At 37.1% G+C, this 61,853-nt stretch overlaps 2 protein-coding genes and 3 pseudogenes across 3 annotated transcripts; 4 read left to right on the top strand and 1 right to left on the bottom strand.

The window, feature by feature from the left end:
- Positions 1-1,617: 1,617 nt before the first annotated feature.
- LOC143558672 (wall-associated receptor kinase-like 3 pseudogene) lies at positions 1,618-2,358 on the top strand (annotated as a pseudogene).
- A 13,022-nt stretch (positions 2,359-15,380) lies between these two features.
- On the top strand, positions 15,381-16,214 carry LOC143558671 (wall-associated receptor kinase 1-like). The gene has a single exon (XM_077047465.1). The coding sequence runs from the start codon at positions 15,381-15,383 to the stop codon at positions 16,212-16,214; it is 834 nt and encodes a 277-aa protein (XP_076903580.1).
- A 1,652-nt stretch (positions 16,215-17,866) lies between these two features.
- LOC143558670 (wall-associated receptor kinase 5 pseudogene) lies at positions 17,867-19,194 on the top strand (annotated as a pseudogene).
- A 620-nt stretch (positions 19,195-19,814) lies between these two features.
- On the top strand, positions 19,815-22,264 carry LOC143558669 (wall-associated receptor kinase 2 pseudogene; annotated as a pseudogene). Its single transcript, XR_013139782.1, has 3 exons — positions 19,815-20,850; positions 20,939-21,091; positions 21,177-22,264. The product of XR_013139782.1 is annotated as a wall-associated receptor kinase 2 pseudogene (transcript).
- Positions 22,265-40,363: 18,099 nt separating this feature from the next.
- On the bottom strand, positions 40,364-47,169 carry LOC143558655 (uncharacterized). The gene is made up of 3 exons (XM_077047452.1): positions 47,015-47,169; positions 41,259-41,323; positions 40,364-40,555 (listed from the first exon to the last, which is right to left on the bottom strand). The coding sequence occupies exons 1-3, from the start codon at positions 47,157-47,159 to the stop codon at positions 40,484-40,486; spliced, it is 282 nt and encodes a 93-aa protein (XP_076903567.1). The 5' UTR covers positions 47,160-47,169; the 3' UTR covers positions 40,364-40,483.
- Positions 47,170-61,853: the final 14,684 nt, after the last annotated feature.

Genomic DNA, 61,853 nt, shown 5'->3' with positions numbered 1-61,853 from the left:
CCGAGTGCTTCAAATGCTGTTCCTGACACTTGTTTTGCAGTCAAATTCAGCCGGAAGTCAATTCAAGCGTGGCCCCGAATGTTCCAACACATGCGGCAACATCACCATTCCTTACCCTTTTGGAATAGAAGAAAACTGTTACCTTGACGCTGCTTACAGGGAAAGCTGTGACACGCCCACCGGTAGAGTGTCTATATCGGGCATGAACGTGGGTGTTGTAGACATATCACTTAGTGGTCATCTACGGGCAATATCACGCGTGGGTCGTGTTTGTTACACCAGGAAAGGTAGAAGGCATAATATAGAAAGGTCTGTTACGGAGTTATCAAGGTTCCCTCTTTCTCTTGGTCAGAACGAGTTAACGACTTTGGGTTGTGACATTCAAACGAAAGTCAGGAGTGGCAATGGAGTTAAAGTGACCTGCACCACTGTATCTGGAAAATGCCAGCATAGGGTGTCATGTTCAAGGAATGTCAATTGTTGTCAAACTAGGATAGACCGGTCACTACCTACAAACTTCTTCTTTAGATTAAACAGTTATCAAAATAATACGGGAAAGAAGGGTTTTACCCACTGTGGCTACGCATTGATTATTAAAACAGGAAGATATCACTTTTCCTCATCTGATGCATATAAATTGACAAGTGAAAACCTTGGGTCATATGAGATGCTGCTAGAATGGACGGTTGGCAATACAAGCTGTCAAGAAGCTCAAAGAACATAAGCAGTTACTTGTGTAAAGAAAATAGCGAATGTTATGATTCTAATAACGCTAAGGGCTATCGCTGCAGTTGCTCTGTTGGTTACCAGGGAAATCCATACCTAAGAAATGGTTGTCAAGGTATTAATCTTTTTAGTGTTTTCATTCTCTTTCGATGTAAAAGTATCAACCATCTATGGGACTACACATAAGTTAGAATATGATTAAAGTTTGGATCTTGGATTCAAAACTTGCTTAGAAAGCCAAAACCGTACCAGACTAATAGTTCTAGTTTCTAACCTTTTACAAAATAACATACCCGATAGTTGTACGTGTTTATCTATGCTTCCTGTAAATCATAAATATGCACACTATTCTTCTTAATTTCTCATAGTAGTATTTTTATAAACTTTTGGACAATTAGGAGTGTTTATATATTTGCAAGTTGTCAATGTGGTCAAGGGTTGTAATTTCCATATGGGTGTCCAGTCAACTCAGTCTATGATTATCTGAATAATACCATTAACATATTTACACAGATTATTAAAAACTTTTTCTGACGTCAGATATCAACGAGTGTGAAGAACATCAGAATGATTGCACATACCGTTGTACTAACACGAATGGAAGCTACAAATGTTCATGACCCTTTGGCAAACATGGTGATGGTAGAAAGAATGGGAAGGGTTGCACTTATTTAGAAGTGTCAATTGTTGCAGGTGAGTATATATATCTCATTTGTCTAACATCATGTTAACACTCCTTAAATAAATTCAATTTCTTGGTTTAATTAAAAGTAACAAATTTAGCAATGTAAGTCTAAGCACTTCCAGTAACAAGCTCTATCAATAAACAGCAACCGCAGCATTTGTCATGCTATCACTAATCGTGTATGGGGGCTAAAACATAGGCAAATCATGAAGAGTAGGGAGAAGTTCTTCATAAAAAATGGTGGTTTGATTCTTCAGAAACTACTTTTTGAATCTAAACAATCTTCCCGTATGGCCAAGATTTTTTCAGCCGGAATACTTGAAAAGGCAACCAATAACTTCCATAAAACAAATATCATCAAACTCTTGGGTTGTTGTTTAGAGACACCGACCCCTCTTCTAGTTTATGAGTTTGTAACCAACAATACTGTCTTCCACCACCTACATGAACGCGAGTTTATTTCTTCGTTGACATTTGAAAGGCGCCTGAACATAGCCATACAGACTGCAGAAGCCCTTGCTCATATACACTCAACCGCACAAATCATTCATAGAGATATTAAATCATCAAACATACTTTTGACTGATGACTTCACTGCTAAAGTGTCTGATTTTGGTATCTCAAGGTTCATTCCAGTTGATCAGAGTCACTTACAGACTTTGGTACATGAGACCCTTGGGTACATAGATCCCGAGTACTTCCGTTTAGGAAATTTGACCAAGAAGAGTGACGTTTATAGTTTTGGCATGGTTCTTATAGAGCTCCTTACGGGGAAAAAGGTATATTCACGCGATGGAACTGAAAGCGAGTTGGGTTTGGCGACATATTTTGTTTCTTCATTAGAAAGAGGTTGCTTGATTGGAGTACTTGATGCTAAAGTGAAAAAGATGGAATTGATGACCATATCAAGAAAATCGCCAAACTTGCAAAAGAATGTGTGGAGATAGAGGGCAAGAAGAGGCCTAACATGAAAGGAGTGAAAGAGGAACTCAAGGAGATAAGCGACTCTTACCAAAAGTGTTGGTGGTGATTCAAACTTAGGAGCGAAGCTACATGTGCATGGAAGAGTTTTCTAGTATTTGAGTTCGAATAAACGAATATCCGATGGTAAAGTTTTTTCCCTACTTATTTGCTCAGCTTTAGGTAGTTTGATAGTTTTTCAATCTATTAATTTGTTCTCTGATTTTGTTCATTGCTGTGTATGTATTCTTCTTGATCAATAAACTGCATCGTTTGATTTTACAATAATTTAGTTGTTCTTATTCTACTCTTAGAGTTTTTAATACTGACATTTTTCTATCAAAGCTTGTGTTGATACTATCTACGAAGCGTAAAACTCATTGTTACTCAAGACATGGCCGATAAGTCATAAGCTCGAACAACCCTTTTGGTATTTATAGGAGAGGGTTATGAATCATAAAGTATTTGTATGAAGGCTATTCTTAAGTCTCAAGAATAGTGGGAGCTCGGTAAGACTGGGATCATTGCTCATGAAAACGATCAAGCAAATCAACGAGAAGCCAAGAAGAAAGGCGCCAAAGCTATGGTCGTGTTCCAACGAGGTGTTCATGATAACCTCTTTTCTCGTAATACTTCTACAAATACCTCCAAGGAAACTGGGATACCTTTCGGTTGTAACATCAAGTTGATTCACAAACTCCAAGCAGCCAAATTGTAAGGATTACGATCGAAGAGATGTTGAAAATATAATAATGAATGAAGGCGAATTGATAGGTGACTGTTTCTCTCAGGTCATGGTAATAGCCGGCCAACTAAGATCTTATGGTGAACTAGTTCACTGATTAGAATATCATGAAGAAGATACTTGGTGTTGGACCTAAGTGCCCAAGACACAACTATATCATTGTTTCCATAATCCCAAAATGTCACATATCAGGCAATTAATTTGATTTCTTGCAACTGATTACATTAGTTCATACTATATGTATTTAATTAAATATACATGTATATGACCCAACTAAATGCAAGAACTAAACTAACTAACCATTTCACAAACTAGTTGGGATAAGTCACTACTACACAAATAGGTATTAGGTATGGATTTTTTGCTACGGAAAAATTGGTCGCAATTTTTGCTACGAAATAGCTACGAATTAGCTAGGGACACATTTTGCTATGATTTAGCTACGTATATTTCGTTGCAAAAAAAAGTCTGTTGCAAAGGTCGTAGCAAACTTGAGAAAATAAGAACAATAAAAAGGACTTCCTAAAATCGGTAGCAAAATCCATAGCAAACTTTTAAAAAAAAAGAATAATACATAAATTTGGTAGCGAAATCCGTAGCAAATCATGAAAATAGATATTTTAAAACTCGTAATAAAAAGTTTAGAAGAATTCATAGCAAAATCCATAGCAAACCGTAAAAAAATAAAAATAGTTAGAAAATTTTTAAATAAAGTTCGTTACAAATCGCTAGCAAAATCAAGAAATAAAATTATAAAACTAATTTAATGAAATCTGTACAAAATCCGTAACTAAATCGACAAATCAAATATCTAAAATAATTAAACAAAATTTGTAGCAAAATAAAAAAATAACATTTATGTAAAAACTATCTTAATAACTCAATAGCAAAATCCATTACAATATCTAAAAGTAAAATATATTAAAAAATAATTAAAATAAGTTACTCAAAGAATAAACAAAATCTCCAAATTGTTATAAAACTTGTTTTCATAACAGGATCACCTGTTGGACACATAACGCTTTACTTGTTCGTTGGTCCGATAGGTTGTATGCATGTATGTGTGTATGTGTGTGTGTATATATATATATGTGTGTATATATATATATATATATGAATGTGTGTGTGTATTTATGAGTGATATTACTCATTACATATAATATGACTCACTACAACCTATTAAAACCCTATATGACATAATAAACTTATCATGGTCCACTAAGATCTATTAAGGCCCAATATGGCCCATCGAATTCTATCAAGGCCCAATATGGCCCATTAAGGCATATATGTGTAACATCTCACATTTTTCGAATTTGAGTTCGTATTCGTTTACTCGACTCGGGAATATATTTCGAACATTTCGTATTAATAAAAAAACTTGTATTTATTAGTATTTAACTTGGTTTAACTAATTTTGTATTTTAATTACTTTTTAACTTGTCAAACAATGCTTATAAACTTTTAAAGTTGCTTAAAATGGCTAAAAATGCATTTTTGGAAACTCATGGACTAAATATGACAAATTGGAAAAGTGTCGGACACACCCTCACGCCACGCGGGGAAGGTGGTTCAACCTGGTTGTGTAGCGCGACCAAGTGTCTGTGCAGTTTTGGTTGTTATTTTGGTTCGTTGTTGCCTATCCCTATTTTCAAATTATCTGTAATGAGTTGCAATAGAGTATAAGTTAACGCGTTGAGAAGATAAATAATTAATCACTTTAAAACAAATTTTGTTATTATTATTTGTTACATTCATCAATTCTTATTCGTAATTGTATTTGTATTCGCTATACCGACCAGCTTTGTCAATTTAGTAAGTTGAGGTACTAGTTAGACATTTAGATAAAGATATATGATGCCGACACGTGTCCTATGACTCATCATTATGATAAGACACATGTCACATGGTGGTAACACGAAAGGACACATGCCAACACATTGTCTCTTATCCTCACAAAATGACACGTGGCTAGTTATTAATCAATATGAATGCCACATGTCAACATCTTTTGACACGACTCATCATCAAGAATGACGCATGTCGCATGATGGTTAATGCCGGTCTGACCGAGGATGACTATAAATAGTGAACATGGGCTCTTCAAATGTGGCATCCAAAACACCAAACCACTTTCACTTTCTCGAAGTTCGTGCCACTGAGTTGAAGTCTCAATACCACTCTAGAGTTCAACGTTCCATACCCCAACACCCTATGTATAGTCGAAGTACTGCTTGTTCCTCCTTAAGCGTTATATCTATTTTAAGTCTGTGAGGTTCGTCCGCTTCTATTCCTTTAACACATCATCGCTTATTATTCCATACCCCTTTTTTACGCTTTCACCTTTTGGGGGTAACATACATATCCTACTCAAATACTTAGTTTTATTTCGCTTCGTATATTCAAACTACAATTCGTTGTCATAGACTTGTGTGTTTATTTGCGTACTTGCTCAATTATTACGTGCTCATGGTTTTCTCATTAAGTATGATCATACACCAAAAGAAACGGAATAAGTATCGCCTTGCAAATTGTTGTTGTTGCAGCATCGCGCGAGTTTCCTACTGGTTTAAGCTTAAACATGTCAAAATACAATAAAGAGGGAAAGATATTCAAATAAGAAGTTCAAACTTAAAATATGTGCTCCTTAGGCCGAGTGTAGTGGGCGAGGAAAAGGGCGATTTTTGGGCGACTTTATGGTGGAACAACGCCCCCTGGGCGAAATTTGGGCGAAATGTGGGGGGGGGGGGGGGCGGGAATAGTTTATCGCCTGTGAAGATGGAGAAATAATAATATAATAATAATAATAATAATAATAATAATAATAATAATAATAATAATGCCGTTGGGTAACGGCTATATATATATATAAAATAATTTAAAAACTTAATATATATATCAAACTTTATCTAACCATTTTAACCCTATCATACACACACACAAACATAAAAATACCAATCATTTTTATTATTTTCATACTTCTTCAAACTCAATGAGTTCCCCGGATTCCACGAACTCTGCCGAGATTTTGGATCAATTAATAAACGAGAGTCGAAGAATTCATCAGATTCACCGACAAGTGGCGGAAGAGCATTTAGAGGTCACGAACGCGGTTCAGACCGTCGCCAATAACATGGTGTCCGGCTCTGCTCCATCTACGGCACCACGTAGACGGTCATATATCCTTCGGGATCGTACGCAAGCGAACGCTTGTTTGATGAAGGACTACTTCGACGACACACCTACATTTAACGACGCTATGTTTCGACGTCGTTTTCGAATGTCCAAGCGTTTATGTTTGCGCATCGTTGGAGATATGGAGTGGGAGTATGAGTATTTTCAACAGAAACCCGACGTAAGAGGATATTTAGGATTCTCCGCCATCCAAAAGTGTACTTCGGCTATATGCATCCTCGCATACGGCAACACGACCGATATTAATGACGAGTATTTAAAGATGGCTGAGAAAACAATGAGAGATGCGTTGGAGAATTTTTGCATCGGTAATATTTAAATTGTTTGTATTAACTATTGTTTTTAATATAAATATTGTTTAATAATTTATTTGTATAGGGATAATACAATTATACTCTCGTCGTTATCTGAGGATTCCTACTTCAAACGACCTGACTCGCATATATGATGTACATGAAAGAAAACATTCTTTTCCAGGCATGATCGGGAGTATAGATTGCATGCATTGGGAGTGGGCCAACTGTCCAACCGCATGGGGAGGTCAATACACTCGTGGTGACCATGGAGTGCCAACGGTTAGTCTTCAAGCCATTTGTTCACACGACCTCTGGATTTGGTCAGCCTACTTCAGCTCAGTCTGGTCCAACAATGACATAAAAGTTCTCAACGCGTCACCCGTGTTAGAGTATTACATCAGCCGTAGCATACCGGTCTTACCGTTTTATGCCAACGATACCTTCTATCGTCACGGATACTATTTGGGAGATGAGATATATCCAGAGTACTCGATCATCGTCAAGACGTTTCAAGACCCAATCAAAGAAAAAAGAGATTATTTTAAGAAGAAGCAAGAGTCCACGAGAAAGGATATCGAGAGGTGTTTCGGGGTTCTAATAAAAGTTGCCATTATGTGTAAAACCCTTGTCGTGTATGGACGTTGGCAAAAATGAGAGATGCCATGTATACGTGTGTCATATTGCATAATATGATTTTAGAAGACGAGGAAAAAGCAATATGTCAACACTATATACCAGGAAGCGTTCCAGAACAGTTCCCTGAACCAACCCAAGACCAACGAACGTATAACATTCACCAGCTCACATCAAGTGTATACATAACCAACTGAAAGCGGATTTGGTTCAACACGTGTGGGATAATCGTCCCGTTGAGGAGGACGAAGACGAGTACGAGGACGAAGACGAAGACGAGTACGAGGACAATGACGACGACGGGGACGAAGACGAAGATGAAGACGAATAGATTAGTTTTTTTATGTATATTTTTATTTTGGTGTGCTTTTTTTATAATTTATTTTTATTATTCGTGTATTTTTTTAGTTTATGTATTTTTTTGTATTTATTTTTTAATTTTAATACATTTTATTTAATTATTTAAATAAATTGGTTTTTATTTAATTAGTTTAGTTATAAAAAGAAAATAATAGAAAAACACAATGTGGGCCAACTTGTAGCCCCTACACCATTACACCCCAAAAACAAATTTTCACTCCATGCTGACTGGGCACCACGTGTCACAATTCGCCCCCAATTCTAGCCCCTCCACTATACATATAGCCTTATTCTCCCAAAGTAAAAACCCGCCCAAATTCCCCGCTCATAATCTTGAAACCCTAATCAACCCCAAAACCCGCCGTTTCTCTTCTCTTCGCAATCTCTCCTCAATCGTCCCCAACCATCGTCGTTTTGAAGCCCTGACGAAACTCTAACGCGTAATTTTCTCTGTTTACAGCCCTAATCGGTCTCCCACCCCAGTCGTTTACAGCTCCAATCGGACTCCTCAGTCGAAGTTTACTGCTACAAGTACAAAGTCTAGTTAGTTGATGATTTTCTTTGGTTAATTTATTGATCAAGAAGTGGTAGTTTGTTAGAAAAAAAAACAAGTTGTAGTCTTTAAAAGGAAGTGGTAATTTGTCTGACTTTCATTTTGTTTGTGCAGCGTTTGAAAAGCATGATGTAGCAGTTTTTCCTACTCATACCTTCAGTTTTGATTTGTAAGTTTGTTTTTGTTTTTTTGTTTCTTTTTGGTTTGTTGGCTATATTGTGGTTTTTGGTTTTACTAAACTTTGTGACTCTTAGGTCTGCACAGTAGTGATTAGGCTTAACTAAGAGTAAAGATTTTGAAATAAATTTGTGGTTCCTTCTTACCCTTATTCCTAAATCCTAATAGGCAAACAATTGTGAGGTTATTATTATTGGTCTATCATGTATGCTACTTTCCAGATCCATTTTTAATCTTTAATTTTTAGATCACATCTGATTTTGAACTACAATTTTTATATGTGGTTAATAATAGTGTTAAAATGAAAGAGCTGGGTATAAGCTGTGACTTTGTGTTTGAATTAATAATTATCCTTTTTTTTATCTCACATACTTATCTGATGGCTGTTTAGTTTAATTTTTAATAAAATGTATAACAAAAAATACTCTTTTTCAATGCAGGAAGTTGAAAAAAAAGTTAAATTCAGTTGTTATTCCATCGGATTGGTATTTCACATGGCAAATGAGGGATGACCTGGCCTTTGGACTGGGTTCGAATCCCGATGCCTCCTGGATTTTACCGTTTGTTTCCAGACTCGTTCTGGTTAACTCGAATGTCGTGCCTTCGGGCGGGTTGGGGCTGTCGGGTTTTACCAGGAACGCCCAAGCCAAACTCGGATGCCAGCGTGATCCGGCTAAGACAACATAGTCTGGCCTGAGTGGGGTGGTGGGGCTCCTCTCGTAGGAGTTGTGATTACCCTTAACTGAGAAAGTTATTGTTCGAAAAAAAAAACTAGCTTTTATTTAAACTCTGTAACATTTGGTTCTTTCATGTAATATCAAATTATTTGCAATATGAATTATGCCTAATTATCACACTTTAGATTCATTTGCTTGGTTTGTTTAAATCTAACCTCACCTAGTAGGTTCTGCAGCCAACGAGTTCACAAGTGGTTTGAATCTAGTTTCAAAGCATGTTCATTCAGCTATGGCTCATCAGGTTTTTTTAAATCAATTTAGTCATTTAAGCCCGAAAATCAATAAACGAACCACACCCTTATTTAATCAATGAATCATTTATAAAGGAAATTTAACTTAAATGCTAGCCACAAAAACTGGAACCATAACTTTTGAGAGATATAAGTTACAAACACTACCATATGTGCCATAATGATATATTGTATATAGATTGTTTATTCATAAGATAAAACACATGAAAAGTTCATTCATAGACACAAATTTCATGAATGTAAGTATTATTCAACTAGTAAGTGTAAGTATTAGTTAGTATTAATGGGACGAGTTCCTTTATTAATCTCTTTAAGCTTGTTTATAATTGAATTTTATCACTAGATTTGTTCTTGTTATCTTACAAAGTACTTACTTTGTAGGATATGACATTGAAATAGTGTGCTGTTTGGTGCATTTTGGTTACAATTACAGGCAAAGAAAGGATCAAGACCTCTGAATAAATTGTTGGTTAATAGCGAGTTTGAAGATGTTGGTTTGGGAGAAGCCAATGATGTGAAAGACATTATTCAAGAGAAATACGTGTATTGAGTCGGAATGAGGCTAGCAACAACGCCAACCCGTATTTCGTGTTGACGGGTGCATCATCAAAGCCGAGCACTGGCAGTTCTTTTCTATCGGGGAGAATTGTGTTAAGGTTTGTATTCTAATTTTAGAAAAAAAACATAGAGTATGGTTTTCTTTTGGCCCCATTGTTTGAATACGACGACGACGACGACGAATTTGGATAAATCTCAATTAGTGGTTTTAATGGTTTGGTTTTTTATTTTTACTCTAGGTGATATGTCATGGTAAAACTTCAAACCGTGAACGGTTTAGTTTGCAATTTACACCAAAAACCAGCCATATAAAACCGATTAGACTGGAGCGTAGAATACAACACTATATATAATTTATATTAGGCTTAATACAAAACAAAATTGCTAACTTACAAACTGGTTATACACATTTGCAAACTAGTAATTTTTTTGTACAAGTGGCTTTTTTTATATATATTTTTTGTATACAACATTGAACATTATTGTGTTATTAAGAATGATGTGTGAATTTAATGTAATTACAGGTGTAACTGAGTTGGAACCGGAAAAAAATAGCTGAGTTGGAACGAGAAAAAGTACAAAAACATGCTATTTGGAAAAATTGAAGAACATGCGAGATTTTATGCTGGAATGAACGGAAAATTTTAGTTGTCAACCAACTCCAAATTTTCCAAGTAAAATATATGGGTTTATATTGGTCAACTAAATTTCAGTTTTTATTGTATTACTTCACAGATGATTTAGTTTTTTTTGTATTACATTCGGATCAATATTTTATTCTATTTATTTGGCTTGGATATATATCTTGGTTATGTTAATTTATAAACCTGAATATAATGTTTAGAAAGAAAAGGTGGAGAAAAATATTAAAAGAGAAAATTTGGAAAAATTCAATACAAAATTTATAGCTAAATTTGTAGCTGAAAATCAATAAAATTCGTAGCGAAATCATGTGACTTTCCATAGCTACTTTCGTAGCAAAAATCACACATCTGCATCTAAAATTCATAGCAAAATTGGTAACAAAAATCATAGCAAATTTCCTAATAAAACCGTGGAAAAATTCCATAGCTACAAGTCCGTAGCTAAAAATAAAGTAGCAAAACACCATAGCTAACATTTCGTAGTTAAAAGTCCGTAGCAAACATTTTGGTAGCAAAATTTGTAGCTAATGTAGCTAAAATAGCGAGGTCTCTTTTTGTAGCTAACATCGTTTCAAAACTATAATTTCGTAGCAACATTCCGTAGCAAATAAGTTAGCTACGAGACTTATACTTACGGACATAATCCGTAGCCAACCCGTAGCAAACAGGGTGTTAGCTACCAATTTGCTACGAATTTGACCGTAGCAAATAATTAATTTTGTAGTAGTGAGTCAGAACTACTGGCACGATTGCCTAAGCACTTTTCCTTAGCTAGTAAGAACTTGTTTTGATTCCTGCTCTTCAGGCATACTCTGTACGAATTTTTGAACAAAGAAATCGATCCAAAAGTGTCTCAATCAAAACCGATCATTCTCTTATCAAAACTGAAGTCATTAGATTAAATCATAAACAATTTGGCAAGGATTTCAAAAGAAACAAAAGATCATTTGAAATAGACCAGAAGATTACATACCTATAATCAAGCGTAACCCATCATTTGTTCATGTACAAAGAGTTCAGCGAAAAGGGTAATTCCATAATTGTGTTTCAGTCTAGGGAAGATTTTCTAAAAGGACATAAGTTATTATATGGTTTATTTTGAAATACAAAAGTTTAAAACTGTTACATAACTAAAGTTATACTCCCTCCGTCCCAATAGAAGTGTCATGATTTGAAAAACACAAAGTTTAAGGTGGATTGAATAATTACTTTTTTTTTCTTACTAAATGACAATAATGCCCTTGAAAAGTGGGTCCATCAATATTGTTTATTAATGTTAGTTGTATGTGTTTAAGGGTAAATTTGGAAATCGGCTAATAAATTTTAAAAGTGGACATTTGTAATAGGACAAAAAAAAATATTGACACTTTCAATGGGACGGGGGGAGTATTTTACAAGCTAGGTTTGAAAATGTTTTAGGAAAATTATTATTAAAAAAAACAAAGGAAAAGAAATCAGGTTAAGAGGAACAATTGGTTTGATTTGCTGGATGACCATCATTTTGATTTGTCTCGCAATCGAAAACCCTATTCAGTGTACTCTCAAATAACAACTGGTTTTGATTCGTCACAGGCGACCGAAAAAACCGTGTATTGTTGTCACTAAAATTGTTGGTTTTATTTCATTCTACGACCAAAAAACCTGTATATTATTCTTGGAAGTAAAGTCTTGATTTGCTACATGACCGAAAAACCAGAAGGTTGAATAATTTGATTTGAAAAAGTTACACTTGATATCGAGTTAGCCACAGTCAAAGGAAGAAATTAACTTGATCAGAAGTTGTTAAACTGATATTAAAATAACTGAAGAATTGATCCAAAGCCGTCAAACTGATGCCAGAATTAATAAGGCTGACAACGATTTGATTCGATGCTTGTAAAGTTAAAAGCAATAACTAAGAAGACAAAAACAATAACTAAGAAAGAAGAAATAAAAGAAGGAACCTCAGTGACTCTTGAATGCCTCATTCTGAACTCAACCGACTATACTATTTGGGCTGTAAAAATCAAGGCATATTTAGCGTTCATGGAATTTATTAAGTACTTGAACTAAAAGGAGAATGTGATACAAAGAAAAACACCATGGCTATTGCTTATCTTTATCAAGCCATGCCTAAAGAACCAGTCCTTCAAATTGCTCATCATATGCAAGTCAAAGATATTTGGGGGAAAGATTTGTAGGCGCTTACAGAGTCAAAGAAGCAAGACTACAAACACTTGAATAAGAATTTGAGGCCTTAAAGATGAAAGACCCTTACACTCTTGATATAATTTTACAAGAAAGACTAAGACACTTCAAACATGAATGTCCAGAATTGAAAGAGGAGGCCAATCTAACTCAATATGAGAATATTGAACCAACCTTTTATAAGCAGAACAAGAAGAAAGATCATTCAAATGCGAGACCGTTTAGGAGTATCGAAGCTAGGTGCATGAATGCTAGATTGGAAGAGGATATTGTTGGATCAAATCGAACAATCACCACTGGCCCAAAGGACCATCGCTACCACCCACATCATCACCGGCCCTGCACCACTACAAAGTTAACCATGTTACTTAGATTAGGGTACTTAAGTTAGCTACATTTGACACCGTTAGTAGTTACCGGTAGTTATTTAACTGCCAAACTCAAAGGGTATAATTAAATACCCCCATGTAATAGTCATTTGTAATGTGATCAATACTGAAATCTATAAGTTCTATCGATTCCCAACAAGAAAGAGCGTTTATGAACATTTGAACATTTGTTTTCATTTGGAAGAGGGGCTGTTATTTGGAGTTCAAGAAGCAACACATTGTTGCCTCAACTGGTGCAACATGTTAAGCAGTTTGGGTGAGTTGAGTCTCAGACCATTTGGGTGGAGACAAGCGGAAGCAACTACTATGACAGCAAATCAACATTTGTCTTTTCAAAAAAATGTAGTACGTCCTGCATAGTCAACCAAAGCATATTGAACTAAAGTATCACTTCATCCACGACATGGTCACTCGAGAACTAATTAAGTTGGAGTTCTGCAACACTAATGATGATCAAACGCCAGATATTTTAACCAAAGCACTTTCAAGAGAGAAATTTATGTGAAGAAGTTTGAGTCACTAGAGGGTGTTTGTGGTAACTCATACTAAAAACCGTTGCTGCATGTATGCAAGACTTTTTCTGAGTTTGAATTCTAATAAAATGATAATCACTTATAAGTTTTTGTACTGATTATATGCTAAGTTTTAGGAAATTTTTAATCTATATATATGTTACTATGTATAGGTCAAGTTTCTCTGCTTTTGTTCATTGTTATATGTATATTTTTAATCAATATCTTATCTATTTTGACCAATATGCATTGAGAAAATTGTTATGAACTGATTTTAAATGTTGAGCTAATTTGTTCAATCTTTTTTGGTTGGAATCTTGTTGTTTCCTGACTTCTTTCTATAACAGTACTTTCGTCTTTCGAGCATCTTGCTTGCTAGTCTTTCTATATAGCACCCCGCTTCTAAAAGATATAAAAAAAGTTAGTTTTCTTATTATCCCTCGTAGTGTTTCTAGGCAATTCAAGAACTTGTGACGAATCAGTTCCAACGTATGAGAAAGATTCAAACCCGCGTCTCAAAGGTGGCAAAGATGAAACCTGACCGTTGAATCAGAAGCCTTGACATGATCCAAGATGCGAAAAAATATGCTATTATTATAATATTTCCCGGTTGCGGTAATGTTCATACCGACCATAGTGATTAATAAAATATATAATTCCTATATCCATGTCGAATTGGCATGGATATAAAAAATCGAATATGATTCGAACACCAAATTCACAATTCAATTAGGATTCTAACGCGATCCGAACCATTTAAATTAAAAACTAAAAATCAATTTAATTTTTAATTGTGTTCGGTTCGGTTCGAAATTCAAATTTTGATTTTTCAACTCTTACTTTGAATAATAAACACCCCATTATCTATAATTCTATATACATGTATATTTTTGTATGTATATATCTAAGGTAATCTTTAAGTAGAGGGCATTACTTAAAGTTAGGTTGAAAAGACAAAGAACACAAACCAAAAGGTATCATACCTAAGACACAAAACTAACCTTGATCGACAACAGGCTAGAAGACAAAACCAACCCAATAAACAAGCAATCGTACGTTTGTGACATATTATATTAGTGTGCTCACATACTTAAGTTTTTTACTCTATACATAGAGGTTGGTAATGGTTTCGAGCATTCAAGTGAGGCAAGTGAGGCAAATTAGGCCTCTAAAATTTAAGACATTCATAATTAGGGCTACTATTCTTCATTTCCATGGCTTCGAGCCTTCAAATTTTAAGGCATCCAAAAAAAGTCTCAATTTCATTGTTCGTTTATGCCTCAAAAAACGTTGAGCTGACCCCGAGGTTGGTTAATGGTACCATTTCTGAAAACATCAAATAAAAAGATTGTTTTTTGTCTTTTAGTGTGAAAGCTAGAGATGTTTAACAAGACAAAAGATGGGAGTTTAGATGTTAGGTCTAACCTGTAACGTTTTTTAAGAAACAATTAAAATACTATCAATATATAATGACAAAAGTAATAGAATATAAGACTGATTCAAAGTAGAATATATATACCATGCAACTGCCAAGTCTTAATAAGGACAATTTATAATAATTACAGCCAAATTGCCATGACTATGGTTTATATGCTTTTATTAAATAAAATAAAGCATGCGGATTTTTTTTTCAATTTTTTTTGGATTGGCACCAAATCCTTACAAGATTCCATTACTGATTAGCCGGCCAACTTTTTCTTTGTTTCTCGTATAGTTATATAGATAAAAGCTGCCTATAGATATGATATTTCACAAGTCACAAACTTTTTAAAATGTTGTTCTTGACCCTTGTTTTGCTGCTGAATTCAGTCAAATGCCAATCCAAAATTGGCCCTGAATGTTCCAACACATGCGGCAACATTACCATTCATTACCCTTTCGGAATAGAAGATAATTGTTACCTCGACACTTCGTACAAGGTAAGTTGTAACAAGACCACTGGTAGAGTGTCTTTATGGGGTATGAATGTAGATGTCGTAGACATATCACTTGATGGTCATCTACGGGCTATATCAAAAGTGGGTCATGTCTGTTACAACGAGACAAGTGCGTATATAAACAAAGAACCAACAACAAAGTTATCACGGTTCAACCTCTCTGTTGGTCAGAACGAGTTGACGACTTTTGGTTGTGACATTCTATCAAAAGTCAAGGTGAATCAGTCTGTTATAGCGAGCTGCACCACTGTGCCTGGAGAATGCAAGCATATGGTGTCATGTTCAGGCAAAATGAATTGTTGTCAAGATAGGATAGAAAACGGACTACCTACAAAATTCAAATTCAGATTACTGAGTAGTAGAAATAATACTGGGAAGAATGGTCTTGCCGGCTGCGCTTATTCATTCATTGTTGAAATTGGTCGGTATGATTTCTCATCGTTTGATGTATACAAGTTGAAAAGAAAAGAGCTTGGGTCACCTGAGATGCTGCTAGATTGGACAGTGGGTAATACGAGCTGTCAAGAAGCTCAAAAGAACATAAGCACTTACTTATGTAAAGAAAATAGTGAGTGCTTCGATTCCAATAATGCTAAGGGTTATCGTTGCAGTTGCTCTGCTGGTTACGGGGGAAATCCATACCTTGGCTGTCAAGGTATTAAACTTTGATCGTTAATTCAATATATTCTAATTTAGTATATTATTGTCACGGCTCGCCTAAAATTCTGGTAAAAAGGTTGTTTCCACAACAATTTAGGACAGGCCTAATGCCAAGCAAGGGGCTGGAATTATCATCCCATATAGGCCTAGATGATCATAGTTCAACCATAATAATAAGAACAGAAAATGGCAAGGATGAAACAAGAGAATAAGTGATTAACCCGTTGAAATTATATAAATCGATCACACCAATCGTTACATCATTTGACTCTTTATACAACAATTGCATCAGTTCACAATCGATGCATCTAATCAGAGCCCCACATTTCCTAATATACGGTTTAAACTTACTTGACTGGTCACTTTTAACAAATACTGAAATACATTATTGACTCAAACTAGACTTTCTAATCATTACAATTCCAAACTTTAACCTTCCATGCATATATGCAAACTTGGGTCAATAACCAAAGGCTAACAATCACCCCCTAATTCTTTATCTGAGTCGGATTCCTCTTTTTATGGTTCTTACTTATTTGATTCTCTTTGATCCATTAATCATCTTCAACTTAGCAAGATCAATCATGATTCCTTCTCGGCCTCCAAGAGCATGATTATCGTTCCTATCAACACTCACGTCAGAATCCTCAACTGCATCCTCTGGACAACTTGAAAATGGTTGTGATCCAACATCCATTGAAACCTTCGTTTGAATTAAAAAAAAAGACTTCGAGTCTTAAAATTTCTTTAGCCTTCAATTGTTTCTTGTTTATCTAGTTGAAACAATACAACAATAGGACTCAAATGAGTTCTTAAAATCTGAAACTAATTACCATGACAAAATACTTGTTCCTAGGTAACTGGACTTCCTTCTTTGTTTTGACAAGTTGACTGTTGTAAATGTTTTGCATAATTCCTATTTAGGAGATTTTTTACTACCACGTCATCATTCGGTTGCAGGAGCATGATTCTCATGTGTGGTTTGTGCGCTGTTTGCTTCTTCCGTATTGACCAGGTCAGCAAACTCAATCACGCCATCATATTGTTACCGGCTTTTGAAAGAGAACTTATTATTTTCTGCAATTTCTTTTAAATATGCAAAAGCGCACTATATACACGAGTTTGTGGCAGTCAAAACAAAGAATATTTGTCAATGATTATCGATCCATTTGCGATGCACTTCCTTGTTGTAACATTAATTGGTATTCATCGTGTTCTGACCGACTTTCTAGATGACCGAGAATGAAAGTCTACTGATAGATCTTCCTCGCTTCCTTTGTTTCTTCTTCTAATCTGGTTTATCCCATTTGTGTATTTTGACTTGATCACAGGAGCGTGTGGGTTACAATCGAATGTATATGATCAAATATACAATTATACAAACATAGATTACACAACAAGACCTTAAATACCTAATCAATCGGCGGAGCCTACCAAACAACATGCATTTCCATTTGCTAAGTATAGAAGTATAGAAAACTAGTTGCCTGCATAACTAACTTAACCGAGACATAATTATTAGCTCACTAATGTAACATATTAAAGTATTTATAGAAATTCAGTTTATAATTTAACAAATTTATTTTTACGTACTATTTGTAACTATTTTTAGGCTTGTATCTATTGATCAGATGTTAATGAGTGTGAAGACACCAGTCTACATGGTTGCATCCATCTATGTCACAATAGTGTGGGAAGTTATTCTTGTCATTGCCCAAAGGGTTACAGCGGGGATGGACGGAAGAACGGAAGCGGCTGCAAAAGAAATGGGACAAATGTACAAAAACTCGGACTTTATATTGGTACGCTCATTACTTATAAACGACTCATTCTATCAACTTTTCTCTCTTGTTAAATGTTTTGACAAGCAACTAAAATCAAATCACTCGCAGGCACCAGCATCGGCATCATTCTAACATTCCTCACAACATTTGTATCCTATTGTTTGTTAAAACAAAGACGTATTGCCAAAAAGAAAGAAACATTATTCAAGAGAAACGGAGGAACAATTATTGAGAAGTTGCTATCTGAATGTAAAGGGTCGACACAGATTGTCAAAATTTTTTCGGAGGAAGTCCTCAAGAAGGCAACCAACAACTTCAATCCAAACAACATAATTGGCCAAGGAGGGTTTGGGACGGTGTTCAAAGGAATTTTGACAGATAACACCGTGGTGGCGATCAAGAAGTCCAAGGTGATTGATCCCAACCAAATCAGACAGTTTGTTAACGAAGTGGTACTTTTGTCACAAATCAACCATCCTAATATAGTCAAGCTCATAGGATGTTGTTTGGAAACGGATGTTCCTTTACTAGCTTATGAGTATGTAGTCAACGAGACGCTACATTACCACTTACATGGGAAATCCCATGGGTCTTTGTTGACATGGAGGTTGAGGTTGAATATAGCAGTTGAAGCTGCAGGAGCTCTTGCATGTATGCATTTTACTAACAAAATCATACATAGAGACATCAAATCTTCTAACATATTGTTGAATGATGATTATACGGTTAAGATTTCCGACTTTGGCATCTCCCGCTCAGTTCCTAAAGACAAAACGCAAGTCTCCACAGCCGTGCAAGGGACACTTGGGTACATAGACCCCGAATACTTCACCTCAGGTATCTTAACTGAGAAGAGTGATGTTTATAGCTTTGGGGTTTTATTGGTGGAGTTGCTCACAGGAGAAAAAGTAAACTCTTCAGAGGTGATTAAAAGGAACCAATCCCTTGCGGATCATTTTGTTTCATCAATGTATGATGATCTTTTATTCGAAATTTTAGCTGATCAAGTGAAGCAAGATGGTAGTCCGGGAGAACTTAATCGAGTTGCTCAGCTTATCAAACTGTGTCTAAGGCCCGAAGGCAAGGCAAGGCCTACAATGCAAGAAGTGAAGGAGGAGCTCTTGGCTATACAAACACATGATCTAGGTCCATTTTGGGATACTGCTAATATTCGTTCTGCTGACTCACATGTATCAGAATCCTAAAGTCCCAGGTTGTAGTCCTAAAAACTTTTAAAACAAGAGGAAGATCAGATCCACCAAAAAAGCTTTTGCAATTGTCTGGTAATCACTTGACATGTTCTTATTATAAGATATGGAAAGATTCTGTGTATAAACCTGTAGTTCTCTTGATTTCATATTATGTAATTTGTTGGTTCATACTTATTGTGGTGCCGGATAATAATTAACATAATTAGTGACGCGGATAATAAAATCTGAACCTTAACACTAGCAATAAGCATGCAACATTTTCACTAAAGGGACTTATTAAATTTGGGCTTTGTTCATTAAAAATAAAGAAGCTAAAAATCAGAGCTTGCATTGCATACAAACGTGGGTTACGCTCGGATCACATTTCCTTGTTGAGCTAAAAATCAGACCGAGGTGACATATTATTGACCGAATTTAATACGAGTTCTGATGTCAATATCACTGATAGAACAGTAACGGATTGTTCAACGAGAGATCACTCATCACGGATATATAGTTACCAACGTTGTAATTATAAAACTAAGGACATATGATTGTCATATATACTACATTCAAAACAATCATTAACCAACAAAATAAAAGCCTGGTTTCAAGATTTAATATATATTACATCCAAAGTTATGCCTACTGGACAACAATAACAACAATTTCTAGCTAATTGTATTATCCGATTAAGAAAAGTTAATAGCTAAAGAACAATAAACAAAACAAATGCCACCTTCCAACATTTTGATATAACTGAGGATACTGATCACTAAGTGCTTAAAAATACACCATCAAAAGATAACTAAAGCTGAATTTCAATTGAATGTGCAATGACAATACCGCGTAAACTGCTTCTGAATTTGACGATACTGATCGTGATACGATCAACAACGGTAGCAGCTCAATCCCTGCCTGGCTGCCCAGATAAATGTGGCAATGTTTCGATTCCATATCCTTTCGGGACGAAAACAGGCTGTTACTTGAGCAAATCCTATCTGGTAAACTGTACAAATCTACGGATCTGGAACACCACTTTCAAACTGCTAGACATCTCACTTGATGGTTATATGCGTGGCTCACTACCAGTAGCATATCATTGTTTAGACTCTTTTTTAAGACCAAGCGAGCCCCAAGTACATTTGTCAAGATTCCCAATATCAGGCACGCAGAACCTCTTGACTGCAGTTGGGTGCGACGCGCGAGCCAACATTAAGATCCTTGGTGGCGAAGACTATATAGCCGGATGTCTGTCAATGACTGGCTGCAATATGTTAACCAACGGTTCATGTTTAGGCATGGGTTGTAGCCAGGTTCCGGTCCCTTATACACTGGAAAATTTCCGGATTCATGCACAAAAAAATACAAACAGTAGTGTGGCGATATGGAGTTACAATAACTGCACCTACGGGTTTCTTGTTGAGAAAGATCATTACACGTTTCAAGTTACAGATATTGATAATATGCATAATCGGTCTTTCCCGGTTGTTTTTGATTGGATGGTTGGGAACACAAGCTGTGAAGAAGCTCAAAAGAATCTCACAAGTTATGTTTGTGCAGAGAATAGTGTATGTACCGACGCTTTGAAAGAGATCAAGCAGCTAGGATATCGATGTCAGTGTGCTAAAGGATACCGGGGAAACCCGTATATTCCCAACGGGTGTCAAGGTAACGTTGTCCATCTATGCTTAGTTAATTACGTACGCCCCAGCAACCGATTTACAGATTGTCTATATCTATTTATGATGTTGTCCAGATATCAACGAGTGTGAAGCAAAAGAGCATAATTGCACAAACCACTGTATTAACACGAACGGAAGCTACACTTGCGCATGCCCCATTGGCCGGCATGGTGATGGCAGAAACGATGGGAAGGGTTGTACTTATTCAGAAGGGTTTATCTTTGCCAGTAAGTATATATAACTCAGTTCATAACACTAGCTAGTTGCAAGTAAGTATATATAACTCATCTGACAAATTCTATCAATAAACAGCAACTGCAGCATCTGTTGTGTTAACATTCATCATATACGGAGCGCTCAAACGAAGGCAGATCATGAAGAGTAGAGAAAGGTTCTTCAAGAAAAATGGTGGTTTGATTCTTCAGAAACTACTTTTTGAATCTAAACGATCTTCCCAAGCGGCCAAGATTTTTTCAGCAGCGGTACTTGAAAAGGCAACCATAAACTTCCATAAAACCAATGTCATCGGTCAAGGAGGCTACGGCACAGTTTATAAAGGCACTCTAGCCGATAAAACTATGGTCGCCATCAAGAGGTCCAAGTCAATTGACGAGAACCAGATTGAGCAGTTTATAAATGAGGTGATCATTCTATCAGAAATTAGCCACCCAAATGTTGTCAAACTCTTGGGTTGTTGTTTAGAGACGCAGACTCCTCTTCTAGTATATGAGTTTGTAACCAACAAAACCGTCTTCCAACACCTTCATGAAAGAGAGTATATTTCATCGCTAACATTTGAAAGGCGTCTAAATATAGCCACACAGACGGCCGAAGCCCTTTCTTATATACACTCAACCACAAAAATCATTCATAGAGATATTAAATCGTTAAACATACTTCTGACCGATGATTACACTGCTAAAGTGTCTGATTTTGGCATCTCAAGGTTTATTCCTGTTGATCAGACTCACTTACAGACTTTGGTGCACGGGACCCTTGGGTACATAGATCCTGAGTACTTTCGTTCAGGAATTTTGACCGAGAAGAGTGATGTTTATAGCTTTGGCATGGTTCTTGTGGAGCTTCTTACGGGACGAAAGGTCTATTCTTACGATGGAACTGAAAGTGAGTTGGGTTTGGCAATATATTTCGTTTCTTCACTGGAAAGGGGTTCCTTAATTGGAGTACTTGATGCTAAAGTTAAGGAAGATGGGCTTAGTGACCATATCAAGAAAATCGCGAAGCTTGCAAAAGAATGTGTTGAGATAGAGGGCAAGAAAAGGCCTAACATGAAAGGTGTGAAAGAAGAACTCAAGCAAATAAGCGAGGCGTACCTAAAGGGTTCTATCATCTCTAATAAAGTCGAATATGTTGACCATGATCAGCTTATTGTTTTTTGACTCCTTAGAAGTTGTCTACTCGTTGGGCGGTATGAAATCTTAAATTTCTTTGGTGTTTAGAGTGAATCAATCTAGATTCATTTGGATATTTTCCTTCGTGTCAAACGGTAGTTTTGATTTGTGACTGTCTTGTATATCGATAGAAAGAGGTAATTAGTTACGTGGCTTGTATACAAGTAGGGATAATTAAAGAGATTGGTGCAAATTAACCTATTAATCACCATCCGTATGTATCGCACTAGACCACACTTTCTACAAACAAATTTCACAAACGCCAGATCCATCACGTGACCGCTTCAGTTTCCGGCGATGATCAATATTCCTCTCTCGGTTACCAAAATTAACCGCTCAAACCCTAGGTCTTCCATTGATTGAAGAAACCTTGGCGATTCGAAATCAATCTCCTCTTTGTAGCCTCTCGTCCTCAGTGCAGTTGCAACGTACGCGGTCAATTGTATGCAATGGTCAGTGTCTACTCTTATTATATGTTTCAACTGAATACCTGTTTGTGTAGGCTCGTATTGATTCGAATTTTGTGGCTTGATTTGTTTCACGTCGTCTTTACCTAGTGTCACTGTGTTAATTGCCTTTTAACAATGGAGGATTTTGAAATTGCAGCAGTTGAATGCTCTACTTGAGGTCGTGGATTTGAAATTGCACATGTTATTGTTTCACTGAAACTGTTACTTTACTTGTATTAAGTTTCCATTATGTAGATTTAGGGATGTAATAGAGAAGACAAGGTTTATTTAGGATTAATTGAAGCTTTCTTTTCAAATTGAAGTTCAAATAGATTATGATTTTATAAATTTTATATCAAGATTAAGTAGCATTACAAGTTAAATGTTCTTATTTGATTTTATGGTAATTTGAACGCCCCTTCTAATCTCTATATATTTGTTGACACCTTTAATATAGTAGTGATCACGCTGCTGTAGCCGGCCGCCACAATAGTGTTAAGTTGCGATAAAGGTAATCCTCCACAATTTATGCTTTGATAGATTAGTAGTACAACAATAAGTTATTTATAATTGATTGTTGTTGTACGTAAATTAGATTATTAAAATCAAAGTGATTATTCATTGTCCTGATTTGGTTTCATTTGGAGATGCACCATCAAGTACTTGATAAAATGCTTTAACCAAGTTTTCAAAATGTAAATTACTAGCCTCTTCCAAAAGATGCAGATAAGGAAGAAATTACACTAGGTAAATTAAAATATTTAGCTTAAATAAAAACTTGTCATATTTGCATACCATTATATTTAGGTAGCATTTTGCTTTCTAATTTTGTAACTTATCTATTGTGTAGGTGGAGTCGTGGCTCTTTTATATGCTTCCCAGGATCTTGATATGCATCAGATTGCCAACTTTGACTATATTTGTGTTCAAATAATCTAAAATGTTCTCAAGGTATATTCATATGCTTTGTTTAAAGTCATAAGTTGACAATGTAATTTATATTGTCCATCAAATAACCAACATTATCAGTTGCTGGCCTTTCAGTTTATATTGGTTTTCTGTCTACATGCACCAGGGCACGCGACCGCTTTTACTGCTGGAGTCGAAGGTGTTGTTGCCGTTAAAAACTATTGGAGCAGGATGAGCCGGATCTTGGATATGCTGCTGCTAAAGGTCTCTCCCTCCCCCCCCCCCCCCCCCCCCCCTCTAAAATGTTTTGGGTTGACAAAAATCACTCATTAGCAAATGAATGGTTGATTTGGGTTGTTTGTGGTGGGTCTAATGGGTTAAACTAAAAAGATAGCTGAAATTGAAACTGGTTGAGCATGTCAAAAGTTGACCATAAAGCATTTTAATGCAAAACATTCATTTTATGCAGAAGATTAGATTATCATTAAAATAATAATCTTTATAATCTCAAAGTAAATCAAAACACACTATCCTGGTCATTATTATCCACCTTATTTGTTTTATTTGTATATCTATCCTGTGTGGAAGTAGGCCAACATTTTTATTGGAAAATCGGGGGTTTCCAAGTCCACGGCCAAGTACTTATTACTTCTTGGGTTGTAATTGCTATCTTATTAGGTTCAGCCGCTTTAGCCGTTCGGAACCCACAAACCATTCCGACTGGCGGTCATTTCTTCGAATATGTCCTTGAATTTATTCGAGATGTGAGTAAAACTCAAATTGGAGAAGAATATGGTCATTGGGTTCCTTTTATTGGAAATAACTTATTTTTGTTTCTAATTGGTCAGGCGCCCTTTAACCTTGGAAACTCATACAATTACCTCATGGGGAGTTAGCCGCACCCACGAACGATATAAATACTACTGTTGCTTTGGCTTTACTCACGTCAGTGGCATATTTCTATGCGGGTCTTACCAAAAAAGGATTAAGTTATTTCGGGAAATATATTCAACCAACACCAATTCTTTTACCTATTAACATTTTAGAAGATTTCACGAAGCCCCTATCACTTAGTTTTCGACTTTTCGGAATATCCGCCAAATCTTGTTGCTTTGAAGCAAAAGCAACCCTGCATGCACTTCATGATATTCGTCGGAAAATATACTACTAACTGAGTCATAGGTTGGTACATTAATAACTGCCATAAAACGGTTAAACATAAGTACAAGCCCAAGATGCTACACAACATATTATAAAAATACCAGAAAGAAACGTTTACCATCTCCATGTGATGCCCTTGTGACTTGTGAGTGGCGAGGAAATTATAAGCTTTTCCATCATGATTGCTATATCTTTGCCTGTTACTTCATGTATAGCTTTCAAGAAATACTCTACAGGTCTCTTGTTCACATTAATTTAATATTCTGAATTAACCAAGGATAAAATATATTGTAAATAAGCGGCCGTAGTTAAGGTAAAAGGCCAATAGGTGGTAGGCATTTTTGCATGGGTGAGTAAAGATAAGCTGGTTTCAACTAGGTGACGGTGTCTACGTTCGGCATACCCATTGTGTTCGGGAGTATGAGGCGGTGAGGTAAGATGAGATATGCCTCGAGATTGAAGGTGAGAAGATAGTTTTATATATTCACTGCCATTGTCGGAGAACAATTGTTTTATAGTTGTTTGAAAAAAATTCTCAACTAAAGTTTGAAAACGAATGAAGGTAGATAAAGAATCGGATTTATTTTTGAGTGGGTATAGCCATATATATTTGGTAAAACGGTCTACGAAAATAATGTAATACTTATAACCATCAATGGAGGTGATTGGTGATGACCAAACATCCAAAAAGATTAATTGTAAAGGTGCATTTAAATGTAAAGTAGATTTATGAAATGGTAGTTTATGACTCTTGTTAATATGACAAGAGTTACAATCTGTTGGAATGAGAAATGCAATCAACAAAGGAAGATAAATATTTTAGTATATTGGTATTTGGGTGTCCCAACCTGTGATGTCAAAACTTGGAAGAAGCCTTGTGAGTTGTGAAGGTAGACGGAGGATGATGGGAACTAGAACGAAGTTCATAAATCCCATGGGTAGCTTTCCTTCAAGGAGTTGGAGATTCGAACTTGGATCCTTGATAAAAAAAAAGTATAATGAAAAAATTGAACTAGAACATTATTGTCTCAAGATAGACGAGAGATGAAAATAATATTTCTAGAGATGGAAGGAACATAAAGAACATTTTTTAGTATAAGAGTAGTGTTTTGTGTATGTATAAGAAGTGAACCAATATGAGTGATTTTAAGAGACGAACCGTCACCAATGATCAGCTCCTCGGTTACATCGTACGGTGCGTGATTGGCCAATGCATTTAAGTCACTAGTTACGTGATGTGTAGCTCCATTGTCCATTAACCATTTTGTCATGGAGTTATTTTGCATAGCCATCATATTTGCTTACGATGGATTTTTTGTTGTAGGGTTGCGGTTGAATGGAGGTTCGGTAACATGTGGCAATCATTTCCTGAAATCAAGGCAAGTAGTGAGGGTATGGCCTTTGGTGTGACACCATTGACATTTGCCAAGAAAGGGGTGAGTAACGTCAGATGATGGATTAGTGCGTGATGAGGTTTCGTTTGTGTTTGCCATATTGGATTTAAAGTGGTGAAATAAAAAAAACAAATAATTGTGAAGGAAGAGAGATGTAGCAGCGGTTGTATGTGAAAAGCTCAAAGGGGTGGTCAGCGTAAAATAGTTATAGTGGTAGGTGAGGCCGGAGGGGAAAAAATTAGGTATTGGCGATGAGTTTGTGAATCGCTTGGCTTTGATACCATTTAGAGAATAAGATAATATTTGTGTTTTCAAAAGTTGATTATTATTGATAATGAGGTTATAATATATAATACAACCATAGATTAAAATCAAGGAGATGATTTTGTACTATCAATAATATAATAACTTTAGATTAATGCCTAATATAAAAACATGATTTGCTGCATGAATCTTGTTTCAATATATAATACAACCATAGACTAAAATCAAGGAGATAATTTTATACTATTTATGATACAATAACTTTAGATTAATGCCTAATATAAAAACATGATTTGCTACATAAATCTTGGCCGGATATTAATTCAAAATATTTGAATTAATATGTTTATATCTTAGTATTAATACAAACATCCTCCAAAAGTCCTTATCACGCTGTTCACTAATAGCATGTTGTGTCTCAAACCCACTGTTCTCGATAAGAAAGACGATGCATTCTAAGGTTGTCTTAAATGAAGACGCTATTCATCAATATACGCCATCTTATCTCGATCCATGTTCAGCGGATGACTTTCAAGTCTTGTTATTATTTCGGTGCTCTTTCCAATAAGATCGCCTGCAGCAGCAATACTAGCCTCTCGTTTTTCTGTTTCACTTTCAACGCACATCAATGTTATAACGTGTGGGATGTTGTTGAGGCAAGCAGCTAATATGTCTGCAATCATGCCGGATAGTCGCTTAAACAACTCACGTTCATCAATGGCCACGCCATCGTTGTCATATGTATGCAGGATTGTTTTTGCAATACGATACATAGTGTTGGCAACTATTACCTTCAAAGGAAGGTTCTCCTCCACAATTTCTTCATGGATAGATGTGTTAAATTTAACTATAATCTCTTCCGCTATATCAGCAATCGATTTAACAACATCCCTTGGAGTTCTCCTTTCATAAGCACTTTTGTTTAGAGTGGTATCCAACCACTCGCGGTTCTCTTCGACCTGACGCCACAAATTCACGGTCGCCTTTTGAATATTAACATACACAGCTTCCCTGTTTAGTTTTTCCTCCACTAGATGAGGGTACGAAAGACCCTCACCAACACTTTTGAACAAGTTATCAATTGTGTCCATGGGGATATTAGGGATAGAAACAATGATGCATGTTAAGCTTATTGTCGATAAGCTCCAACTATTGACTGGTTCAACTGAAAGTTGAGAGTGAAATTGGTCGTTGTCAAACGTGTAGATGTTTCTACGTAACGAGCTTCAATTCGGTCTCTATTCAAAATATAAAACAGTATACGGTGCTTAAATCAGACGATATTTGGACTCGCCAGATGTACGAATGGAAAGTCACTCGTGTAAGCTTCTTCTCAACCGGTAGTCCTCGATCAAGAGCTCTTCTCTATAGTTTAAAAAACCACATTCTAAGCCTTTGTATTGGATTTTAGAAGGCGGGTGTGGTATCATGCAAAATTATTGGGCTCCTTCCCGTTATGATTGCAAACTTTATCCGATTGTGTTCAAATTATTTCAAGACCACTGGCTCAAGCAATGCCGGTATAAACGAAGACCTCAACAATTATGTGTTGCTGATTCAAGATAATACGCGACTCGCGCAAAGCACAACGAAAAGAATTGTAAATTCTATGGATCGTTTGAATCAGATAAAATAACAACACGACAATCTTTTGAGTCTTCTTGGAGAACTCACTGAACAACTTGATGCGTCAAACGGAGAGATTGTCGTATTGTTGTTTTATCTGATTCAAACGTTCCATAGAATTTACAATTCTTTTCGCTGTGCTCTGCTCGAGCTGCGCATTATCTTGAATCAACAAAACATAATTGTTGAGGTCTTCATTTATACCGGCATTGCTTGAGCCAGTGGTCTTGAAATAATTTGAACACAATTAGATAAAGTTTGCAATCATAATGGGAAGGAACCCAATAATTTTGCATGATACCACAACTGCCTTCTGAAATCCAATACAAAGGCTTAGAATGTGGTTTTTTAAACTATGGAGAAGAGTTCTTGATTGAGGACTACCGTTGAGAAGAAGCTTACACAAGTGACTTTCTACTTGTACACAGACAGTCCAAATATTGTCTGCTTTAAGCACCGAAAACTGTTCAGTAACACTGGTACAATAGCCATAGCTTTAAAATGGAATAGCCATGGTTGAAAGTCTGGATGTAATTGTTGGATATTATGGTCGGTTCGGGTCAAGTCAACGCGGACCGAACCGAATTTGACCCGGTAAGAGTTACACCGAGATTAACGAACCCCGAGCCTACTTAAGATGTTAACTGGGCTAGACATTAATAATCGAGACTGTTAGTGGACTAGGCTTTAAATTGATGATTGGGCCAAAAGCCCAATGGGTTGAGATTAGGTTTAACCCTAATTTAATAATATATAAACAAATCTTTGTTTATTATTATACTAATCCATCATTAACAAAACCCTAGCCACCCTAACCTGCTGCCGCCGCCGGCCGTAATTCCGGTCACCGGAAAACCGCCGCCACCTCCGCCAGCCTCCGTATCTCGCCGGAACACCACCATTAATCCTTGTTGTTGCTCCCGGCTGCCGATACTGCTCTTTTTGTCACTGTTTCTGCTGTGGACTGTCGCGTATTGCTACCGTGAACCACCACCGCCGCCGGAGCTGCTGCGCCGCCTCCACTCGCCGCGCCGCCGTCCTCCGCCGCCGTACAAGCTACCGGATTGTTCGTGTCAACCTCTAGCGACGTTTGTTAGATCTTGGTATCTCACCCGGTTTCGATAACCGAGGTATAAATAACTAAATTAAATCCATGGTTGTGTTTTAATTATATATCGTACTCGTATAGTTGTAACCGGATCCGAGTTTGGGTTTCCGGTTCGTTTTAATCATTTATTTTTCCACTGCGTTTTTGGTTCGTCTTATATATTAAAACGATTAATATTTATTTAAACGGATCCAATACTTAAAACGGGTTAAAATTGTTTGACTGTTTGTTCCGAACCACCGTTGAAACCCAACAGTGGTATCAGAGCAGCGGTTACAACGTACGAGTCGATCCCGGTTCGTTTAAACCGGATCTACATCTCAAACTTTAAATCGTTTAAAATTTGTAGATCTAGATTAGTTTTCGGGTAATTTTGGATTTGGTCAAAATTTTTGTTTATTTTATTTGACCAAGTCAAAACGATCCGAAATTTATTTATTTTGAATATGTAAATCCGGCCCCTACCTATGTTTGTTTGGTTGTGTTTAGATCTTGAGTTTGTTTTTTGGCCATATGGATGGTTCAAAATTGTAATAGGTTGTTATTTTATTTTTGGTTTTCTTTTGGCCATATTGGATGGTTCAAATTTGTAATAGGACAAATTGTTGTTAGTTTATAAATTTGTAATATAGAAGATGCGATGATAACCGAGTACGAGCTCAAGGATTTCTTGGAGTTAGTGGGAGTTCGGACAAGATGACGGGATGAACCTTGAAGTCCATCCATGTGGTTGTTTTGTAATGTGAACTCCTTGACCCGATCGGTCTCCCTAATTAGCTCTAGCGAGACCGATCACCTTTTGGCCATAAGGATTTACATATTTTTATTTGCTATTTAGTTGCTTGGATTGTTTATAATAGGATTATAATATCACCAACTTAATACCAAATAAATTTGGAAAATAAACATTTTTTTATTAACCAATTACGTTTTGCAAATTAAAAACGTTTTGATTTCCAAAACTAATAACTTAATAGTTTTCTGTTAACTTAAAATTGGTTAGCCATATCGCGACAAACTTAGTTTTTAATAGGTTATTTAAAACTAAGTGTCCTGAAAGATGAAATGGTTCATCAATTTTTGTCCCGATAATAAATACAGTAAAATTTGACTTTTACTCTATTTGGTAATTATAAAATTAATCCCAATTTAAAAACCAATAGTTTATGCCAATCCTGCTACAAGTCACACTTGAGGCATACTGCGAAATTTCGAGTGTTTGGAGCTAAAGCACCGCACTTTTTTTCTAGCCTATCCCATCAAGGTGAAAGCGTTTCGTTGACACATCCGGCCCTTTCACACGTCACTGTACTAGGACAACTATTACTTTACTCTCCTGTTACATGCTACAGCTGTCTGGAGACTTAAAGTGGGCAAAGATGAGGCTAAACGTATCGATACAGACAATCGTTGTCTCTATAGGCCTCATAACCGAGAGTTGTGATCTATTCACAATTGAAAATCGTTGTCAGTCTGCCTAACCACTTATTAATGTTGTGTGCTACAGCTGCCTTTAATAACTGGAAGTCAGATTCTCATACTCCTTTTTCATTAATGTTATTGGGTCATTAATAATAGGACTACTACATCGAAAATACTAATTAAATTTACTTTTGTTTTTTAATCAGATGTCATCAAACGAAAACTCACCCTACGCCCTTAAGTCTATCCTTGAGAAGGATAAACTGAACGGTACCAACTTCATCGAATGGCACCGCAACTTGAGACTCGTTTTCACCATGGCTAAGCGCCTGTATGTTCTCGATGGACCTGTTCCAACCGAGCCTGAAAACAACACAGCCGCTGCTCGAAAAGCTCTTGACAAGCATAGGGATGACTCGTCTGATGTCTCCTGTATTATGCTAGCCACCATGACTTCTGAGCTCGTAAAAGGCTTAGAAGACTTTGGTGCCTATGAGATGCTGGAACAACTCAAGGGCATGTTCCAGAAACAAGCCTGTCAGGAACGGTTCGATACCATGAAACAACTAATTAGTTGCAAGATGGCAGAAGGGTCTCCCGCCAGTACACATGTTCTTAAGATGAAGGGGCACATCGATCAGCTTAAGAAACTTGATTATCCCTTCCTGATGAGATGGAAGCTGATTTCATCCTCAACTCTCTCCCCAGCTCTTACGACCAGTTCGTAATGAATTTCAACATGAATGGCTGGGTAAAGACAGTGCCGAAGCTGCACAACATGCTCAAAACGGCAGAGATGAACATTCCTTCTAGGACCAATCAAGTTCTGATGATCCGATCTGTTGGTGTGAAGAAGCCTAAACCCAAGAATCAGGGTTATAAGGGAAAATGCAAGAAGAAAGTTACTGTTGCTGCCAAATCTGCCACCAACACTAACAAGAAAGTTGCAAAGGCACCACTGCCGCCTCCTGAGGAGCGCCAGTGCTACAAGTGCAACAAGATAGGGCACTGGATGCGTAACTGCCCCGAGCATCTAGCTGAGACAGCAAAGAAGAAGGACAATGGTGAAGGCACTTCTCGAGGTATTTCCATATACGTTATTGAACTTTTCACTGTCTCTAGCAACACATGGGTATTTGATACCGGATGTGGTTTCCAGATTGTTAATGTCTTGCAGGAGCCTGAGAAGTGGAAGAAACTGAATAAAGGCAGCATGGAACTCATCGTTGGAGATGGGAAGAGAGTACCAATTCTGGCAACTGGAGTTTTTCATTTTACTTGTCCATCTGGCCTAGTTTTTCCTTTGAATAATTGTTTGTATGCTCCTGGTTTGACCAGAAACATCATTTCATTTTCATTATTGCTTGAACAAGGTTTTAAGTACGTTTTTAATGGCATGGCTATTTCTGCTTATCTTTTATTTTGAGGCTAAACCTCGAAATGGTATTTATGAGATTGATGTTCAACCAGATAATAACGTATATCATCTTTCAAAACGTATCAAGACTTGCATGAATGATACTTTTCTATGGCATTGCCGACTTGGCCACATAAGCAAGGCAAGAGTTAAAAGGCTCCAATCCGAATGGATTATTGAATCCACAAGACTGGACTCGTTTGATGATTGCGAATCTTGCTTAACTGGCAAACTCGCCAAAGACTCCTTTACTCATAAAAGTGAACTAGCAAGTGATCTGTTAGGACTCGTACATCCTGATGTATGTGGACCTTTCAGAACCATGACTAGAAACCATGAAAGATACTTCGTTTCCTTTATTGATGATTATAGTCGATACGCTTATGTGTATCTTATGAAACAAAAGCACGAAACTTTTGAAAGGTTCAAAGAGTTTCAAAACGAAGTGGAAAAACAACTTGGTAAAACCATTAAAATGCTTCGATCAGATCGAGGTGGAGAGTATCTCAGCTCAGAATTCATCACTCATCTAAAAGAGCATGGAATTGTTTCACAGCTCACTCCACCTGGCACACCCCAACATAATGGCGTGAGCGAGAGGAGAAATCGAACTTTGCTAAACATGGTTTGATCGATGATGTGTAGAACTAACTTGCCTCACTCCTTTTGGGGTTACGCCCTTATGACCACCGCCCGCATTGTCAATCTAGCTCCAACTAAGAAGATAGACAAAACCCCATATGAGATATGGCACAAGGGAAAGAAGCCTAAATTATCTTACCTTAGAGTATGGGGATGTGATGCTTACATCTCAAGTGAGTCTGATGATAAACTTGATCCCCGCGGCGTAAAAGTTGTTTTCGTCGGATACTATAACCAAGGCGGTTATTACTTCTTTCATCCTGATACAAATACGATTTCTATCAAGAGGAAAGGCCACTTCCTTGAGAAGAAATTTCTCAATCGAGGAACTGGAGACAACATTGTCGATCTTGAAGAAATTCAAGAACCACAAACAACCGCTGAGGAAGTTGGAGCGTCTGATCAACAAGTTGTTGTTGTTGATATATCAGACGTGAACACGAATGTTCTCAGAAGTAGTAGGACTCCCGTACCAAATTCTAGATACTTATGGCATCTAGATGGTCCCGAAGTCTTATTAGTAGTCGAGTCTAGCGAAGAGCCTACTAACTACAAATCTGCTATCTTGGATCCGGAATCCGAGAAATGGCAAGATGCCATGAATGCTGAGATGCAATCCATGCAGGATAACCAAGTTTGGAACTTGGTTGAGCTACCCCCCGATAGTCGGGCAGTAGGGAGCAAATGGATTTTCAAGAGAAAAAACGATATGCATGGAAATGTATAAACCTATAAGGCACAGCTAGTCGCGAAAGGTTACTCAAGGTGTTGACTATGATGAAACCTTCTCGCCCGTTGCTATGACTAAGTCAGTAAGGATATTACTTGCCATTGTTGCATATTATGACTATGAGATATGGCAAATGGATGTCAAAACTGCTTTCCTTAATGGACATTTTTCTAAAGATGTCTATATGGTTCAGCCTGAAGGTTTTGTCGATCCAAAACATCCTAATAAGGTTTGCAAATTGAATAAGTTCATTTATGGACTTAAGCAAGCATCTCCAAGCTGGAATCTTCACTTTGATGAGAAAATCAAAGAGTTTGGTTTTGTCAAAAATGAAGATGAGCCTTGTGTTTACAGAAAGGCTAGTGGGAGCACTATATCATTCCTCATATTGTATGTGGATGATATACTGATCATTGGAAATAACATTCCTATGCTTAAGGAAGTTAAGTACTGGTTGGAATCTTGTTTTGCAATGAAAGATCTTGGAGAAGCCGCTTATATTCTGGGAATAAAGATCTATAGAGATAGATCTAAGCGGATTCTAGGGCTAAGTCAAAGTACTTACATAGACAAAGTAATGGCACGCTTCACAATGGAAAACTCCAAGAAATGAGCTGTTCCAATGACTAAAGGAACCGTGTTGAGCAAATCGCAATCTCCGGCAACGGACATTGAATCTAAGCGTATGCAAGCAATTCCATATGCTTCTGCGGTTGGCTCTATCATGTATGCTATGTTATGTACTAGACCTGACGTCTCGTATGCCCTGAGCATGACCAGTCGTTTTCAACAGAGTCCTGGCATTGCCCATTGGACTGCTGTGAAGAACATTCTAAGGTACTTGAATAGGACCAAAGATATGTTCTTGGTGTTTGGGGGAGTGGAAGAGAAGCTCACTGTAAAGTTTTACACTGATGCTAGCTTCCAGACTGACCGAGATAATTCTTGCTCACAGTCGGGTTTCGTTTTCACTCTCAATGGGGGAGCTATTTATTGGAAGAGCTCCAAGCAGAGTGTAGTGGTGGATTCTACCACCGAATCCGAATATATAGCTGCATCAGATGCTGCTAAAGAGGCTGCTTGGATGAAGAAGTTCATCACCGATCTCGACGTGGTTCCGAATATTCGCATACCAATCGAGGTGTTCTGTGATAACACAGGTGCTATTACTCAAGCCAAAGAGCCAAGGTCTCATCACAGAACCAAGCACATTTTGAGGAAGTTCCATCTTATTCGGGAAATATTGGAACGATGTGACATCGTGATAAGCAAAGTTGACACAGATCAAAATCTAGCTGATCCGTTCACTAAGCCGATGACTCAGGACAAGCATGATCATCATAGAGATGCTATCGGGCTTAGAATTGCTAGTGATTTATTTTGATTTAGTATTTGGATGTATGAACATTTAAACGGTTGTACTTTTCAGTTCACTTTTGATTTAAGGTTAAATGCAAACGTTGAATAATAATACAACTGTGTTCTTTTTAATATGTTTAATCCGTGAATATTATATTCTAAATTATCCGTAGTCGGTCAGACTCATGTGAACGACTCTGAATTAAGAGTATCTGACTTTGGACTCACGCGGTTGACTTCCAAACTCACAGACCTCATTATGAATGAAGTTGGATGTAAATCGCATCAAATAATCTTCATGTATCTTGATCATAAGATGTTTTGATAATAGTATGCTCATTTAGTATCCTTAGACCTAAGATGCATATTGGAACTTTCGTTTACCGAGGATTATTCTTTGATCATGTTAACCGCTGTTGCGTAACTGCCAGCTATAAAGGCATTGATTGGGAATGTTCTAAAGTTCAGTGGGAGTTGTATGTAGTCAAGATGGGATTCTGTACTCCTACACTAAAATGTAACAGTTAGACATATTGGCGCCCTCGTTGATTCAAACTGGTAAAGTGTGAGGCCTCACCCAAACTTACGGTGTGTTTGATTGGACCACTTTGACTCTATATCGAGAACTATAATAATTGAACACTATATGAGATTGATTTGATCCATGTATCATTGTTCAATTGATGTCTTATACAGAAAGGATAGATGACAACGATTACTATAAATTCATTATCTTGCAATAAGGTATTCCAAGATATTTTGGTTATGGATTTAAAAATGTCATATTTGGTTGGAAACAGCTATGTGTAGCTAGAACGCCTCTAGCTGCTAGCCTTGTGATACTTGACCCAAATCCGTCCAAGTGGGAGACTGTTGGATATTATGGTCGGTTCGGGTCAAGTCAACGCGGACCGAACCGAATTTGACCCGGTAAGAGTTACACCAAGATTAACGAACCCCGAGCCTACTTAAGATGTTAACTGGGCTAGACATGAATAATCGAGACTGTTAGTGGACTAGGCTTAAAATTGATGATTGGCCCAAAAGCCCAATAGGTTGAGATTAGGTTTAACCCTAATTTAATAATATATAAACAAATCATTGTTTATTATTATACTAATCCATCATTAACAAAACCCTAGCCACCCTAATTTGCTGCCGCCGCCGGCCGTAATTCCGGTCACCGGAAAACCGCCGCCACCTCCGCCAGCCTTCGCATCTCGCCGGAACACCACCATTAATCCTTGTTGTTGCTCCCGGTTGCCGATACTGCTCTTTTTGTCACTGTTTCTGCTGTGGACTGTCGCGTATTGCTATCGTGAACCGCCGCCGCCGCCGAAGCTGCTGCGCCGCCGCCACTCGCCGTGCCGCCGTACAAGCTACCGGATTGTTCGTGTCAACCTCTAGCGACGTTTGTTAGATCTTGGTGTCTCACCCGGTTTCGATAACCGAGGTATAAATAACTATATTAAATCTATGGTTGTGTTTTAATTATATATCGTACTCGTATAGTTGTAACCGGATCCGAGTTCAGGTTTCCGGTTCGTTTTAATCATTTATTTTTACGCTGCGTTTTTGGTTCGTCTTATATATTAAAACGATTAATATTTATTTAAACGGATCCAATACTTAAAACGGGTTAAAATTGTTTGACCGTTTGTTCTGAACCACCGTTGAAACCCAACAGTAATGTGGTTGTGCTAATTGTTTAGAAAATACAGGAATAGTGAAGATGAAGTATGATGATATATGGAATGGAGTTTTATAAGTATGATGTTGAATAGTGGAATGTGCTTTGTTAAAGTGGAATAGAGTGTAGGTATGTGCTTTGTTAAAGTATGATGTTGAAGAATAAAGATATACGGAGTTGTGCCGGTGGGATCTCTCAAAACAAGACAGGTGCACGTTAAAAAAGTGAGAAAATTATTGAGGTGAAAACTGAGAATACCAGCTGGATTACCCAATGAGTTTGGATCAACCTAATACCTACTTATAAAAAATAAATTTGATACATATTATTAGGGCTGTAAGCGAACTGGGCGTTGTCCGTTCGGTAAAAAGTCCGTTTATGTTCATCGTTTTAATAAACGAACCGAACATGGACACAAAAGTTTCGTTCGGTAAGCTTAACGGACGAGCACGGACAAGGGTCAAATCCGTTCGATAGTGTTTGTGAACGTCCTGTCAAGTTCGTCCGATTACGTCTGGTAACGTACGTCCGGTATTGTAAGTGTTTATATACATCCAGTATTTTAATTTAATTGTGGAATTTTCTAGTGTTATTAATCACATTTTTTTATTGCTAGATATGTCTGATGTCTCTTATAGTAATCCACTTGTTAATATATTAAGTGTTAAGTATATTTGGATATTATATGGTGTAATTCCAAATTTGCAGGTGAAATTGTTTGGATTTATGTTTGGAATTAATATGTAACCGTTTATGTTTGTCCATTAGCGTACATTGGTGTTTGTTGTCCATTAATATTCACATGTTTGTTTGTCCGTTAATGTTCATTAGTGTTCATTTGTCCATTATTTTCCATTAACGTTGGTTTACAATATTAACGGACGGACACAAACAACCTCAATTTCTTAATGGACGGACATGGACATGAATTTTCGTTCGGTAGAGTGTTCGTGAACCGTCTGTTTATTCGTAAAAAACTTAACAGACGGGCACGGACATGCTCTCGTCCAGACCAGTTCGGGCCGTGTACACCCCTACATATTATTCAAAGAGCGGCTCGCAGGTTTACAATATTATAGTCGCATCACCAGCACTAACATGTGGAAGTTAAGATATATTATTACAATTTATTTGTTTATTTATGTAACATTAGTTACATTATACTTAGGCTGTACCGCTCAAAATTATGAAACGTAGATAAAAACAAATAATTTACAATGGTGTATCAAGTTTTATGTTTTAATAACGTTATAAGAGATAAGCTATATTATATGTTAAGAAAGATTAAAAAACACTTTGTTTAAATACTAAAAAAAAATTAAAGTTTTTCTAGTGGACATAGTGAAAAGCATAATCATGTGAACATGGTGAAAAACACTTTGTTTAAATAAATAACTTTTGTAACGCGTACGAATAATACAACTACTGTCAAGGAACCACGCGTTATTGTTTTGGTTGGTCCAAGTGACCATCAAAAGATAATGGTCCTCCTCACTTTGTTGAGTATAATAAGCCCTTAATTAGTGTCTTTGTGCCGACATTCACTTAGCATGATGACCTAAAATATGACACTGTTTACATTTGATATTGGACTTGCCTAAACATTCTCTACCTTTGTCCATAGCCTCTCATTTGTCGATATCGAATAGAATATGTTCTCTCCTGATCACTATATTTTGCTTTATCAAAAACCACAAGTGTGGTAGTGGCCACTACTCCTAGGCACTATGCCTTTGATAATTTTGAAATTGAGTACTTTGTCATTTCATATGAACTTTCATAGATATAATTTGTAGTCATGACCCTGGGTTGGTGTCTCGATGGTCAGGTGATAGAGACAAAGTAACACAAAATTTGTGAGTACAAATTCTAGAAAGCAAAATAAACTTGTCTTTCAAAAATGAATAAATAAATAAATAAATAATAACAATAATAATAATAATAATATATATATCATGTCATGTATTATACACAGGGAGTATAAAGACAAAGGGCCCATGTTAACCAAAATGTCATGCTTTTTCAATTAAACGAATAAATTCTTGAATAATGTGACCTCTTTGATCCCCACCATCCACCACCATTTACGGTTGTCAATCGTTTCTTCCTACCAATATTCACTTTCACTTTTAGCCATATATATATATATATATATGTATATATATATGTGTGTGTAATGTATGTATATTCGCCAACTTTTGGCCTATTTGATTAAGACTAAATTGTTCTAGGTGGTTGTGTTCATTTTGATACTCATTAGACAACTTTAGTTATTCTCATTTAAAGATTTGGTAGAACCTAGTGAAGATGGATTTGTTGATAAATTAAAATACTTAAAAGTAAGGAAAAAAAAGGTTATGTTTAAGTGGTTAGTGAATAAGAGCTTTAGAAAATTTCTAGCTGTATGAGTGCATGTATACTAAAACAGCTACAAATATGAGTTGATCATTGTGTGCAAATCGTTGTACATTTATGATAGCAAATCGATAACTCAAATTTCTGGCTCGTTTATAGACCGACGGGAATGTGAAAGAAGATTAAAAAAAATTTCATCAACGACCGCTTTATCGAGGTAGTCTATTAACCATTCAGACTTAAGGTTAACTTTTAATATATAATTTAGACTATGAACCATTAAAATGTAGTCTTTAATGATTGTTTAAAGACTCCTTCAACCGATCTTTTTATTAAAAAAATAATCTTCTAAATCTACGCATCATCTTTTGTTCATTACAAAAAGGAAGAGCTAATTATTTCACATTAATGTGCAAGTGCAATTACTACGTAGAGTTTCGCAGTTACATTTCAATGTGCAGAGTTGATTTGCCGCCAACTAAACAAACATATACCACCCAGTATTCGACCAGCCACGAAACGTCTGTTGATATTCACTAATTTTAGTCATTTTAAAATGACTACAAAAGGACATTTTTTATGGCAAGGGGTGGTTAAAGAGTTGAGTGGAATGGTGGGATGAGGGTGTAATGGGAAGTTGTATTGATAAGGAGATAAGTTAGGAAATCCTAACTTATTGAAAACTTATATTTTAGCCTCGTAAATAAGGAGAAATGAAAAAGGACTTTTGTATTGCCAAACACTATTTTATCACAAATAATTTATTCTATCACAATAAGTTATAAGGAGAAGAAAATAAGGAATCCCAAACACACCCTCGTATAGACAATTTAGTTTTACCCAAACAACCTTATATTTGAACAATGAGCAATGATCCCCCCTCTAGGATTTTCACTTTCCAGATTATAAAAATTCCACAAGATTACCAAAATGCACCTCACAGCCTATCACCTCCAATGATTTCTTTGTTCTCCAAATTAGTTACCCAAACTAATGAACCACACACACACTCACTGAATTAAAACACAGATGAAAATTGGTGGACCCATTTCAGTAAAGATATTTTATAGCTAATCAAATGCACCTTACCATCTGGGTCAAGTTGCAAGTTGTGAAACAAGTCAACAACATTGGCGTACCGACATTTGTTCAACAAAACTAAATATAGCAACTGATCATTTCAAAGTCATCGAATCAATTCTGAAATACATAAAAACTAATTTTTAAATTTTAAACAATCCAGTTCGGGTCAAATCTTCCATCATTAATGTCCCAGAATCACAAACACAAGAAAAAGCGCAAGATCACAGTTTGATCAAAACCTGATCGACACTAATTTTATCAATAATGAAAACCAGAAATCAACATGTACCAATTACATGAACCCATGATTCACTATTTATAATAAACCTAACTTAACCTCCAAACTGAATCAATACAAATCTGAGTCATATATAATTCCTCTAAACTGGGAATTAGATACCAACTTAAAAATAAACTTAACCATTAAAAAATGTTTCACAGTTTCATATATGAGCCAACAAGATTATTCCAACAATCATTTCATGAAAATCGTCGGAAATGTTTATATAAATTCATCCAAACCAAAACCATAATCTTAATACCAAAAACTGAATAACAACTTATTTCCTACTTATCCAAACATCTAGATATGTCTAATTCACTTACCAGCACCAGCACCGGCATCGGTTGTATTGGCATTGATAGCACACTGGGAAACATAGGGTTTCAGCTGCAATTGTTACGAGTTCAGTCAGTAACCTAAACTACATATAGAGAGTCAAAATAGAGTAATTATTATTATTATGCTATTTCATTATGTTGTAGTGTAAATGTGTAATTACACTACAACAAAGTGAAGTAGCATAATAATCTTAGTTTTAAAAAGCCCATAGCGCTCTGGTGCATTTTGATCCCAAAAGCCGATGCGTGCGCATCACGTATGCAACGCATTTATTCTTAAAAGTTACAAAAAAGAAATATTTATAGACAGTATTTTATATTGTTACTTTCTAACACTAAAATATAAAGCATTCTCATCATCTATAGTGAGATTGGTTCAATTATTAGTCAAATTTGTTCATATACTAAAACCCATTGCTCAATCGATGGTCAAATGCAAATATGAAAAGCTCAGATCCACTGCGATTGTTGGTCTAAAATTTTCAAATATTGGCTACAGCATAAGGCACCACATCAGACAAATACACGAATCACATGTGACGCGCTAATAAACTGCAGCTATGCAATATCATCACCGCATCATGTGATGATAATTACTCAAGTTCATAAACTATAGAATAATGATAATTCTTTAGTTATTAGTAGTTCAGTGCATTTCTTGTGTTAAGAGTTTTTTGTATCTGATCCTAACATGATGTGTGTGTATTCAATAAGAATTAACTGAGCGAATAAACAAAGGCTAGTTTGAGCACCTTGAAATCGGTCAAATCTGGAACAACGTAATTTGGCAACTTCTCTTGCACCACAACATAACCACCTACACAAATAATATTAGAAGAAAAAACATATAATCCACATTGCAAATACAGAAATATGTAGCATAACACAATATAAAGTCATAATATCTTAAAAACAGAACAATGTAATCAATTACACGAAACTGATTATTATGTTCTAATACTGGAAACAAAATACGCAAATCTATACAATATTATAATACATATAGGAAGGGCAAAATAGTATTTTAACCCTGCCTTGTTTTTGAATTCCTTCAAATGTTGAACGCGGGTTCTGCATATTTCAGTTTAGGATTTTAAATTTTGAATCAGAGATCTCATGACCTCATTCTTCCCCCACTTTCCGTATTCCTCTCATCGTCGTTCTTCACCCCGACCTTCACATTCAACGGCGACTTTCATTGAGTTTCGAATGAGGAAAACGAATAACTTTACAGAAGAAAAAGGCAGAGGATGAGTGGCCGTCTACTCTGTGGGAAGGTCACTAAGAACTAGAGGTAAGCGAATAATTTTGTTGTTACGTGTTCCATCGTTTTGAATAGGATCGTTTGGATTTTTTATGTTAGGGTTTCATGGGTTTTGATAAGTTTTAGGTTTTATTTCATACACTGTGATTGGTAGGGGGGAGGGGGTGGATTAGAGCATTCTATGGAACGTTATGATTTTACTAAAATATGCTTTAAAATCTATAAAAATTCAGGTTTATGCTTTCACGATGGAAAGAGATACATCACGCGTGCAAAATAAAAGAATGTGACGCAAACTGTTCTTCACAAGGAAAAAGATGAAATCATCTCTCAAGTCAAGTTATGGCAGAAGGTAAATAATACTGTATTTTGGTGTATCCATTTCTTTTTTGGTAATCTCTAGAAATATAATTCTTATAATCTTGTTCCTTTTTCTTCATTTAGGTGAAGAGCTTTCAAAGATGCAAGCCGCTCAAGAATCAACCATTAGAAAACTACGCCCAAAGGTAAAATATTGAATTAACTTATCTTTAAAAGCCAAAACTTCCCACCTGACATGATTATTTTGTTCCTTGGGTGAATGCTATTAACAAAGCTACAGGCAGTTATTTCTAATCAACTTATATTTGTGAATAGTATGGTTACCAAAATTATATCATGTTATTTGGCCAACTTGTTATTAGGTTGAAGAGAGCAAGGTAGAGATTTAAAAGAGGGATAAAGTTGCTACTGAGAAGCGGCTTCAAGAAACAATAGAGAAAAGCGATGCTTAGCTAATAACTCAAAAAGAGCAGTACTATACAAATGCTTGAAGTGCAGCTAAAGAAACTGAAACATGCAGAATCACGTGCAAATGGTTAAGCAAGAGTTGTTTGTTAAGTTTATTATTTTTGCTTAAATCTAGATTAATATCATCAATTTGTATTTCTAAATTATTTATTTCAATAATATATATTTTAATTGTATTTAGGAATGATCTTTTTGTTATGACACATGAAGGACAAGAATTTAGCTGCACTGGTTGTAAAATGAACAGTTAGCAGAACTCTGTTGACTACAGTAAAGGACATTTAGAGGAGACATGGTAAAGAACACAATGATTGAGCTTGATGGCGAGTTTCTTGAATAAGTATTTTTTTTCTTTTAAATTAAGCATTTTCGATAAACAATTTTCTTTACTTGATTTCATATGGTCAAACCACATATTACACTAATTCCATAAATGCCCCTGGATCTTTTTAATATTCAAACTTTATCTCGTTTGCAGCAATTTACCTAAAAGACCTCAAAACTAAGTAACCCGCAACAACAAAATATGACCCGAAACAGCAATCTATCACTTGCTTCCTATTTAAACAGATTCTGCAATATTGACCAGACTACCCTATGAATAGCTCGATCAAATCTGTAAACAGCTGCAAACTGTCGAAAACAATCCAAATATGAACCTATACACTTGACTCAAAACTTTAAAGCCTCATTTAGCTAATTGTTTACTTTATTTTAACTGTAACTTTTTATTGTGATTTGTTCAGTTTTTATGTTATTTTTTTACTAAAGTTTCTTTTTCTTATTTTATTTTAGCTTCCAAATTATCAATAGGTATCAATAGGTATAATTATCTTAAGTGGTGGCTAAAGTCAAAGTTGTTTTGGATAGATACATTGGATTAGTCAACTCTTCTGAAGTAGGGGTTAATCTCAGGTTCTGCCTATTCTATGTGGGATTGGTTTTGAACCTTGAGCTTATAAAGTAGACTTTAGTAGATATCATATTTATCCGATTAAGCTTAGTCCATATTTTTCGCTTTAGCTTTTGATCTTCCTGTTATTGAGTCTATTGTTAGTGTTCCTATAGTGTTCAGGTGGCCCAAAAGAAATGATATGAAGATATAAGATAGTACGGAAAATATGGTCATACTACAAGGTCTATATAGAAGAGAATATCTGACTTTCAACATGTTTGACTCATTTTTGTAGGATTGTTGTCTTAATTAATTTGGATTGTAGGTAATAACTGGAATAATACAAGGTAGGGTATAATGAACCAACTGATAAGCTTGATGAATTAACTAGAAATGCAGTCACAGTTGACTGCACAATCAATCTGGACTACTTTTGACATTTTAGCACTATTGACTTTTTTGGCATGTTTGAGTTTTTGATGATCAAAGTTGACCAGAAAGTCAACGTTGGTCAACGGATTATACGTTGAGAGACAAATGCCAAATGGCACTGGGTTTTATACGTTTGGAATCTTTGTTAATTTAAAAATGTATCTTCATAAGTCGGAAATAAGCGCCATTGAGCAAAAAGTAGAAACGGTTTATACGTTAGTTGAGTGACTTTTGATATATTTAGCATTCATCTGCTTTATTGCTAAAACAGTAAATCACCTATATACATTATCCTAAAATCATGCATCTTTAGTAGGCCTGTAAACGAACCGAACGTTCGGTAAACTGTTCGTGAATTGTTCGTTTATTTAATAAACGAACACAAACTTTTTGTTTATGTTCGTTTATTTAATAAACGAACGAACATGAACAAAAAGTTTGTGTTCGTTTAATTAAACGAACGAACATGAACACATGTTCCGTTCGTTCATTTATGTTCATGAACGTTCGTTTATGTTCATTTATTTATGTCCGTTTCTGTCTGTTTATTTATGTTTGTTTATGTGTTAATAAAAAATAATTAAATATTATTTGGATGAGTCATATACTTAAAGTTTTATATTTGTTAATTTGTGTTCATTTAAGTGTTTCATTTATGTTTGTTTATGCCTGTTTGTGTTCATATATGTTCATTTATCTTTGTTTAGTTATATTCATTTAGAAACGAACACATATCTTCATTTTTTAATAAACGAACATGAACATAAATATTTGTTCGATTAAGTGTTCGTGTTCCTTTAAAGTTAAATGAACGAACACGAACACGCCCTTGTTCGTGTTCGTTCAATTCGTTTACATGCTTTCATTATTCACATTGATGAATACATCGGTCTTAATCTCTAGGCTCTGCCGATTTTATTTGTGTTCGTATGTTTTCGTGAACCGTTCATGAACACATTAATTTCCTTAATGAACAAACACGGACATAGAATCTCGTTCGCTAAGTGTTCGTGAACACGTTATTTCCTTAACGAACGAACACGAACAAGGCCTTGTTCGTGTTCGTTCGGTTCATTTACAGCCCTAATCTTTAGTATATAACTGATTATTGAAATTCTTAATACATCTACAGGGTGGCAATTGGAGATAGGTGGTGATGAACAAAGTGTAAAAGCTTTGATAAAATAACGATGTTATACAATATTTCAAGAGAGGATTGATAAATTGATCGAAAATGATTACGGCGTAGTATATTGTCATCGCCGCCCAACACTTCACTGAACTTTGGTTGTTTACGATCTCACTTGAAAAATGATCTATTGAAGTTGGTTTTTTTAAATATGTAGTGCTGAGATGCTCACCAGTTTAGGCTTCCTGTTGGTCACTTGGTCATTCTGAAAGGCAAGCATTATTGGATGAAACATATGAGGTACGCTTTCTTTTATAAAAAAGAATTTAATTGTATAAGCAAATAAAGTCAACTATGGTTTATTTTTTTAATTCAGTTTGCTGGAGACAAAGTTGCATATGCTCTTCTCTAAGGTTTGAAGGTGATTGGAAAGCGAGAAGCTGGAACCCCTATGAATGTTTCAAATCAAGGCAAACGCTGGTATATATTTAGTCATTTTTTCAAAAGTGACAAGATTTCAAGCTTGGTTGATGAGGTTTTGGCTATGCAAAGTGAGTTTTTCTGATGCGATCTGATGCGCGCATTTCTGAGTTAAAACCAAGTTTTAAAACTCATCGGGCGTATCACGCATTTTAAAACCAAGTTTGTGGCAGCAATCTTATATCAATTATGTCTATATTTTTACATAATGTGTATTTTAATGCTCACAGCCTCCTAAACCACTTGTTTTTTTTTTAAAAAAAACTATTTTTATAAATGGGTCAATTTGGTCCGTTACTAAGGTTGATTGGCAGACTGCAGTAAATGACCCAATACTAATTCAAAAAAAAAAACTCCTCGCAAGTCGTAATACTTATTTGTTTAAAAAAATCTAATTTTTATAAGTGTTTGACCAAAAAGGTGAAAGTCTAAGAAACAATGTACATACAATGTTTGACCTGTGCTTTTTAGTTTCAGCCTATAACAAAATCGTTGCAAGTCAAAATACTTTTTTGTAAACAAAACTATTGACATCTTGAATCTATCACAACCCGAAACAAGGTGCCTGCAGCCACATTTACCAAACCCCTGTAATCAAAACTGAAGACTTGCTGTTTGACTTTTATGTGGTCAATTTATGGACTTTCAAAATGATGAATCTGTATCGTTGTATATACATTGTCTTTAGACATGCACCTTTTTGGTCAAACATTGACTCATTCTTATTATGCAGATATTCAATGCTACAGATGTTCCCAATAGAATGGGAGGAACATTATGCAGGAACAAAAGTAGATCCAATGACCCAAAGTTGTCACATGGGAAAGTTTATAATCAGTAAGAAGAAACAAAATTAGCTTAAAAGGCCCGATGGCAACACCAACTGGAAAACGCCATCGTTTCTCAAATCTTACATTGAGGAAAGAACCGAATCTTTATGCAGGTGTCAGTCCGTGCTAAAGCTTACCAAACTCGGTACGATGACATTACAAGTGATCTTCGTGCCGGATCAATTGGAGGATTGGGTTTGACTCCAAGGTAACTTTGTTTTCTTCACTTTTGTATGTTGAGTGGGTTGTAAAGGAATTGATTGTTTATTTATTGAACGAACATGACCATGATTTATGTTCGTTTAGTGGAATGAACAAACACAAGAACGCATGTGGGCAAAAATTATTGGTATATGGGTTAATTTTTGTCACCTTAAATTAGTCAAACAAGCAAATATTATAAAATATTTTAACTTGAAAAAGGCCAATATGGGTTAGCAACTTAGCACAACTCATGACCATGTTGTCTTCACCATCTAATTGTAATGTTTATCTCGCATATTCAGAAACTTAACGTTATTTTGTGACAGGTTGTTAGCTTGTAAATGCACATTTTCTTATTAGATTGTTTCAATAGTATCATTACTAACTTTCAAATTGACAGATTAGATTGTATGTTTAACGATAGATTTACAGTTTGATTGTATAATAATAAAATGATAGTGAAATAATAATAATAATAACAATACCTTTGCGGGTGTGAAAACCAGTAGATTTACAGTTCTTGCCCTTGTAATAATCACGAGGTCCTGTCTTGGAAGTGAGGATATTGAGTGAAGATGTTCGTTTACGTCTGTATGCTCTCGCTATTCCCATTATTAATCCCAATGCCATTTTTTATACCTAATAATCACATACAACAACGATAAGATGAATGATTAGATTCAGAATCAAATAAGCTTGTGAGAAACTAACAGGTTGAATTGGGGACAAGAGCTGCTTCAGTTGATCGATTAGATTAGGGCTTTAGGGTTTGAATGAATACCCAATGGATCAACCCGTTTTTCCTTTCTTACCCGGTTACCTTTAATGGGCTTGGCCTGCCCAAACTAACTTTCTTTTTTTATCAAATCTCAGTTATTCAACATTTCAACTCCACCAAACAATTTTTGTGATTCATTGTGGTCAAGTTTTGTTTATTATTATTATTATTATTATTATTATTATTGTTGTTGTTGTTGTTGTTATTGTTATTGCATGATTTTACATTTATTATTATTTTTTTCTTCATTTTTTCAACTGTGTTGCAGCTAGAATATAACTTATGATTGATAATTTATATATTTTTATAACTCGTGTTGCACCTAGAATATAACTTATAATTTTGAATTTTTTTTATGTATTAAGAATTATATGTAGTTTCTCTTTGTCAATGATCCAAATAGTTGATATAAGACACCCAAGTGTTTCTTAAAAAAAAAAGGTAGTCTTAGGTTTAAGGTTCATTTGTAATAAAAATAGATAGTTTCAGGTTAGGAAATGAGTTTTCTCACATATAATGGATTTCAATCTAAGAATGAAAAAGAGATGATCGAGTGAGTTAACGACTGTAATGATCCAAATGGTCATTCAAAAAATATATTTATATAATTTCTCTTTCTTTAACCTTTTATAAGACGGGATATAAACAGTGGCGGACCCAGGATTTTTTGACAATGGGGTACCATTATTTTCGGCGTTCAAATTTTTTGGGTCGTTCGTTGTATCACTTGTATGGGTCAGGTCGGATCGGGTCAAAATGTGAATAGCTAGACCATCTAAGTTATGCTTAGTTAAGTTATATTTTGTTTCATAAAACAACTCAATTCAACAAGAGTCTAGTGGTCAAAGCCAGTTTCGACCCGAACAAATTTAAAATTTAGAAAAAGAAAATCGTTTTGACCCGAGCCAAATTGAAACATTCTTAAAATGAACCGTTTTTGCAAGATCTAGACCGTGCTACTCTCCTCAAACCCTAACTCCATAGCATGGTTCTTCTCTAAATCTAATATATATATTATATAAACAATACCCCATCTTCAAACCCTTTCCCTATTCTTTTTTTAATGATTCTTGAATAATTAACCCTAACATTCAAGTTTTTAACATAACAAAGTCACAATCAAACAATAATATACAACATACAATTACCAATCTAAGTATATAATTGCAATTAAATCAATCAGTTGAACATTTTTATTTTATGGAGTTAGTTTTTTTTAGCCCTAAAGTTACCTGAGAGTTGAGAAAAAATCAGAAAGAAATGATGACGGAGGAGCGCAGAGAGGGTGGCTGGTGGCGGAGAAGCGCCGCGGCGGCGGCAGGGAGTGGGCGGTCCGGCGGAGGCTTAAGCAGCAGGGTTCTATTCTGATGTTATTATAATAAAACCCTAGTAACTATATGCAGACTATTTGACTAGAAAATTGAACAAAAAATAGCAAAATGGAGTAAATAGTTGCTTAGAAGCCTCGAACCCGGGCCACTCCAGACCTAACACCAGGTTCTTTCCAACCAGAGTAGATGTTTAACATGTGTATAGAGTGGGTCCAAGTGCTAATTTACATGGGTTCTTTCAAAAATTTTCTATATCACTTCTAACGAAATTTTAAAAAATATTGGTGTCCCGGGACCCGACGACCACTACGTGGGTCCGCCCCTGGATATAAATTTTATACTTATTTTATTTTGTATGACTTTTGGTGACCGCATATTACCCATTATGAAGAATACCTTTATATATGAATTTTTAGAATCTATTAACGTTTATATTCAATCACAAATTATAGAAAAAAAAGTTTAAAAAATAATAAATGGAGATTAATATAGGGCATCAAAATTTAAAACTTTGAAAAATAAGTAACACTAAAAAAGCAATTTCAAACATTAAAATCACAAACCGGCTGTATGGTTTTCTGGGAGAATGTTCAAGCCAAACTTTGAAGCCAACGGAAGACAACATAATCTAACCAAAGTAGGGCATCGATGCTCTTCAAATTTGGAGAGTGCGATAACCTAAATACAATAAAGTGGTCGTTGTAAAAAATGTAAAAATTACAAACATAAATATATAATTAAATTAAAATTAAACTAGTCATACACTGCTCGCAAAATGGTTGTAAAAGTAAATTGCAAATAAATTTGAATAATACAAATAGTTCTAGGCCAAATATGTTGCAAAGGTAAAACGTAAGAACTATTTATGTAACTGGTTATGGTAAAACTGTTGTTTATTTGTGTTAAGTGTTTAACTGATTTTTTGCAATAGTTGATGTTAAACTCCGAATCTATTACATATTCAAAACCGGTAGATAAACTGTTAATTTTAAAGGTAGACCTCAAACTATTTTACTTCTAATAATACCTATAAAGTTTTATTTGATTTAGCTGTTAAAAATACATTTTTTTATATTATTTATTTTGAGCAAATTATGTTATTTTTTAATAAAATAAGTTTGAAAAATAAAAAGTCTAAGGCAGTAAGGCACTCCAAATAAACTTATTATTTAGCACATTTCTTATATGCAGATGACGTGATTTTTATACACAGATGACATGATTTTTATTGGCTACTGGAGTTGCCTAAACGCGCGGAATTTATGTCGGATTCTTCTGTGTTTTTTTTTTTGGTTTCGGGGTTAAAAATAAACTTATGTAAGTGTCGACTAATTGGAATAAAAGTGGAGCCTTTATAAATGGAAAATGTGGCTAATCTTCTTTACTATAAGGTTGGATCAATTCCATTTCAACACCTGGGGTTCTAGATAGGTGAAAATATGAACTTGATCGACTCAGGGGACCGGTCGTCGAACATTTTAGGAAATTACTCTCTCGGTGGAAAGCTAGAAACTTGTCGTTCGGTGATCATGTTAGGATTCTAAAGTCAGTTTTAAACTCTCTCTCTGCTTATTATTTTTCGTTATTTAACTTTAAAGACCCTTCAGGGGATGTTGGATAAGCTAAATTGGCTTCGGAGATGATTTTTTTTTTTGGGGGGGGGAGAGGGGGGGGGGGTCGGAAGTGAAGGCTAAGATGAGTTGGGTAGCTTGGGAAAAGGTGGCGGCTCTGATCGTGTATGGGGGTCTTGGTTTGGGTTGCTTATGTGACATCTGCCCCGATCCGACCCGACCCAAGTACCCGTTTCCCTTATCCGATCTCTTTCTTTTGTGATTTAATATTTATTTATACTTATATTTTACTTTTAATAATAATATATAATTTCCTTCCCGCCTCTCCCTCTCTTTCTTTCCGCCGTCCCGTCCCTCTCCTTCTCTCTTTCCACCTTCTTTTCCCTCTTGTCGCCGTCCCGCCCTTACGCCTTGTTTCCCTCTTTTTCTTCTAACTCTTTGCTTGTCCTTTGTTCCTTCCCGCCTAAGGTTGTCTGCGCAGCTCCACGCGCCAGACCCCTTACAAGGAATCCTGCGTGAAGACCACCTGTTTCAGCGATACGCGAGACGAACTCTTCTCGCAGCGCGCTAAGAATTGTAATTCTTCTCGCAGCGCGCTAAGAACGGTAGTTCTTCCCGCGACGCGCTAAGGATTTGTAGTTCTTCTCGCAGCGCGCTAAGAATCGTAGTTCATCCCTCGACGCGCGAAGAATTATAGTTCTTCCCGCGGTGCGCTAGGAATTATAGTTCCTCCCGCGGCGTGCTAAGAAATGTGATTCTTCCCGCGGCGCGCTTAGAAATGTAGTTCTTTCCGCGACGCGTTAAGGTTGGTTCTGTCTGCCTTCGCGCTCGCGCTCTCTTGACCTTCTGTGTCTGCCTTCGCGCTCGAGCTTTCTCGCGCTAAACCCTTTGAGTTTTCTTCTGTTTAATCTAGCCGTTTGCTTTTGTGTTGTCTTATCTTTTGTGCTGTTGACCTAATCTGCTTTATGTCTGAAAAGTTACTTTCGGCGCAGCATGCGCACCAACCCCATTGGTTGGCAGAAAAAGTGACTGACATTATCTTTTGAGATCTGCTTTTTCCATGCTTGACCAGTACCTTTTTCTGAACTGCCCATGCCTTTTTACTGTTCCCTGTCAGCTTTTTCTCTTTTTCCCTGCTGCCATATCTTTTGATATCTTTTGCTTTTGGAATCTTTTGCTTTTTGAGATCTTTTCCCCTTTTTCTAGGGATTGTGTTCCCTAGGGTTTCTCTATAAATAATAGTATTATTTTTCCTAACACTACACACACAAAACACTTAATCTCTCCTGTTCTCCTTGCTCTCTCTGCCGCCTCCCTCTCTGCCTCCGTCTTCCTCCCTGTTCTGTCCTGCTTTTCCGGTAATATATATATTATATATAATAATTTACTTATGCTAACTTATAATCAAGACAAATCATTAAAACAATAATCTTATTTATAGGTTAACTTGTGCTTGTTTAAAGTTGGTTCTTGCTTTATCTTACACCGCATCGTTTATCAAGTGAGTAATCTCGTACCTAATCCCTTTTTATTTTTAATGTTTTGGGATGTTCATGTGTTCGTACAAACTTAGAGTCTTAAACTTGTTTATGAACTTTAGTCGCGCAGTATCCCATGTGTTGAGGACGTTTACTTGGCTGTTTATTTGTATGTGTGTATCATTAACCGCTTTGTTCGGCCTATTCCGCAGTTTTCATGGATCCATTAGATGAACACGGGAGACCTATCGTTTACGGTTTTCTTTGTTTACACTTGCACAGATGTTTTCTCGTTTTTGTGCTCAATTGGGAGCACGGATTGAACTATGAACTATGAGCTATGATCTATCTAGGCTTGATCACAATCTGATTGCACCCTTGTTAAACACCAGACATACACGTGTTGCGCGCAGATTTATTGTTATCTATTATCTATTAAACTTGATTTCTCACCAACACGCAAGTGTTTGACGTTTTATTTTAACACATGTTCAGGTTTGCAGTAGCTGTTTTGGAGCTTGTGGACACGTAGGAAGTTTTCTTTATTTTGGACCTAGATTAAAATGTATCAAGACAAGTTTTTGCTGTTCGAATATTATGATTTATAATATATTGATTTATGATGATTTATGTTATTGTGTTTACTCTGCGCGTGCGCGAATGAATGTATTTATTAAATATTGACACCCAATAGTGTCACGAGTAATGAAACAATATGTGGCGCCCCGATGTATAATCCGCCTTTGGTCGGGGTGTTACAGATTGGTATCAGAGCTCGTTGACTTTAGGATAGGTGGTTAGACGTAACGGCCTAGAATACCTAAGAGTCCCTTCTCGCGCATGAGAGAAATCTCATGTTTGCGCGCTTATTGTTAATTACTCGTTATTTATGAATATGCTCGCGCTTGCGCAGTATATGATTTTATGATTTATTTCGCGATATTTCGACTTTTGCTGAATTTCGATTTTTATTGATTTTTCTTGCATATTCGTTTGTTGGGATTTGAAAATCCGAAAAGTCATGGTGATGCATGAATAGTTGATTTTCAATTTCCATTTACGATTATGTTCTGAGGTTGGAGACTTGAAAAGTCATGGTGATACATGAATTGTCAACTTCCAATACTCATTTTCTTGTATATTTCATATTGAAGATTGAAAAGTCATGGTGATACATGAATCGTCAATCTCCAATACTCGTTTGCTCGTATATTTTAAATTGGGAATTCGGAAAGTCATGGTGATACATGAATTGTCGATTCTTGATTCGAATTTGTTACCTTTATTAAGTCTGCATTTAGGGTCATTTATTTTACTTTAACTTTTGACAGTAACTGACTCCGCGAAACCAAGCTTTTCAAGGTTATACTTTGCGCTAAAACCAAGATATTAACTAAAATTAAAACTTTTATAGAATGCCTCCGCTATCTCGTCGCCATCTCAAGAAGAAAGAAGCCGCGCGCAGACGTTCGCAGCAACGTTCCCAGGAAATGGCCGCCGCAATAGCCCAAGCTTTGAGCCAAAACAATACCAACACCTCCAGTTATAACATTAAGTCCTTTAACGCGGGTAACCCTCCAAAGTTCACAGGTCTTGAAGGAGCCACCGTGATGCTCCAATGGCTCGAGAAGATTGAAAACACTTTCCTCCACACCCAATGCCCCTCAGACAGACGAACCCTATATGCTTCCAGTGTCCTGGAATCTAGAGCGCTTACATGGTGGAATGGAGTAGCTCATGCGCGTGGCGCAGAAGCTGCTTCTAGCATGCTCTGGGAGGAATTCAAAGAAATTCTGACGCGAGAATTCTGCCCTCCCAACGAAGTTAAGCGCCTGGAGGAAGAATTTTGGAATCTTAAGCAATACAGTGGCGAAGCGCGCGAGTACGCGACGCGCTTCCATGAACTAAGCCTGCTTGTCCCTCACCTTGTTACCCCTTCCCGCCGAGCCATAGAGAAATTCCTTGGGGGTCTCCCCATGGAAATTCAAGATTCTGTATGGGCCAGAAACCCAGTAACCCTCTCTGACGCCATCGAGTTGGCCGCTGTGCTCAGCGACAACCATGTCAGAGCAGGAACCCTGTTCCTGCGGGGAACAGAAAAGACCAAACTCACCAAGACTGCCCCTGAACCAACAGAAACCAAACCTGAACCCTCAAACCGTAACAACCTCAAGCGCAGGCGCAAGGCCTATGCGCTTACCAACCCGCCCATTGTCCAGCAACCCATTTATCAACCTCCAGTTTACGCGCCTAACCCTCTGTCAACCTACCCAACACCTCCTGTAGTCCACAACTATGCCTTAACCAATCCCGCACTCCCTGCCCCGCCACCTAAGAAACCTTACACAGGAAATCAACCCTTTTGCCCAACCTGTAGACTTCACCACCCAACCCAAACCCCGTGTCGGCAATGTAACCGATGTGGCCGCGTTGGTCACTCTGCCGAATACTGTAGAGTCCCTCTCGCCAACCCAATTGCGCCAACACCACCAGTCTACCCGCAGAATCCACAACCAACCTACCAAAACCCACGACCCAGATCGTGCTTTAACTGCGGTGATCCCAGTCATTTCCGGAACGCGTGCCCAAGACTACAAGTGCAAATCACACAAGCGAATCCGGTGAACCAGATTTCGAACCAAGTGACGCGTGGACGAGCTTTTAACATAACCGCGCACCAAGCGCAAGCGAATAATGACGTAGTTAATGGTACATTTTTGCTTAACGGATTTTATGCTTCTGTACTTTTTGATACTGGCGCCGATCGAAGTTTTATCTCTCGCGCCTTCGAGCAGAAGCTTGCGCGACCACGCAACGATTTAAAAGAGAATTTTTCAGTTGAATTGGCTAATGGCGAAACTGTTTTAATTAACTCGGTGATTAAAGATTGCACGCTTAACCTTAACGAAAACGATTTTCTGATCGACCTCATCCCCATGCCTCTTGGAAGCTTTGATGTTATCATTGGTATGGACTGGCTCTCGAAGAATCGCGCCGAAGTTATTTGTGCCAAGAAGATGATTCGCATACCTCGAGAAAATGGTGATCTTCACATCTACGGCGAGAAACCCTCCCGCGGTCTTAAACTTATGTCTTGCGCCGAAGCCCAAAGGCTTATGCGGAAGAAGTGTGTTGCATTCTTAGCCCATGTGGTTAAACCTGCTGAAGAAAAGAAGCTTCGCGATATCCCTGTTGTGCGTGATTTCCCTGAAGTTTTTCCTGATGATCTTCCTGGTATCCCTCCCGCTCGTGAAGTCGAGTTCCGTATTGATCTTGTCCCTGGTGCTTCCCCCGTAGCTAAATCTCCTTATCGTCTTGCACCCGCTGAGATGCAAGAATTGGCCAGCCAACTTCAAGAGTTGACTGCTAAAGGATTCATTCGCCCTAGCTCTTCGCCCTGGGGTGCTCCGGTGTTGTTCGTTAAAAAGAAAGATGGATCGTTTCGCATGTGTATTGATTACCGCGAGTTGAACAAACTCACCATTAAGAACCGGTATCCCTTACCGCGTATTGACGACCTCTTTGATCAACTCCAAGGTGCCTCTTGTTTCTCGAAGATTGATCTCCGCTCTGGCTATCACCAGTTGCGCATCCGCGATGAAGATGTTCCGAAGACTGCTTTTCGAACTCGTTATGGCCATTTTGAATTCTTGGTCATGTCCTTCGGTTTAACCAACGCACCCGCCGTTTTCATGGATCTAATGAATCGGGTGTGTAGGCCTTTCTTGGATAAATTCGTGATTGTGTTTATCGATGATGTTCTGGTGTATTCTAAGACCAAGGCCGAGCATGAGCAACATCTCCGATTGGTATTGCAGAAGCTTAGAGCTGAGCAACTCTATGCTAAGCTTTCCAAGTGTGAATTCTGGTCTGATGAAGTACAGTTTCTTGGTCATGTTGTAAACAAGATGGGTATCCATGTCGACCCATCCAAGATTGAAGCAATCAAGAACTGGATTACGCCATCCACTCCTTCTGAGATCCGTTCCTTTCTGGGCTTAGCTGGTTACTACCGGCGATTTATTTCGAACTTCTCAAAGATCGCTTTGCCTTTAACAGCTCTAACGCACAAAGGTAAACCATATATTTGGGGCTCGAAGCAAGAAGAAGCCTTTCTAACGCTCAAGCGTTTGTTGTGTGAAGCTCTTGTTCTTGCGCTACCTGAGGGTAATGATGATTTTGTCGTATACTGCGATGCCTCCAACCAAGGTCTCGGTTGTGTTCTTATGCAACGAGGCAAGGTTATCGCTTACGCATCAAGGCAACTTAAGGTTCATGAAAAGAATTATACAACTCACGACCTCGAACTTGGTGCAGTTGTTTTTGCCTTAAAGATCTGGAGACACTACCTTTATGGTACTAAGTGTATCCTCTACACTGACCATAAAAGCCTTCAGCATATCTTTGATCAGAAGGAACTTAACATGAGGCAACGCCGATGGAACGAACTCATCAGCGATTACGATTGTGAGATCCGGTATCATCCTGGTAAGGCTAATGTGGTAGCCGATGCGCTCAGCAGAAAACCCTGCCAGCTTAACTGTATCTTGCCGCGCACCCAGCTTCACTTTGCGCCGATTCAGAGCAACCTTGAATCGCGTATTCGTGACGCGCAGCGCGCATCCATCAGTAATGGTAACCTTCGCGCCGAGTTAGCGTGTGGCGCGGAAGCGCATTTTGTGCCTAATCTGAGTGGAATTCTCTGCTATCTCAATCGCATCTGGATTCCCTGTGATGAGAATCTTCGCGCTGATATCCTGAGTGAAGCGCACAAATCTCGATATTCCGTTCATCCTGGCGCCGATAAAATGTACAAGGATTTGCGCATTACTTATTGGTGGCCCGGTATGAAAAAGGATATTGCTGTATTCGTAGCTAAATGCCTGACTTGTTCTAAGGTAAAAGCTGAACACCAACGCCCATCTGGTTTGCTCGAACAACCAGAAATTCCTACGTGGAAATGGGAATGTGTAGCGATGGACTTTATTACCAAGTTACCTTTGACAGCAAGCAAACATGATAGCATTTGGGTAATAGTGGATCGTTTGACTAAGTCTGCTCACTTTCTGCCCATTCGTGAAAGCTACCGTGTTGAGCAACTCGCGCAGCTTTATGTCAAGGAAATTGTCTGCCGCCATGGTACTCCTTTGAGCATCATATCCGATCGCGATGGCCGTTTTATATCTCGCTTTTGGAAATCTCTCCAATCTGCGCTAGGAACTCGCTTGGACATGAGTACGGCATATCATCCTCAGACTGACGGTCAGTCTGAGCGAACTATTCAAACTCTTGAGGATATGCTCCGATCTTGTGTTCTTGATTTTGGAGGTAATTGGGATTCGCACCTGCCTTTGATCGAGTTCTCTTATAATAACAGCTATCATTCCAGTATCGGTATGGCCCCATTTGAAGCACTTTACGGTCGTAAGTGCCGCTCCCCGATTTGTTGGGACGAAGTGGGTGAAACTCAAATCACAGGACCCGAACTTGTTCAAGAGACAACCGATAAAATCGCCAAGATCCGTGATCATCTGCTGACTGCCAGAAGCCGACAGAAGAGTTACGCAGATCGCAGGCGAAAGCCTCTCGAATTTCAAGTTGGTGATCTTGTTCTCCTCAAAGTGTCGCCCTGGAAGGGTGTTGTCCGCTTTGGGAAGAAAGGTAAGCTTGCTCCTCGTTATGTTGGTCCATTCAAGATTCTCGCGCGTGTAGGAAAAGTTGCCTACAGACTTGACCTGCCGCCCGCGCTCAGTAATGTGCATCCAACGTTCCATGTATCCAATCTCAAGAAGTGTTTAGCCGACGAGAACCTTCACATACCACTTGATGAAGTTCAAGTTGACGAATCCATGCATTTCGTTGAGAAGCCTGTTGAGATTATGGATCGCGAGGTTAAGCAAACCAAGCGCAGTCGTATCCCTATCGTGAAAGTTCGCTGGGAGTCCAAGCGCGGAGCCGAGTTTACATGGGAAAGGGAAGATCAAATGAAGATCAAGTACCCGCACCTGTTCTCTGCGCAACCTACTTCGAGATAAATTTCGGGACGAAATTTCTTAAAGTAGGGGAGACTGTGACATCTGCCCCGATCCGACCCGACCCAGGTACCCGTTTCCCTTATCCGATCTCTTTCTTTTGTGATTTAATATTTATTTATACTTATATTTTACTTTTAATAATAATATATAATTTCCTTCCCGCCTCTCCCTCTCTTTCTTTCCGCCGTCCCGTCCCTCTCCTTCTCTCTTTCCGCCTTCTTTTCCCTCTTGTCGCCGTCCCGCCCTTACGCCTTGTTTCCCTCTTTTTCTTCTAACTCTTTGCTTGTCCTTTGTTCCTTCCCGCCTAAGGTTGTCTGCGCAGCTCCACGCGCCAGACCCCTTACAAGGAATTCTGCGTGAAGACCACCTGTTTCAGCGATACGCGAGACAAACTCTTCTCGCAGCGCGCTAAGAATTGTAATTCTTCTCGCAGCGCGCTAAGAACGGTAGTTCTTCCCGCGACGCGCTAAGGATTTGTAGTTCTTCTCGCAGCGCGCTAAGAATCGTAGTTCATCCCTCGACGCGCGAAGAATTATAGTTCTTCCCGCGGCGCGCTAGGAATTATAGTTCCTCCCGCGGCGCGCTAAGAAATGTGATTCTTCCCGCGGCGCGCTTAGAAATGTAGTTCTTTCCGCGACGCGTTAAGGTTGGTTCTGTCTGCCTTCGCGCTCGCGCTCTCTTGACCTTCTGTGTCTGCCTTCGCGCTCGAGCTTTCTCGCGCTAAACCCTTTGAGTTTTCTTCTGTTTAATCTAGCCGTTTGCTTTTGTGTTGTCTTATCTTTTGTGCTGTTGACCTAATCTGCTTTATGTCTGAAAAGTTACTTTCGGCGCAGCATGCGCACCAACCCCATTGGTTGGCAGAAAAAGTGACTGACATTATCTTTTGAGATCTGCTTTTTCCATGCTTGACCAGTACCTTTTTTTGAACTGCCCATGCCTTTTTACTGTTCCCTGTCAGCTTTTTCTCTTTTTCCCTGCTGCCATATCTTTTGATATCTTTTGCTTTTGGAATCTTTTGCTTTTTGAGATCTTTTCCCCTTTTTCTAGGGATTGTGTTCCCTAGGGTTTCTCTATAAATAATAGTATTATTTTTCCTAACACTACACACACAAAACACTTAATCTCTCCTGTTCTCCTTGCTCTCTCTGCCGCCTCCCTCTCTGCCTCCGTCTTCCTCCCTATTCTGTCCTGCTTTTCCGGTAATATATATATTATATATAATAATTTACTTATGCTAACTTATAATCAAGACAAATCATTAAAACAATAATCTTATTTATAGGTTAACTTGTGCTTGTTTAAAGTTGGTTCTTGCTTTATCTTACACCGCATCGTTTATCAAGTGAGTAATCTCGTACCTAGTCCCTTTTTATTTTTAATGTTTTGGGATGTTCATGTGTTCGTACAAACTTAGAGTCTTAAACTTGTTTATGAACTTTAGTCGCGCAGTATCCCATGTGTTGAGGACGTTTACTTGGCTGTTTATTTGTATGTGTGTATCATTAACCGCTTTGTTCGGCCTATTCCGCAGTTTTCATGGATCCATTAGATGAACACGGGAGACCTATCGTTTACGGTTTTCTTTGTTTACACTTGCACAGATGTTTTCTCGTTTTTGTGCTCAATTGGGAGCACGGATTGAACTATGAACTATGAGCTATGATCTATCTAGGCTTGATCACAATCTGATTGCACCCTTGTTAAACACCAGACATACACGTGTTGCGCGCAGATTTATTGTTATCTATTATCTATTAAACTTGATTTCTCACCAACACGCAAGTGTTTGACGTTTTATTTTAACACATGTTCAGGTTTGCAGTAGCTGTTTTGGAGCTTGTGGACACGTAGGAAGTTTTCTTTATTTTGGACCTAGATTAAAATGTATCAAGACAAGTTTTTGCTGTTCGAATATTATGATTTATAATATATTGATTTATGATGATTTATGTTATTGTGTTTACTCTGCGCGTGCGCGAATGAATGTATTTATTAAATATTGACACCCAATAGTGTCACGAGTAATGAAACAATATGTGGCGCCCCGATGTATAATCCGCCTTTGGTCGGGGTGTTACAGCTTACAAGACGCAAGTGTATCAATACTTGCCAAATGGTGGTGGCGATTTAGAAACGAAGAGGAAAGCTTTGGTGGAAAGTAATATGGGCTATATATATATATCATTTCTCTCGATCTTGGTCATTTATTTCGGTGAAACTATCGAATGTGGGCCCATGGTGGCAAATAATAAATATTTCTCCAATACTTGAATCGTCCGGGATTGCGTTGAGCAGGATAATTCGAACAGTGGTAATAAGCGAGGAAAATACGTGGTTTTGGTTGGACAATTGGCTCGGTGATGGCCCCCTTTGTGAACAATTTCCATCTTTTTTTTTCAAATCAAAAATCAAAGTGGTGTTCGATGGCTGATCGACTCTTTATGCTAGATGATATGATATGCAGGAGATGGGATTGGTTCAGAGACCAGGTTGGGTTGATTCTTCTATAATGGTTCAGGGGGTTACTGACAGCTTGTCAACAAGTGATACTCGAACCCGGTGACGACATGGCAGTCTTGTGTGGAGATTCCTCAATGAAATTTTCGATTGGGTGTCTAAAAAGTATGTTGGTGGAGAACTCCTTGGTAGCTCCAGAATATGTTTATATTTGAAATAATTGGATCCCTAGAAAGGTGAGCTTTGTAGCTTGGAGGGTGGTGTTAAATAGACTACCAACTCTTGATGCGTTAGCTAGAAGAAATATTCAGGTGAGCTCAACTAATTGTTTGATATGTGGATGTGTTGAGGATTCGGTAGACCATGTCTTTATTTCTTGTGGATTAGCTCAAATAGTGTGGAGTTGGGTTGCTCAATAGTGTAAGCCCCCCCCCCCCCCTAATTTTATGCCTTTTGTGTTTGGGATTTGGTCGATTTACACAAATTTGTTTCGTTTCATAAAGATAAGACCAAACTGTTCCGTGCGGTTTGCTTAGTTACGTTGTGGTGTATTTGGAAGAAACGAAATGCCTTTGTTCATAAAGGGATTTCTATCCAATTAAATAATTTGATGGAAGAGATAAAAGTGTTCGGTTTTCTTTGGATAAAAAATAGGTCGAAAAGGTTTGGGCTTTCGTGGAAAGATTGGTGTATTGCCTGTTTGTAATGGTATTAGGTGTTTTTTAACTCCTTACTAAAGTTTTAATAAAATTTGTTAGGCTGTTTAAAAAAAAACAAGTAAGGTACTCCAGAAACAGAAAAGCCATGTTAAGCTATGACCTGTATTTGCCGTTATAAGGCGTCACACCAACATAAAGCAACTCTTAACCTTTAGGGTATCTAACCTTAAATAATTAAGAAATGGGTTCCATTTAGTAATATTTTTATCCTCAGTTTGTTTTAGGGTATTCGGGGGATCATACATCAATGAAACATATCAAATGTACTTCTGTTAATAGTAACACTACTTTTATTATTTTTACTTTTTCCTCTTTCTTTTCGATCGAGGGCGAACACATTGCTAAACTTCTTAAAAGCTCTCGGGGAGTTCTATTTCGTGAGGCTTAATTTATATAGTGGCGCTTCACACTGACTCAAACTTTCGATTGTGACAGATGAGTGAGATTCGAACCCGCGACGTTATACATGAGAAAACTTAGGGGCCTTTTTTGTATTACATAAATACATTGTTATAAAATCTACTTATTTATTTAGGTTTGAGACTAACAATTATAAACTTTTATATAACAAATGTAGTATTATGCTATTTAATAATATAATTTTTATGTATTAACATCTACTAACTTCGTGTTATATATTGAACAATTGTCGTGTTCGGTATATAAAATTATAAAATTTAGAAATTTTGTTTGATAGAGATGAATGAGCTATATAATATAAATTCAAGGAGTATACATAAAATGACTAACTTAAATGAAAAATGAGAAAACAAAACAAATAATTATGATAGCCATGAATGTGTATGTGGGAAAAGAAAAAGAAAAAAAAAACTAGATTTGAAAACTCAACAGAACATGAAGCTTGTGTTGGAAAAATGTAGAAAAAAAAAAGGAAAAAATGAAAAAAAAAGAAAACCACTGGAGTTTGCCAATGGGCCAATTGAACAATTTAGTT

The sequence above is a fragment of the Bidens hawaiensis genome, unplaced genomic scaffold, assembly GCF_021521415.1.
Source record: "Bidens hawaiensis isolate Kalapana, Puna unplaced genomic scaffold, B.hawaiensis_p1.1 tig00019582_1, whole genome shotgun sequence".
Taxonomy (NCBI): Eukaryota; Viridiplantae; Streptophyta; class Magnoliopsida; order Asterales; family Asteraceae; genus Bidens; species Bidens hawaiensis.
The sequence above is the reverse complement of the archived record's forward strand: the minus strand, read 5'-3'. Positions and strand labels throughout refer to the sequence as shown.

What these genes read in the sequence shown, in the direction of transcription:
- LOC143558671 (XM_077047465.1), top strand. Translation starts at nt 15,381, where the DNA reads ATGTTGTTCTTGACCCTTGTTTTGCTGCTGAATTCAGTCAAATGCCAA.
- LOC143558655 (XM_077047452.1), bottom strand. Translation starts at nt 47,159, where the DNA reads ATGGCATTGGGATTAATAATGGGAATAGCGAGAGCATACAGACGTAAA. An exon ending in TGGTTTTCACACCCGCAAAG is followed by an intron (nt 41,324 to 47,014) that starts GTATTGTTATTA and finishes TTATTTGTGTAG; the next exon opens with GTGGTTATGTTGTGGTGCAA. An exon ending in CAGATTTGACCGATTTCAAG is followed by an intron (nt 40,556 to 41,258) that starts GTGCTCAAACTA and finishes TAACAATTGCAG; the next exon opens with CTGAAACCCTATGTTTCCCA.